This window comes from Scardinius erythrophthalmus, assembly GCF_964197995.2.
Source record: "Scardinius erythrophthalmus genome assembly, chromosome: 8".
NCBI lineage: Eukaryota > Metazoa > Chordata > Actinopteri > Cypriniformes > Leuciscidae > Scardinius > Scardinius erythrophthalmus.
This window is the reverse complement of record NC_138228.1, coordinates 8,022,125-8,083,072: the sequence shown is the minus strand read 5'-3', so window position 1 is coordinate 8,083,072 and position 60,948 is coordinate 8,022,125. Positions and strand designations below refer to the sequence as shown.

Below are 60,948 nucleotides of genomic sequence, written 5' to 3'. Positions count from 1 at the left end.
ACATTACCATATGACAGCTTAAAATATCTGATCTAATCAAAAATATAGACAAACATTTTTTTGAGTTTGAGTTTGACCATGGACACACCGGAAAACAGCAATAGTTCAAAACATAATAATAATTAATAATTTCTGAACATTGACTCTCAGTCTTTATTCACCCTTTACTCATGTTTTCTCAATAGAATTAATAAAAGTATATAATATAATAGCATATTTCTAACAGGGGCACATTGTAACGCAGTGTTACAACATGCCCCACCTGCACGACTGGGATTCTTCTGCTACTTAGCGAAGCATTAAAGAACTATATCAAATTTTATATAACATATTGGAGATTAAAATAATAACAGATGTGTCTAATTTTAAATAAACGCAAAAAATAGAGATGAAAAGTGAATACAAGTAAGAAATTTACTTTTGCTATGGTTAAATAAAGGTTCAATCAATCAATCAAACTTTATTACAGACTAGGGTCCAATTTTTAAAACACACCCAACTTATAACACAACAACGATAAAAAATATAGCCTATATAAAAAAAACAGAACATCAATGCGTTACAAAAATACAAGAGTAGCCTACCAATGTTTCCACAACTGGTGTTGTTCAGTGATATCTTCCAATGATTTCTGAATTTTGGCGCAATTTTTCTCTATAGCCTAGTGTTGATATGGCAACTAAATAGCCTACACTAAGTTTCGTAATGCTAGCGTGTGTGGAAGTATTTAAAACAAGTGTGTTATTACAACTAGCTTCGCGTTATATTGTGCCCTGTTCTCACTACTATTTGTCAACTAGCCAAGAGCGATGCGAAAACTGATTTTAGCTCCATAACATAAACATTTTATTTAAATCGTTTAGTTTTTGGTAATAAAATTATAATAGACAACACAATAAAACGTATTCACAGCAGCGCCTTGTTTGCTTTTTAACGGGAATGAAAGCGAGACTCTGAGGGATAGACAGTGGGTTGAACTTTTAATGTTTTTTTTCTCTCTCTCTCTTGAAGAAACACTTTAAGACATTTCAGTTTGACAAAAAAAAAAAACTCCAGAAAACATGAGCTGTGGAAAGTTATAAGTTATCTAGGAGCTTTATACAGCTTTTTACCACAGATGGCATTGAAAACACGGTATCTATCCCTCACAGCCTCGCTTTCATACCTGTCATGGCGCTGCTCTGAATAAGGTCGATCAATAGAAGCAAACACGCGATCAAGCCCGCCCTCCGGTGGACAGAACCGGAACTGAAACAGTCCATGTAAGGCTGCTCGACCTCGCCGACAGACGGTCACAGTGACATTTTATTTTCTAATACATTTTCTCTCCCAAATATACCTGGTTATAAAAAGAAGACCTACGTGTGAACTGCAGTCTGCAGAAGTCACAAGTAACTATAAAAAGCACGTTAAAATGCTTGCAGATGGGGTTAGTCGTCTGTAAATGTCAGATGACATAATCATGTGGCCTCTTTAGACAACAAACGTGACGTGAAGTAAGATTGTATGCCACTCTGAAATAAACTGAGCCTCACGTACCACACCTCTTCAAACTGATGGCGACTCGCGAATAACAACACTGAAGAACAGACGCTCATATTTCAGGCGGGAGAAATGGTCCCGCCTGAAATCTGAGAGTGACTTCAACTGTAGTTATTTTGCTTTGTCTCAATGAGCGAGTCGCCTCAGTCGGGCAGACTGACTGACGGACACCAGTGCCAAACCCGGGAAGTCTCGCCGTCTGACATTGCGGCACCCCTTCGGTTTCCTCGGGGCAAGAGTCCAGCAGCGACAACTGTCACCCGCCGTTTGCGCGCCCTGCGCGTGAGAACCGGGAGAGCCGTGGAGATTCGGTAACAGCGTTAATCATCTCGCGCTCAAACTGCTGTTGATTCACAGTCACTGACGTCGCCTTCTGAGAGCAGCCTAATAACTAGTGTGTAAATACAGCACACACACGTGAACTCCCACAGATAGACAACACTGATTCTTAAATAGACTTCTAGGACAAAACAGGCCAACAAGTTTATGTATCAAGAAATTATTTTAGATTAATCATGTTCAGAGGTTTTTGGAGCACGTTTTCCTTACCTATCACTCAATAGACCAACACCATCTTATAGGATATTATACTGTATTATAGGCCTATTATTATATTATTTAATATGTAATCTGGAGCTGTCATTGTTTTGACAGAAAATAGGCCTGTTAGCTATTTATATTATTATTGGTAACATTTTACAATATTGTATTAGTTAATGCATTATTAACATTTGTTACAGTATTTATTAATCTTTGTAAATTCTATAGTTAATAAAAACAGCTGCTCATTTTTAGTTCATCTTACCGCAGGTCCATTAAATTATGTTAACATGCAACTTTTGGTTTTTACAAATGTATTACTAAATTTTGAAATTAACATTAAGATTAATAAATGCTTTAGAAATGTGTTTCATTGTTAGTTCATTAAAACTAATGTAGTTAACCAATGTTAACAAATGAAACATTCTGTAAAGAGTTACCTTATTGTTAAACTTCAAGCAGGTGAAATATGGAAAAAGAATCTTCGGCGACTGACTTGGATATGATCTAATTAGTGTTTACAAAAAAGTAGGGACACAGCTGTGAAACAAGAGCCATAGTTTAAAAAAAAATAGATAGATAGATAGACAGACAGATAGATGTTGAGCCACTGTTTTTCTCTGTCCATAGAGCTTCTTTTCACAACAACACAATCAGCTAAATGTCAGCTACATCCCAGACCTCTTAGATGGTTTATAAGGTCATGTTTTTATTTATTGTTATTTTTTCCAGTTGCAGAACGTGTGTGTCAGACTTCCAGAGCTATGTTTAGCTTCTTCACTAAATGGCTGGTAGGCTTTTAAATCACATCATTATCTCGACAGCACCTGAGCTTCATTCAGAGTGCAGACACACACACACACCAACAAAGCCAAAGTTGTATAGTCAGCAGAGCTATTATGTGTCTGACTTGTTTGCCTGATGCAATTTAATATTTAATATCATACCTGAACAAAAGATTACCCTACTTACATTCTCAAATCAACACATCACTTGCAATACTGCATGGGTTGAAGACGTATAAAATCTGGGGGATTTCTTGATCTGTTGTTTATGCATTCTTTCAGCGCAGTGAGCGGCAAACAATTTAGAAACAACGAGGTGCAAAACTGCTGAGAACTACTGAACAAAACTTTTGCTCTTATAGTTTACAAAGACATTGCAACAAAAAACAATGTTTCTACCAAAGTTTTAGAGTGACCCCTCCGTGGATCTTTAGTGGTAAAACCTTCTGTGTCCATTCAGTTGAAACCTATTGGAACAGACACCTAGCCTCTAGACTGCGAGCACTCTGTCAAAATGGGTCTCAGACGGTAACCACAGAATATTTCATTAATTAATGAGCGTTATGTGGTGCTATTAAAGTACTCACACGCCCCATTTGGCCCAAAGCACAGCCTTTTAACACATTAACTCACCGCAGATCTCAATCTGATGCATGAGGAAGAGAACGAGAGAAAAACAGAGACAAGCTAAAACTCACATGCATACAAGGAGTCACGGAGCACAAAATCCCATCAAATACTCTATTATATGGTCCTTGTCAAAATTTGCAAAACATTTTTAGAGTGAGATTAGATTATACAATGTTGTTCAACACTAATGGCACTAATGCAACACAACAGGAGTGTTAATATGAGATTGTGCCATGGGAATATGTGCACCCAGTTGCTGCTAATGGTTGCTAAACTAATCATTTCTTAAAGCTACACTGTGTAGGATTTTCTCCCATCTAGCGTGAAATTGTTTATGACTACCAACTGAATATTACTTTCTAGCCCCTCCCATTCTGAGGGCGTTTTAACTCCTACGGTGGCCGTATTATTTCAAATCTGCCGGCAGTCGCGAGTAATCTCCCCCTCGCATTCGTCACGGTGCCACAGAGTGTAAAAACGCGAAAGGCGAAGCTTGAATTTCCAGGTATGTCCCTCTTTGGCTAATGTATTTTCAAGATGGAGGCGCAACATGGCTGCCGCCATTCGAGCGACTCGCTCGTATGTATTCTAAATGGCAGATTCTACGCTTACGAGAATACTTGATTAGTTGGTAGAAGTAATTACACATTAATGAGCACATATCATTTTGAAAGAACAATGTTTTTTGCTAAGAATCAACTTAAGAAATTACACAGTGTAGCTTTAAGCTGGGCTCAGACTGCAGATTTACCTGATTTACCCCTCCCGACAATCAGAGAAAAAAAATCTTGTCGAGCACCTTGGACGATTCAGATGTTCAGCTCAGATTTTCTGTTAATGTGAGGCGTTTAGCGGGACAGCTCTAGACCCTTTGTCTGTCCTCTCAGCCCCCCTAAAACTATAATCACCTGTCTGAACGATTGGGCCAGCGCTGATTCCTCAAGAAAGTTGATCATTTTCATGTTTTAAGTCTTGCCAGTTAAAAATTCAGATGATTTTAAGCTAATCAAGTGCAAGACGCCGTGAAAGAGAACTCAATTTTGTTTCTGAGCGTGTGCACACCTGAAGCGTGCGCACAGAAAGCCGCCTCTCAGACAGCACGCAAGTACCGATTTGAGTTCCCTTTCACGTCTTCTTGAGAAAATACACACAAAATTATGTCAAAATGCTGTCTTGACGAGTATCCACATAAACACAGTCGTAAACAGTTAAGAAAATATTAGATGTGCGTCAATACAATGGATCTGTGCATTAGGTCTTAAAGTATGGCCCTACGCCTTCCACAGGCGATATATTTATTTTATTTTTTATTTTACCTTTATTTAACCAGGTTAATCGGTTGAGAACAGGTTCTCATTTGCAACTGCGACCTGGCCAAGATAAGGCGCAGGGTACAAGGCGACATAAATTTACACATGACATACCAACATTCAAATACACAGTCATAAATATAGAAGACAATCGAATTTAGTTAAAAAGTACTGGATATTGTATAAAAATAAATAATTTATATATAATTATATATATAATTTATATATAATTTATATATATATATACATATAAATTAGGGCTGTCAAAAGATTAATGGCATCCAAAATAAAAGTTTGTGTTTACATAATATATGTGTGTGTACTCTGTATAATTATTTTGTATATATAAATACACACACATGCATGTATATATTTAAGAAATATTTGCATACATATACTGTATATATTTATATATAATTTATATTATATATGAATATTTTTTTTATATATAAATTACACATTTTTCTTAAATATATACAAGCATGTGTGTGTATTTATATATACAAATTTTATTATACACAGTACACACACATATATTATTTAAACACAAACTTTTATTTTGGATGCGATTAATCGTGATTAATCTTTTGACAGCCCTAATATAAATACATTTAGTCCGCTTACCTTCTATCAGGATGTGACTTTTATCAGATTACCTTCTATCAGAGACTTTCAACCAGCACAACATTCTGGAAAAAATCACCTACACTGCCTTTCATTTTTAAATCTTGAATTTGGCTGGTATTTGTTTTTGCTGCGGTCGTAAATTGGAATCGAGAATTGTGAAATTTCACCGGTATCTAAAAAGTAACTTAGGTCAAAAATAACAAAAGCAATAACTTTATTTATTTATTTAGGCAGGGCCAGTGAATGCTTTGGCAGGGCAAGTGAATATCTGATCTCTAAAATCCTTGGTGTTGAGCCCCGAGTCAATTTAGCTAGTTAACAGTAATAGTTGTTAATTTTGCTGACAATTTTCTTTTAGTTGAACGGTATAGCCTAGTGAATGAGAGGAATTTAAAAACTTGTGTAGTCTGAGGCTTTAGGTAATGTAAGCTTTATAATTGGCCTTTACACACATAAACACAGAGTGTAAATTTACTTTACAATTATAATTTAGTTCAAATACATTTTTTGGGGGTGTTTTTTAAAAGTATACACTGTCAATATAATTAAATTTGAGTTAAATTAGGTGGGGATTATACCAATATATTTCCATAGACAGATTTTCCACAATTACTGAGAACACATAACGATCATCTTTATTGTGGTTACCCAGAACAGATGGGTGTGTTTAATGACAAAGAAATAAACAACGTAGGAAGTATAGAATCCAGGCTGAGTTCAAAATGAACAAGCAACAAATCCTTTGCCCTGTGAAGATAGAAGATTCTCTGCTCAACATCCTATGGTTAACTGTAATGTCATACATGCCGTGATATTCTGACGGTTGAAGCTCTTAAAACATTTTTGAAAAAGTCGCACACTATAGCTGTGGTAAGCCGCACAAAAGTGATGCAATCTGTCAGCTAGATCTGACAGGGCTTGGAGGCCTTTGGATGTTTCTGATACTGTTCACTTCCCCATTCTCAGTCTCTTTTCTCTACCTCCCCCTCTGTCCTGAGGGAAGTTGCAGCTTCAAAACATGCTCAATAAAGAAAGATATGTCTCAACACACAAATATTTACCACAGATGTTGTAATACACTCATCTTCGCGAGATCATAAAATCCTAATAGAAGTCTGTCTGTCTGTCTGTCTGTCTGTCTGTCTGTCTGTCTGTCTGTCTGTCTATCTATCTATCTATCTATCTATCTATCTATCTATCTATCTATCTATCTATCTATCTATCTATCTATCTATCTATCTATCTATCTGTATGTATACCGTGTATGTCTGCTGTCTGTCTATCTACTAATGTATCTATCTATCTGTCTGTCTGTCTGTCTGTCTGTCTATCTATCTATCTAGCTAGCTATCTGTCTATAAGTCTATCTGTCTACTCGTCTGTCTGCCTGTCTATCATGTATCTGTCTGTCTTTCTATCTATAAAGTGAGAAGATCATTTATTTGAATAGTATCTTTGTCTTTCTGTGCATATTTGTTTATCTTGGGTGGAGTACGAACAGATGTGGATGTCTCTAAATTGATTTATATATTAAAATAATAGGCCTGTAATATTTTATTTATAAATTGTGAACATCCTAGAGAGAGCACATGTCATTTTGTTTCTGAGAGAATCACTTAACATGATGTGTTTATAAATACCACGCTGCACCATCTCTCTCACAGGTAACAACTTTAACCTCTCTGTTAAGAAAACGAGAAAGAAAACGACCGAGCATCTCGCGCAATGAAGTTGTGGTGTATTTAACGCCTGCGCACACACGGTCCGTAGTGGAGAGAATTGTGAATGGGGGGAGTATTTTGGGTGTACAGTCATAAGTCGGACTCAGAGGAGCCAGGAAGTAACTGTGAGCCATGCAGCTCATGCGACGGGTAAAGTAGCGCGAGCGAGCGTCTGTTGTCAGCAGTCGGAGATCACACGCGCGAGAGTGAGGAAGAACAACAAGAAGCCAACGGCTAATAACTGCCAAATCCAGTGCTGTACAGATCACACACCTCACAAGAGGCGAAATCCGAAGAAGGTTTTATTTTTTAAAAGAACACGAAGCTCACTGCAACACACTCCATCATTAGAAGAAGAAAAAAGACGGAAGGAAATAAGAGCGGGACTGGCGAGTTTCAAGGCAACGCTTCACTCTCTTTGCAAGTTTAGGCAAATACAATTAACAAAATTGATCAAAACGCGTTCAAGATGCCTCGGGTGGTCCCGGATCAGAGGAGCAAGTTCGAGAACGAGGAGTTCTTCAGGAAACTCAGCCGCGAGTGCGAGGTGAGCGCGATTCATCCGAGACATTTCGATAAAGTGGCGGAAACAAAGTTGCACCTCTCGTGTGACATAAAAACAAGCGTGTCATCGTAGCTTTCTTTAACAGCCTCTGTGTAGAGACCACTAATGCTCACTGCTGAGGAAACTTTAACCTAGTAGTTACAAGATTACGTTTTATATAGGACATTGCAAGCCTACCTATCAAGAAAAAGAAAGATGTAGCGTAATACCTGAAAGAAAGCACCTCACCTTTTAACTCTGGTATAATAATTAGCCTATAGGTTCGTTTACTTCTAATGCAAATTTAAGAATACCACCAGGCAGTTTGCATTGCAAATGTGCAAAATTTGTTCTTTTTTTCTCAACTTTTTCTTATAGTCTGCAAAGTTCATAATTTGGGTATAATCTAAAAAAAAAAATTCACCCCAGGCCACATGTACCCTATAAAATCCAACCCACTAAAAGTAAATGCCGATTCAAATTGGAATCAAAGTCAAATCCTGCAAGAATACAATTCATATAAGGAAAAATCGCGTTGAAAAATCAAAACTGAGCAAGCAAAATTATTGTGACAAGTTAAATGGAGGAAGATAAAGATGTTATTATAATGGTGAAAATATTTTATAGTGCACTCTGATGAAGATCTTTAATAATAAGACTCTTTCTTTTGTTATTCTTTCATCCCTGTTCACAGATTAAATACACCGGTTTCCGCGACCGGCCGCACGAGGAGAGGCAGGCGCGCTTCCAGAACGCGTGCCGTGACGGCCGCTCAGAGATAGTGAGTACACGCACCGGTCACTCACACTGACCCTCGCATCATTGCTGGCAACTCAATATTTAAACACATAACGTGAACTGTCACGACATCACCAAAAACCATGTTCAAAATTGCCTACTTCCTCTTAATGAGCGCCAAACACCGCAGAGAACATTTATGAACCATATCCTGTTATACTGACCTATCGGTATAGTTGATGTATGTAGTTCACTTAATTATCAGAACTACAATAATTAAACAATGCTGAAACAGAGTGCCTCTCCGCTTCGTTTAATTACCATCAGAAGCGCGTCTCACGGATGCAGATGATGAACCCGGACGTGTCTAATTTGCAGTCTCTTTAAAAAATACCTCGAGACTGCATGTAATTATTTCGAGACCATCTCCTGTATTATTTTTATTTATTTTACAATTTTATTTTATTTCATTAATATATATTGGCCTATTTAAAGATGTTTTGCACTAGACTGGCTTTGTGTCATATGTTACCTTTTTTTTTTATAACATAGACAGGCTTGTTTATCTCTTTATTTGTATCTCATGTCTGCAGGGCTGTTTGAGATAGATTTAGCTACCCATAATATTGCCAAGAATAGATGAGATGACTGTTATGATGATTCAGATTTTTTAAAATTCTGTTTATTATAAAATTAGAGACCAGATATATACAATAGATTTTCAGTTTGATGTCACTTTTTTCTATTTAATTGATTTTACTGGCAAAATGTAACATAAATTTACAAAACCTTATACATAGTTGATAGTTTACTGAGAAGTAACAATGAAAAACATTACTTAAGCATTTCTTATACAAAATGGAAATTAGATTACAATTTATTTTAAGGTGTTATTGTTACAGTGTAATTACATATAAGTAGAGTAATATTAATCAACAACATGTACTTATTATAGGTTTAGGGTAAGGATTAGGATTTGGTGGAGGGTTAGTTGCATGTAATTATGCTTAATTTACTGTTATTACTATGGTAAGTACATGTAACATATACAACAAGGACACTGTAAAATAAAGTGGTACCTGAAATGAAATAATTTTATTGGGTTTGTATCATTTCTACGTGTTTTGTTTTCTCACCTATGCAGTTTTGCTGTGTTGTGACGTGCATGATGTGCACTTTAGTTCTTTAATCAGTAAGATGTGGTCATGTTTGGCCTTATTTGCCCCTAACTTCAACAGTAGATTAAATGCTGAGGTTCACAGATCTATTATAAAGCTACAGAGAGCAACTTTCCTTGTCTCTTTACAGTATGTCTTTGTATTCCATGGCAATGAGTATTGATGAATATAATTTATAATAGTATTGTTGATGTATGTTTGAGCATATGAGTGAGAGTGAATCAGATGTTTGATTTGAATATATATTTTTAGAACGCAAGACAATTCTGGGAGACCGTTTAATATACAATCCCGTTTTTGTTTGTTTTCGCTTATGTTCCTTGAGAACGTCATTGAATTATTGCACCATAATTCAAAACCGTTACAGCAGTCCTGCTGCTATTAATGTAAGTGAGGGGCTGAATTTAAAACAATTATTGATTTTGTACTCCTCCCTTTCTCTGTTATCTCTCTGTCACTCTTTCACTCCTGCATTCGGTCTTCTCTCAAACTCAGTTTTGGTGCAGACCAGTTTGCCAGCAATGAGCGTTGGTAAAATAGAATCAGATGTGTGTAACTCAATACCTCAAATAGAGAAAATGATGACTTGGTTTTTTTTTCTTTTTTCTTTCACCCTTCATCCCCTCCTCCCTTTTTTTTTCCTGATGTTTTGAGCGCTGGCCTTGGCTCCAGGCATTCTCCTTTCCTCTCTGATGTGAAAACAGAAATGACGGGCTGCATAATTTATGCTCGGGCCTGGCTTTCTTATCCTGTTTGTATTGATTTCCCTCTAAAAGGCTTTTGTGGCGACCGGCACCAACCTCTCGCTGCAGTTCTTCCCAGCCAACCTTCATGGGGACCAGCGGCAGGCGCCCACCCGAGAGTATGTGGACTTCGACCGGGAGACAGGAAAGGTAGTCCTGACACTCTTTCTCTGTATTTGCAATTACCCAAACCCCCCCACCCTATTTAAACTCTCACTTGCTCAGCTCATCTCCCCCTTCAAAAACAAATCAGATCATAAACATGTACACACACTCTCATTCAAATGTGTAAAGGTGTGTTGTGATAATAGTAACATGCAACACTTTCATGAAAAGCCACATGCATGATTCATGAAATCTGAGGAATGATTGAAGAAGTCATTTCTGTTTCTCTTTGGTCTTTTCCTTCCTTCACACACAGCAGAGGAAGTGTGTCGCTTTTTCAAACCAGACGCATCCATGGGTTAGATGGGCAAAAGCCTTGATTTTCCATAATGATACGTTTCCCTCTCACACATCTCAAGGAAAAATGAACCCTTGAAATATTACACTGCAGACAGCAAGAAAAACAATCCCTCTTGAATGAAACATGGCACGGGTTTCCATTTTATGTTTAAACTTTCAATTTTATTTCTGTAGCAGTATTATTTCAGACACGCTCATCGGTTTTAGAATTGGTCTTTCAACAACTCCCTCTTGTTTCTCTGGATTTAAGGAATGCATAGCCTCCCTAAACCCATAAGAACGTAAAATCAAACCATACTCCACTGCACTGTCTTCGTTCCATTTAGAACCACTATTAAACTCCGTATTTATTTCTGTTATTCTAGTCAAGGCTGTCCGTGCCTGTCGGAGGCCTACAACCATAAGTTCTACCCCATGTCACCACTGTAAGGTCACTTTTAAAAAGGGCATTCATTCAGCACACTTTGTCTGAAATGCTGTGACATTAAAGGGATAGTTCACCCAAAAATGAAATGTACTCATCCTCATGTTGTCCTAAACCTGAAACACAAAAGAAGATACTTTAAAAAATGGCAGTGTTTTAATTTGTCCATACAATGAATGTCAGTGGGGTCTAAAAGAAAGAAAGAGACTTAAGGGTGAGTGAATGATGACAGGTTTCATTCAAGCTGCTCCATGTTCATTTAATCTTGCTCAGCGCACAGTAAATCAGATTCTCAGGTTGATTTGTCCCTCATTGTATCTCATGTGATACTTTAGACTGTGAAGAAAGGGAAATACGTAATCGACACCGTCAGTCGCTCTGTCAGCCGCGTTGTCCGCAGATGCAGCGATCACTTTCTTAGTGTGTCAGTCACACTTACCAAATGCGATACAAATTTAATTCAAGTCATCTAACACTTTAAAGAGTCTGGTGCCGAGATGTTTACAGTTCATAAAGGCTGATTATGCCGTCGGCACAACAGCTTTATGGATGGTCGCACAAGACCAATTAAAGGAAAAGCTTGGGCCGGATTAAATAGCATTTTGCCATAGGTTCTTTTAAGGTCACCCCTGAGGCCTTTCCCTTCAAGCCTCTGTGTAGAAGAACGTTAGTGCGAGACATTAGAGAGGCACTTACTGGCTTTGTTTGTGTTTTTACCACAAGCCCCTTGCAAAGCTGCTGGTGTTTCTTGTGCCGTGTTGGACAAGGAAGCCTCTCTTCACGGACACTGCCTCACTGAGATGCACTCATTAAAAATGCATCCGTAAGAAATCAATGGACCTTTTGGCCCCGAGGCTGACGGACTAATCTTTGGCTGTTAATTATTTAAAAAGGCGTGAAGGGTGTGTGCGTCGATCCCCGTGCTGACGGGCAGCTGAGCATGCGTGTTTCTGAGCCTGGGCTCACTGGTAATCCTATCCACCTGTCTGTCACCTCTGCCAGAACTCAGATCCATGCAGCTTTAATGAGCCTCACACCGTCTGCCTTCAAAATACAGCCCACGCGATACATACCCCTACACTTTCTAGTTACCCACCTGACACACAAACTCATAGCGCTGCGTGTTCGATTGTCGTGACTACCTGTTTTGTACTGTTTACATGTTTTCGAAGGCAATTTTGCAATTTGTACTTACTCTGTTTGAGTTGGAAGGCTTGTAAGTTGGGTCATTTTAATGCATTGGTCATTTGGTTTTGTTTACAATAAAGTACCAGATGTTATCAGATGGGGATGGCCAAATTCATATATTATTGTATTTATGTGGAATGCTAAGGGAGTTTTTTTTTTTTTTTTGAATAATGTTGTAAAACCGCACTGTAAAAAAATGGCAGGCTAACCTGCAACTTTTGTTTTTAGATTTAACTCTTAAATTTAGTTTTGTTTGTTGATTCAGTAATGTTAAATAATAATTTGTATATATTTTATGCTTAAATCAATTTAGACGTTTTTTCTTTTTTTTTTTCAGTACATATTACCACTTACAACTTACAACAATGTTACTACTTTGGCTTTTGGCCATGTACTATGGTACTCTTAGAATGTAACCTGGAGTACAACTGCTATTGTACATGAATTTTAGCATTATGGTATATTTTGAAATACCATAATATTTATCTATCTATTAAAAGAAATCCGTCTAAATTTAAGGGGCATGTCCAAAAACATGGTATTACCCTTGTGCATGTCCAAAAACCACAGTAATACCATGTATTTTTTTGTGTGTGTTATAATGTCACATTTTAAAACTGAGTGAATTAGTCTACCTACCTTCATTTGCTTGCATGAGTGAAAGTCATTTTAAGGGACCAATTGGGTAGAAATTGTCTATTGTTGTTGCAACAAACTGTGCAATTTATGTCTTGTGCATCCTAGTCATTGTTTTAAATCACCTTAAGAAATTGTTGGAAAAAGTTTGAAAAAACAATGATCTTAACTAGTGCTCTTGACAGATTTATATCCCTGTAACACATTTGAGAGTTTGAGTTTCCTTTCTCTTTTGTTTGGAAGGAAATCCTGAATGGACAAACTTAGCTGATAAGGTCTGTCCTCCCTTCATTTCTTACTTTGTTCCTCCTCTTCACTTACATGCCCTCTGTTTTTCTTTTATCCTTTAATTTTATCTCTCTTTTTCTCATCTGCACACACACACACACACACACACACACACACACGGTGAACATCTGTCATGGAGAATTCCCTGTAGAGCGGTGCGTGTCAGACCGGGAGAGTTCAAGCGTGCGCCCCAGCCTCTGCTCCTAATTAAACTGATTGTTAACCTTTTCTACAAACAGATCCCTCTAAAGAGCTATGGTTTTAATAGACTACAGCTAAAATATTACCCTAACCGGAAAGCGCTCAGACTCGCAGTTGATCCTAACATGCAAAACCATGTGAGATATGTGCTGCCTGTCATCAGGAATGTGCGATCGCTGTCTGCCTATTGGCTGAGGTGTCCTTACAAGACTGCCGATTGGTTTATTTCTCACGCCATAAATCAGTCATCAACGTCTCACTTATTACTCACAATGCCGCACGCTGTGTTTTGCTGCCAGATTCCCAAACTGTAAAAGCAGAGCTGTAAAGAATATGTGAAAAACAGCGAGGTAAGAGCACCTTAAATATATGTCTTTACAAGCAGCCACCTGATGATATGCCTGATAAAAAGAAAAAGAAATCATTAAATACACTTTGAAATGTGCCACTAGGCATTTTGTTAAGATCTCATACCTTTTATTTCTAGACATGCACTGATATTAAAATTCTGGCAGATATCGAAAAGATGATCATTATTTTCATGTTATGACCAATAACCAATATATGTGTGATAGTAAACTTCTATACCATTGTGCATATTTCAATTAAAAATAAAACACTACAATTAATTGTCTTAAATGCTACAAGTGAATTTGGGCATAATTTACGGAATGAAAAATGAACATTCATTTTGAGATTGACTAAAAATTGCATCAGTGTTATGAAATTAATAATGTTTTTAAAGAAGATGATGATGATGAAATTAGCATGTAAAATGAAATATCCACTCATAACAATAAATAAATAAAAAAACTGATATGATACCGATACGGGCTGTGTTCTCCCTCCGTAACTCTCACCTTTCTCTCCTCTTCTTTTCTCCTGGTTTGAAAACACAGTGGTTGCCAGCAGAAGCTGTGCAGGGCCAGTTTAAACTTGGCCTGTGGCAGGGGACAGTATTATCTGAGTGGGGCGGTGGAGGCCCCGCAGCACAGCTTAAGTACAGGCTCCTAGTGTCACTGCAGGCTAATGGGAACCAGCTGTGGGGGAGGTTTAATTTTAGCGGTAGCAAGCACAGCCCCAGGGAGGAGACCTTAACCCTGTCCCAGCCAGAGCTCCTCAGAAGCTCCGACAGCAGCATTCCCTGTGCATCAACCTTTAGACCGAGTCAGGTATTCCATCAGCCCAAAATAGCCCAAATAAGTACTTTATTGACCATATGACAAGATAAAATATGATGCACGGTCCATCAGAAGGCAAATGGGAAGTAAAGGGAATTCCATTTTATCTCGGTGGATCATTAACCATGCTTCATTGAAGGAAACTTGATTAAGCCTTTGAGTATTAGCTTTTTTTATTTGATGCAAATGGTTCATATGAGCAGTGCTCAACACTAGAGTTTAGTCTAGTTGCTTTTGGCTCTCTGTAAACTATATTGTGCCATTTTTCCTGCTCTACTATTACTAGAGCAAGGAACTCTCTCCCTCCCTCCCTTTCATGCAGCTTCTGTCTCCACCACTTAAACTCAATCTTGTTGAAATGTGATCTCCTCTGAGATGGAGGCTTCAGCTGTAAGGCTTTAAGGAGATCTGATGCTTGGCGCTGCTTCCTCCTCTCCTCCTTCTTTCCTCTGTTCATTCGTAGTGCTCGTGTGTGGTTTTGACTTTTTTTATGCAAAGCAGAAATTGGGTCCGTCTGCTCGGGCCATGCCAAGAGGCTTTGGTTTGTCATTCCACTTCGAGAGGGAGAGCAGCAAGAGAGTAGTAAACTGATTGGCCAAAAAGATTCCAATGGCAGCCAGCTTTTGCCCAAGACCCTCCGCAGAGCACTGGTTGGTGACAGACGAATATGGCATTTCGATGCATTTTGTATTACTGTAACATATTTCATAATATGGTATATTTTATATATTTTTTCTCCCAAATATGCAGACCTATGGGTCACTTTTATGTGTTAGATTTGAAAACACTAACACATAAAAAATAATGAATCAATTAAAAAAAGAAAAACGTTGAAATGTATTTTGTAAAATGTACGAACATTACATCAGTTAAAAAATTTCAAACAACCTTTGCTTTTATTTTGAAAACGAAACCTTAAAATAGTAATTAATACTAAAATAATAATCCTTTTTTTATTTTTTTTATTACTGGTCAAAATATCTGGTGCAGTACTCAATCAATGAAATAAAGAGCTGTGCCTTTGAAGGAATCTGTGATTGTATGCTTGTGAGTTTATTTGAAAAGCACAAAGGAAGAACTGTGATGAAAAATGCAACAGTACGAGTGTATCTCTGATTCGGTGCCAGTGTGCAGGCCCCTGTGTCGGAGCCACACTGAGGCGTGCTGTTTTTCTCTCTCAGACATTATAAATCTTCTGCATGTCTGTGTGTGTAAAAATGTTCGCTCGGGGGCAGATAGCACGAGGAAGAATCGAAGTAAATGACTCCATTATGAAAGGGGCTGCAGTCTGAGGCCTCACCACAGGAATTGGTGTTTTAATAGTTTTGCGTTTCCAAAACTATTAAGCATGTTTCCAAGTCTGATGTGAGTGTGTGTATCGAGATGCCGACTCTGACTCACATTCAGTGTGGGTGTATGCTTCATTCTGCAGCCCTATTTGTATTATTGTGTGTGTTTATGTGGGTTTGGTGACTATTCATTAATCTGTATGCGTGTCTATTTTCATATATTTTCCTATATGTGTGCATGTTTACATGCTACGCTTAGCAAGCGCATCTCCATATTCATGACTAGTCATGTACCACGGAACATGTTGTGGAGCTGCATGGCGCCAGTTTGACAGTTAACTCCAAGGCAGAACACACGGGGGTGGTGGTGGGGGGTTCACACTCATGGAGCCACACACAGCTGCCGATGCTCACTGAAGGAATCAAGTGAGGAGCTGACGAAGGTCTCTCATCTTCATCTCTCCTTATTCCATCAGCTGAGGTGGAACGTTCCTTATTATACTTTTCCAGTCTTAAATTTAGACATGTAGTCTAAACTAAACAAATAGTTTAAAACGGATAGTTCTAATTTCAAATTTAATGAGCCTCATCTTATAAATGCAAATACAAAATGTATCAATGCATAATTTTCCTGTGATCACTGTAAAGCTGCTTTGATATTGGCACATATTAATGTGGCAAGCTACAACATTGCTTAGCCACCACAAACCGCTTACATTACATATTACCCTACATACATACAGTGAATATTGGTGCTTTTATTATAGTGCTTTTGCTGCTGATTTATAAAAGCAATTACCAGTCGAGTTTGTGTGTTACAGTGATTATGCTCAGATTTTACTCGGTCCCAGTGTCTTTAATACTGTGTGTACTAACATTTAAATTAATAATTTGATACAATGCATTTATTGCGTACATACATGTTTTTACATTGTACTTGTATGTAAAAAAATACCTGCATGTTACTACAGCTGTAATTAATTTCTGTAATTACATCTATATTTACACTGTTGACCCTTCTCTTACGCCTTTACCCACCCTTTAAACCTAACCATACCAAACCTGTCCCTTAACGTTACCCGTATCGCACCTCAAAAGTGTTTTCATTGTACCAAACATTTTCTTGCCTCTTGTGGATTGTTGTATTTGAATATTTTTTTAGTAATAATTCAGTTGAACTGATTCTCAGAGCTTTTGTTAATGAGATGGGCGACATTTTGGAACCATAAACAAAACGATATCTACACAGTCTAAATAAAATCATTGATTAACAGTTATTTAACTGAGAATGTAAATGTAAAGATGGGAATTTCTGGGATCATGTCTTGAGTGATGACCCAAATGAATCAGTGAATATTTTTTTAAGTGATTCTTTAAAATGAATAAATTCACTAGATGATTCAGACTCCTCAATTCAATTATTCAATGTATACTGTTTCAGCTGTTTCATTGTTGGTTTCCAATTTTATGCTTTTCAGTTCAACTATGTCAGGACTCTAATGAGGCTTTTGTGAGATCTGACCTGAGTTTGTAGACACATGCAGGATGATTAACTATGGTTTCCGTAAAAATGCGGAGGGTTGCGGTGGAGGCTCATGTTTCCTGCGATCTCAAACGGAAGCTGGTCTGTTCACCGATTGCTTGTCAATGACATCATCAAAGCGTGCGCACTAATTGATTCCTGCTGCTTCCATCTCACGTGCCTCTGATCTGATCCCAATTTGTTTGAAGTTGGAGGGAAAAATGGCCCCTTTGTGTTTGGCCACGCAACATTCTCTTAAGCAAGATCTTCACGAAAAGCCAGTAGCAAAACTCTGAACAGATTGAGAGGAGATGCAGAGAGGGATGCAATCAGAGGGTGGAGGCTTTGTCCATCATATTCTTGCCTTTCCCCATAGGGATTCAATTATAGTGCCCAGCTCGGATTTCTCAGGCCCGTCTCTCGGCCTTCCAGTCACACCCCTCTGATCAGTAAGCTCTGCAGGAAGACCGCACATCATAATCATCACGTTGTTCTCTCTGAACCCATTTAGTATGGCCAGGTTCCCTCTGTTCTGCTCACGTATCACACTCACTGTTTTTTCAAGATGACAGTGATTGTCACAACTAGAGATACACAACTAAATATGTTCAGTCTTCAACCAAGCAGACAGGCAATTTAACTCCAAACATTTGCACCATCTTTGTGTGTATCTTTTTGAGTAATTGCTTAAAACAGCAAGGTTTTTGATGAATTAATGACATGAGACTGTTAAAAGCAGTAGTAACATGCTGAGAGCAAGCGACTAAATGTCTAATTACCCCGAACACGTTACATCACAATATTTGCTTCGCATTGCATATATGTTCGCATAAAATCTACAACATCCAGAGTTCCGTCACAGCTCATAACTGTCTGACAGCTCTGAACTGTGTGATCTATCACAGCTTTTGTCATCTTGGAAGTGTGACATGGTACAGAGGTTTTTACAGGCTCGCTACATTTCTGAGTGACCTTTTCAACTGCTATATAGATAATTTGTTACTACTGAGGTGTGTGCGGTAGAACTCGTCTGTTTTGTTATTCTTTGAACACGGTCCATCTCTTTTCCTTCGGAAACATGGAGGTCTGCTCAGAAACCCAGTTTTGCTGTTTGGGTTGGATCATTGCAGGAAAGTGAGAAGGACAGAGAGAGAGAGAGAGAGAAAAAAAAAGATTTTCCAATTTCTGGATGTAAAGCAAAATTGGAAAAAGCAAAAAGTTATCCACAATGTGCCCCATTGAGATGAATTGCAGTAATTATCTAGAGAATATCTAGAGCAAAACAGAGCCTTTTCATATATATTTATATATGGTCTGTTGGAATACTTCATTCTGATTGGCTAGAAGGTGTGCGTTCAAATTGTATAATGCACAGCTAGTTCCAGTCAGTTTAATCACCATTCTATATCAATGCACTGCTGTCATTAAAGTGTCAATGTTGGAAAGTAACTATGGTATAAGTGGGATAATCCACAGCTAGGTGTGTATTACATGATTTTAACGCACTATGCTTTGCATCAGGTGGTTCTTTGCCTCTACATCATGCATTAAAATCGTGTAATGCACACCTAGCCATGGATTATCCATTACATATATAGATTTTAAGGCATGCAGCAACAAGAATTGAGAAAAGATGAACAACCAAAGACGGAATCATAGTTCTTGTAATATTAGCAGATGATGTTAGAGTGTATGGAAATGGCAGGTTCAGGGCTGTAGCCTAAGTGTTGGTGGTACCTTGAGTCTTTGTGAGAGCCTTTTGTTCTTGACTCTGTCTTTGACAGTGCTGTTGACTGGGCCAGATCTTTTTTGGGGGTTGAGGTTATTTTATTCTTCACTTGTAGAAGGGTCCAGGTGAGAAATACAGCAGCTCTGTGTGGTTTTTCATTCCTGTTGGCTGATTCCAGGAAAGAGCCTCCTCTCAGGACACAGGTGGGCGACCGGCGCGGTCAGTGTCCACTCACATCTCTCTGCACTCATGTTGTGACGTGCATACTTATTTCAGTTTGCATGTTTCACCCAAGCAGACACACACATTATGCAGTTTTTTTTTTTTCATCAACAATGAAATGATTTTGAAAATTGGTTTAGGTGCTTAAATAGCTTTTAAACATAGGCCATGGCAGCATATGATTAGAATAAAATGTCCTGCATCTGAAGTCCAATTTGTGTTCCATTCAATATCTACATCTATCATACAGCATTAAGATTCACATAGATCATATAGATAATTGGAAACAAATGCCTTTACTGTAGTACAAGTGTAATTGAATTACGTTAAAATTGCAGTGTATTTTTCCAATGCATCTGTCCAATCTGTAAATAAGTTTCTAAAGTTAAATTCAATCTCAAAATTCTTATTTTGAGAGGACAGAAAAGAAAGCACAGACAGAGACAGTGTGGCTGGGACACGTTGCCAAGGTCTGGCCTTTTCTTTCCAAGATTCACTTTTACAATCACGACCATCAGTGTCAGCAGAAACTGTATTGTTTGGAGACTTGAACAGACAAAGCCAGCCACCATTTGATTCCCAAGTGTCATTTTAAAGCAGTTACGTGGACAATGTCCCTCAAACTTTTTTTTTTTTTTCATTTTTAATTTTTCTTTTTTTTATGATTTTATTCTATATATTTTTATTTGATCTGATATACAAGATCTTACTTTTATTTTACATTGTTAAAATATATTTCTTTAGTTTATTTGAACTTTCTATTCATCAAAGAATCTTGATAAAAGGTATCACAAAAGTATTAAGCACAACTGTTTTCAACATCAGCAAATGATTCATGTGACACTAAAGACTATGACTTATGGCTGCTGAAAATGTATGTTCGAATAAACATTACTCCCTTAAATGAGCCTAAGTAGTTTGTTTTTATGCTTATGTTTGCTAAAACAATTGTGTTTGTGTGTGGTACAGTATGTATCAGAGCTAGCCAAAGGGGGGTTATCCAGATGAAGAAAGGTGTAGCCTAATTGTAGGTTGTAGGGATTTGTGGGTGGAGACCAAGAACCAGAACGACCCTAATGGACGGACACCCCTCTGTCTTTGTGTTTGTGGCAGGTGGCGTGGGCAGAGAACTTCAGGCCTGTGGGGCTTCTGCCTTCCTCTGTGCGAGTGCATTAACAAAAGAGGGCTTTTGTCGGTTAATTTGGATATGTGCGTGTGGGAGTGTCTGGAGCGTGTGTCGCTGAAACAATACTGCAAACGTTTAGTTTCTGCCCTTCTCTGATTACACAGAGAAGCGTGCTTTATCTCTCCGGCTGCTTTGCCTAGGCGTGCTCAACACCTGCACCGGGCCGCACCTGTTGTGTGTGTGTGTGTGTGTGTGTGTGTGTGTGTGTGAGTGTGTGTGTGTGTGTGTAGGAGCTCAACTGCAACTTCACAGACACTTTCAGCATGTTTGTGTCTGCTGCTGTTTGTGTCTGCTTGTGCCACCTAGTCTGGAAGACTTTAAAGTGAACACAGTGGCTAACAGATGGATATGTGGATGGATAGATATACCTACATGTATTGAGCGAGAATAGGGTGAGATGGATTTGTGTCTCAGTTTTGTAAAATATCAGGATTGTAACTATACCTCCCACTTAAATGTTAACATTCACTCCCTCTCTTTTCTACGTGTTGTAGCTCTGCTGTGTATCTGTTTGTGTGTGTGTGTGTGTCCTTGGGGCCTGTTAGTATCTCTTTATTGAAAGGACAGCTGCCTTTTTCTCTTACTCATACACGCACAGATATGACTGTCTCTCTGAGTGCATGGAGAGTCGTATGTCATGTCTTTGTTGAGGAGGAGGATCCTGATTTCAGGGCCATGAGTCAAGCAAGTGTAATGACAACTAGGATGGACGGCAGGAGGGCTCTTAAGCCTTGTTTGTACTTTCGCCTGGCTCTGCACCGTGAGCCTCCGCTAACTGCGCACGCTCCTCCACAAACGAACGAAGCATTTATACTTGACGCGCTTGCGGTTGTTCTTTGAAACTACAGGGGGCGACTTTGAGTAGTTGTCCTCTAAACCATCAGGAAGCAGCGGTGAGAAGAAGTAAGGTACACACGTGACGATGTTTGTTTTTATTACACTTCACCAAACCCACGCTACAAAAGAACTAAAGAATCTTGTAATCCAGTGATCCTTGAGATTTTTACTTGTGACATTGGAACAAAATATATGGATATGAGGACATATGCATAAAACTAAATTAAACAACAATCTCTTAAATATTTTGTTTTGTAAATGTAAGCAATTAATTTAGGCAATTAATCGAAGTCGTGCATCTTTGGAAGTGGAGTCATGCGCAAAGTTACAAAAAATGCAGTGCATACCACCATGCGAAATAGGGTTTCGCGCATGACCGCCTAATGACGTCTTTTTTGTCGCACACGCCTTCACGCTCAAGCTGGTGTGCCAAACACCTTAATTATGTTAACCAAATATTACTCTGGTGAACCACCTTCACACAGAGAGAACATACTGGTCAACCAACTTAACAGCATGGCTATGCTGGTCCACCATCTAGACAGGTACCAACCAGCACAAACAAGCCATGACCACTATAGACTTTCATGTTTGTCTAGAAATGTGTATCTTGGTGACAAAAATGGTGACATTTTGATCATGTTTGGGCCATTTGACATGGAACTGGGCAATGGGATGTTCTGTCACTTCCTTTTCCTCAGTAGCTTAGTTCTAAGACATGGGCAATGTGTCTTACTGTCACAGGATAAGCTGAGAAGGTAGGACAATTACATTTAGAACATTAGATAGATAAGATATGGGCAGTGGGTCACAGTGACAACATGTTTTTGTTGTTTTACCACTGTTCTGTGACAAATCATATTTGAGTCACAGAGCTGATACAGCACTGTGACATGTGAAATAAAGCTCTCGTGGTCCGTCTTTCTCTTTTACTGAACAAAAAGAGGGAAAGTCCAGGAAAGGCCTTTTGAGGGCACTGACTCACACATATAGAGATGTCTGAGAAATGCGCGCACACACACACACACACACAGACGCAGTTTTGTCAGACACATTATGTCAGTATGTGTGAATAATCCAGTGATCAGCAACTGCTGCATAATTAGCACTCATGTGGGATCACACACAAACACACACTCTCTTCCTCACAAAAAGCTCCACTCATGAGGTGTGGGGACACAATGCCCCTCTGTCAGCGTTTGTGTAAGTTTGTGTGTGTGTGTTCTGCCCCCCTCATACAGAACCGGCTTCCTCCTCTCTTGGCTTCAAACGCTCCTCTGCTGGTTTTCTTTTCCCTCGTATGTTGCAAATCTGCTGATGATGGCCTGGCACGTGTCTGAAAGAGGGACAGCCTGCCAGTGCGCCAGTCACACACCTTACCACAGCACTGGGTTATTTCATTCAGTTCACTTTTGCCCAATTCATTACAGCTCATATTATTTTAATTCAGCAGAACTCTCACTTTCAGATCCATTTTAATTCAGTTAATTTCAAATCCATTTAAGTTAGATGCATATGAGTCACAACTGAATCTGTAATCTGTCTTTAGAATTGAAGTGAGACTATAATATCCCATTTGTTTCTGCTGCAAGGAGATTAAATGCAGAGCACTTTCATTTGTCCCCTTCATTTCAGGGTTTTCACTCAGAAATTTGTATATGAACCCACATATTTCTCAAGATTTTTCCAAGACCAAACTAGTGAGCTACACTACTGTTCAAAAGTTTTACGGTATAATTTGCAAAAATTGACTTTTTATTCTCAAGCCTAAATTCTAATAAAATGACAATAAAACACTGTCTAGACCTAATTTTTCTATGAAAAATATGAAAGTGGAACTAATAGAAGAGAGTCGGCCTTGTTTGTGTATGTTGGCACATCCTTGTCTGTACTATAACTCAATACATTTCTTTTTAGTCTACGGCAGAAGCTGTACTGTAGTTGTGGTAAACAAATTCCCAATCAGGGTTTTTCTCTTCAAAGTTCTTTTAAACTCTCCTTTCAATTAGTGCCTTCCAATTAAAGGCATTTGTTTAGGCCTACCAGCAATGTGTGTGTGTGTGCGTACTTAAATAGTCTCAGTAGATCTGATGGTGTGCTGTGTGTGGCCTACACTTCTAATGAAGAAGTGTAGGCCACACTTCTCTCTATCCATTTCACTTTCTTTTTCTCTCTGAAGAGAGGAAGGTTCTTGGCTGCCACTATTGGCTGCTACGCAAGTAACGTTCTGCTGGTTTCATCTCATTTCCTGCGTAGATGTGAGGACAATGAAGTAGCCTGAATCAGTAGCACTATGTGACTTTAGTATAATAACATTAGAATGTTATGCTAGGAGTTAGTGAGTTCGTTTATTCACTTCAAAATCTCGTTTTAGCTTGCTATGCTATGTTCCGATGTTTTATTCGTATGTTATTCGTAAATCTAGGGACGCATGTATGCACACAGGGGGCTGGCAGTGCGTGCGTTTTTGAGTGTCATACGCCAGGGTGTAGGGGATGTGGGAGCTGACGTTTCATTTTTGAGGAGGAAGTCTGTGGTCAAACCGTTTTCTACGCTCCCCTCCACTTTTTTTCCTTCTCCATGTAGCTGCACTTAAAAAAACTCTGTCCGTCTCTACAGATGTGGAAATCATTTTAGAGGAGAGTGTGTGTGTGGGAGGCAGGGCTTCGTTTGTGAAGCGTGGGATTCAGGTCCATATGAGAGCGTGCAGAAGCCTCCCCTTGCCCCAAAGCACCCTGGGAAGGCCTTGGGTTTGGCCTGCTCGTAAATGAAACCCCTGTGCTAGTCAGGCTAGAAATAGCCCTGCAAAACTGCAAGAACGTGGGACCACTTATGTATCTAGCAGAAAAACAAACTCGCCCCACATCTGACAACGCCTTTCAGCTCCTGTTTTCATTTTCTAATTTATTCTGGATTATTTGTTTACCTCTGCAAAAATACTTTCGAGTGGTAAAGACAGAACTCTACTGGCTGGAAACGCACATGAGGTGTTGCCTAAGTAGTGCACAAGCGTGTGCACACTAGATTGAGGAGTGCTGTGTGTGCCTCTAATTGGTCACATTGATCATTTCCACATGGTTGTTGGCTGCACATCTGCCACTGATGTGTCCCTTCCCCCCTGCGTCTTTGTCCTCCTCCTCATAAGCCCTTGCTCCCTGGAGAGGTGCATGGTGGGAAACAGGATGTCACCCACTAGGTGGCATGTCTCGACTTTGCACTTCCTGTTTTCTCAGTCTCTATATCTCTGTTTTTGTCTTATCAATGATAGTCTAATTTTGTCTTTTAATGACCTGTTTAATGCAGACTCCCACAGTGATTAAACCTCCAGGTAGAGCTTTCCCTGCTGGGTTGATGTCACATTCGGCAAAAGCAGTCAGTGGGGGGGCTCCTGATAACCAGGACACACTCTCTATATAATTTTAGACCCACATTACAAGCCTTGTCTGTCAGTTGTTCCCTGCTGACAGGTTTTATATGAGTCAACATGCAGATATTTGGCTGTGAAATCACAAATGAATTTGCTGCATGCCTCTACATAACCCCCAGGATACTTAAAGTTGGTTAATATTTTGTCAAAATTAAAAATAAAGGTGGAGATGGAGTGGTTGTGGGATGGCGAAGAAACAGTCACGCGAGGAAGAACAGAGCCGCTTCTATATTTTTGTGTTGATTGACATCTCCTTCCGAACTTTTGGTTTAAACTCCATATGTTGAAGCTATTTTGTTTGCAGTAGGTCTAGTAAACAAATGTTTGAATATTTCTGACAGCAATAATTTTTTTTTTTAGAAATAAACAGACTAGAGCACTTAATATCAGTGGCAATTTTGTCATGTCATATTCATTAGTTTTATAGCCTGGTTAAAACCAGACCATTCTCAATAGTAACTGAGTTATGGTTTGGCAAAGCTTCATTAATAACTCATTTCCAAAGGGGCGTCACCAACAGACGTCGCTCAAATGCCTCTGGGCGCAATTGGATAGACCTAAAACCAATCAGAGCGATCGTCATCGTGTAAAGCCATAAGCTGTGTCCCAATTCGCCTAAATTACACTACGCCATAAAAGTATGTACTCTTTTTGTGAAGAAAAGGTATTTACTTTTGAATGTGTAGCAAAAAAGTAGGCAAGCTTTGGGACATACTACTTCGTCATCTTTATCGGACGGATCTGTCGCGTGCATCCTGTCACGTAAACTGCCCTGTCAATCATCTTGTCACAGTTAAAATCCTCTATTAAATCTAATTTAATTTCCTACCGTTTCGGAGAGAAATGTAGTAGCACGTTCATCTGCCAGTGGGTCTTTCATGGAGATTGTCTTCATGTGTTTGCAATTTGAATATAATAATGCATTTAAAAGTTGAACGGACGTCGCTCAAATGCCTCTGGGCGCAATAGGATAGACCTAAAACCAATCAGAGCGATCGTCATCGTGTAAAGCCCGCCCCAACGTTTCTGATTGGTGTCGCGATTTCGACGGATTAGAAATGGGCTTGAATGAGCTCTTTACCAGACTAATTGCAGAGCAAATCTAAATTTGCCAGAAGTTGTCTGGGTTTTGTCTATTAGTTTTACTCAATTTGACAAAAACAGTCATTTCAGAATAAGTAAGCCATATCTCATCATAGCAAAAGTGATGTATTTCCGCATGGCTGTGATACAACAGTTCAGTAAGGAAGAGTAAACAAGAAGTTAATATTGAATAACTTACATTCTAGGCACAATATTGCCGGTTATTTTGAACAAAGCCGTATTGCCATTTTTAACAAATCAGTTCAATAAATAATTCAGTGACTCGTTTGTTGGTTTTATTCCCGAATTAAGATATGTTTGATTGAAGCGGTGCTACGCAGACCGATTGGTCTATGAAATCAAAGTACCACGAGAGCGATTCAAAACCATACTGAGCCGTCTGCTCTCTAAACGCTCGCACAGTACTTTGCTGTCATAGATAGACCAATTGGTATGTGTGGCGCTGCACAGGAATAAATGCCATTTGACATCACAGGAATAAAGTACATTTTAAATTTTGTTTTTTATAATTTTTCACAATATTACTGTTTCCACTGTATTTTAAGCAAATACTGTAAATTAAGTCTCACTGAGCATATGAGACTTCCTACAAAATCATATAAAATCATACCTACACCAAACACGGGTGTATCATTTTGTATAAACTTCCTGAATTGCTTTTAGATTAATCTTTGTTTAATTCCTATTTCTGGTCTTGGTCACTTGAGTGGATAAATATGCAAATACATTATATTTGAATGCTGGATGATGCCACGCTCATCTGCTGGGAGTGACTGAAATGAACACTCGACTAACTAACATTTGTATGGTATGATAAACACATTGGAGAAATCAGTTCACACAGACACTCGCTACTTAAAGATTTTGCTCTAGCACAGTGAGAAGTGTGTGTATTTGTAGTTAGTAAACTTAATTTGCTGTGCATTGTGCATATCTCTCTCATGTCTCAACACACTGATCCGCACATTTAAACTCAGGGGGAAGAACATGTTCAGACCGCTCTCTCTGACTGCGCTATTGTGTTTGTAAGAAAGAGAAAGACTTTGATGTCGCTCTGACTCAGTCATGGCACAGTGACACAGACAAAAGACATCAGTGAGACCCACATTTTTAAAGCGCTACAGGTATGAGGACTGTTTACTTAATCTAAGAATTGCAAAGAGAGGCAGACACAGAGGAAAAGAGAGCGATATAGAGGGCAGGAGAGAAAGAGGTTGATGAACAGTTGCATGTAAACCCGTCTGTCTTGTCTGGGGCCTATAGGCTGTTTGCAGGTCCCGGGATTGTTTTGGCTGTCTGAATCAAAAGCCTCCGTGGCTAAATTCAATCCCAGTGTTTACTCGCTCTCTCGCACCCCCTCCCGCCTCTGCTCAGCTCCACAAACACACACAGATCCTCTGTGTCTTATCCTTACAGCTGCCCCACCCAGCACCGTCGTCTACCGTACCTCCAGTCTTTCCCATTTGATATCTCTCACGTTTATTTGTTAAATATGGCCCATGGTCTTCAATGAGCACAGATTGTAGACTTTAGAAAGTGGTTGTAGTGTTTCCTGAACAAAAAATGTACCCCATTTACTTTGCTAATACATATTCTTGGTCTCAGTATAAATAAATCAGTCCATGTTATTCCACAGCTATTCCATAGCGAGTCTTCATATTCATAGATTTGAGGAAATTTTACTATAATGGGATGTTTTAGTAGATGAAAATAACATTTTAGTTGGTGATAATGTGCAACATGAAGCTCTGAAAGATGTACACTAAAGTTTGGGGTTAATAAGATTTTAAAATGAAAAAAGTTACAGTAAAGACTTTTACATAGTTAAAAAAGTATCGGTTTGTGAATAAGTGCCATTATTTTAAGCTTACTATTCATCAAAAAATTCTGAAAAAAATGTATCACGGTTTATACAAAAATATTAAGCAGCACTAAAGACCAGAGTAATGGTAATCACAGGAATAAATTACATTTCAAATATATTACAAAAGAAAACAACATTTGTTGTAATAACGTAATATGTTATGTATGTAACAAATGTCGTAAAAACATTTCCCAATATTACTGTTTTTACTGTCATTTTTATCAAACAATTGCAGCCTTGGTGAGCATACGAGACAAAAAATTCTTTCAAAAACATTATAAATCTTTCCAACCCCAAACTTTTGAAAGGTAGTGTATGAACATTTACATACATGTTTTTTTAAATAAAAAAAAAATACCTTGCTCTTCTTCTGAATGGATGTTTCTGCTGCAATCTTTCTTTCGATCTGGCTCAAATCTGGTATGTATCTCCCACTTTTCCCAATCTAATCAATTCCCGACGGATAAAAATCAAGTCCCACCCAACATACATCATGTTGAAAATACATCACATTACACAAGTAAAATAGGTTGCAAATGGCAATTCATGTTGACTTTAACTATGAATGAAAGAGCAGTCTTCCTAGGGGAACTACTTTAGGACCGAAACATCCCTAACGCATAAACAGTTCACACACACACACACACACAAGTGAACCATGACCTGAGTGTAACTACCCATCCATCCCAGCTCTTTTACCTGGGTCTTCACTGATCCTCCAGGGGTGGCTTGACAACTCATCACCTCCTAGAAATACCCAATGAAAAACAGCAGAGGAAGAGAGCAAGAGAACTGCTTTTCTCATATGTCTGCATTGTTGGTTTGGCTCCAATGAAAACTGTGTGTTTAGGCTGATGGAGTTATGAATGTTCTTTCTGGATGAAGCCCAGGAAGGCTTTTTAAATATGTTTTTAATGGCTATACGGCCTGTATTTGTTGGGGAAGAAACTGTTTGAGTTGGACACACGAGAGAAAAAAGAATCCGAAATGATAAAAATACATGTAGGTTCAGATTCATATTCAGCATTTATTTCAGATGTATGGCCCATTGTACCGCGCTTCTCAGAAATGGAGGATTTTTCTTTCGTCCCTCTGAGATATTATATTTCAGCTATGTTTGGAATAGTATGCTTTTTTGATTCCTCAGCACTTTGTTTTAAATTTGCTCTTTAATTACACTGTACACATTTCCTAGCATTATCTCTACATGAGTATTCATGACCCTGCATCTTTTAAGTTAAAATCACAGGATATGATTTCAGTCAGACCGTTGACTCGTGGGCTTCACTGATGTTTAGATAAACTGCTGCAGAACTGAGCAGGCTTTATTTTTCCTACCTGTGTTTTACTGCTGAGGGGGACACAGATCACAGCCGATGGCACATCCTGTAAGGAAACATGGGGAAGGAGTTTCAGGAGGGCAGGTGGGGGTGGAAGAGGCACACACAGAGCTGTGCTTGGGAAACGGTTCCAGAGAGGTTTTTAGAAAGGGAACATAGTCAGAAAAGCCCTTCACTGCTGACAGGAAAGCAGCCGTTTCCTCAGGTGTGAAAATACTCACATGTTTTTTCATATCACTTTTTTTAGACTGATGTTTTTACATCTGAGGTGGATAAATACTTTTAATAAGATTGATGCCCGGTTTCACAGACGAGGCTTAAGCCTAGTCCCAGACTAAAATGCATATATCTTAAAATATGGCACTGCCATTGTTTTGTCTCAAGGCGCGTTAATAAAAGCTACTTAAATGTCCTAATTGACTAAGACCTAATCCTTGCTTAATCTAAACAGCAATAATAATAATAAAAAAATAAATAATAATAAGCTGGATTTTGTATTAGGGGCTGGGGCACAAGAATGGTTTTAATGTGCCGTGAACATGTACCCTGTAGCTACACCATGTAGTAGTGGTGGTGTAATTCATAATAGTGGCCTTTTAGTGGTTGTACAACAGCAAACATCTTCAGGCAAGAGCTTCACTGGTGTTTTTTTTTTTTTTTACGTCTGTGGTGACTGGACTTGGATATTTGACAAAATGTAGTTGTTTTAGTCATAAATACAATTTAGTTAACATGCGTAACGGCTTAAATGATGCCTTAATATTCTTAATAATCTTCTCTCGTCACTAACATGGGATTCAGGATAGAAATAACATGAGCAGACCCAGATCATTTATGGAAACTAATCTGGAAACATGGATCGTTCAGATATCATGACCACGTTGACACATGACCGACTCACGTTTATATAACATAAATTCCGTATTTTGACTAAGTCTAAGCACTTTAATGAACTGCAACAACTGTGACAATGATATAATTAAATAGGCTATTCACATTTATTTACAAAAAGTCTTAAAAGTATAGGAACAAAATGAAAAAAGTGGACTTTAACAATCTTCAAATTTACAGCTTGTATCAGCCAAGTTGCTCAGTTAGCAATAAGATGTTTTAGTTTGACATGGTGATTGTTTATTTGAATTCACATACATTTTGAATGGCAGATTTATCACTTCTCATCTATGTTGTAGTATATGATGTTTAGTGTAACAGTCATGCAATTAAGTGTCTATATACACAACTGTACATATGTATGTGTGTATATTATTGTATTTATATACAGTATATTACATATATGTCTGTGTGTATATACGTATAGATACACAGCCACGCACACACACACACATATATATTATATATACATAAAAATAATAATATATAAACATGCACATATTATGTAAACAAAAACTTTTAACTTATGCGATTAATCACGATTAATCGATTTGACAGAGGAAAAAAAATACAACACGGTTATTTTAAATCGTAATAATAATTCACAGTATTATTGTTTTTATTGTAGTTTTGATCATATAAATTCAGCATTGGTGATCATAAGAGACTTCTTTGTGTGGTGTATATTTATTAAACCATGTACCTTTTTTCCAGAATAGGAAAGTTAGTGTTTGATAAATGAATTGGTGAGCTATATTTATGCCAGACGACATTCACATCGATGTGGTGAATTTAGTGGGTATGAAACCAGGGCAGACAGCAGTTTACCCTCTGAACTGACTCCAAAAGCAGTTCCTCCACACACACAGATACACACAGATGCTTAAAGGACGGCAGTAAAGTCAGACAAAGCTCATGTTGTGTCTGCTTTGGCGGAGTGTGTTTGTCTGGCAGGTCGCTCCAGTAGTCACCAGCGCCCAGCGGGGGACTTTGAGTATCCAACAACACACCGCAGTGTTCCTGTGTTTCTCGACTTTTTTGGAGCAGCACGGTGGAACTTCGCTCTTATTTGGTGACTCGGGCGGCTCGCTGGTTTTGGCGGGTAACGCTGAGGATACGTGCATATGCGTATGCATTTATAGCTGGCCTCTTTCACTGCAGTTACAGAAATAAACAGCACCCACAGACCGACAGACTGCACACTTTTGTCTCAGCCTGGATTCCTCAGTGGCAGAGATGTGATATTCCTGTGGCTCCGAGCCAGACAGACAGTCATATACCCCTGTCTCCACATTCTCAACATCTCTCTCACTCTTTGTCCACCTTGTCTTATTCATAGTCCCACCCATCATCTGAGTCTCACACACGGATGCAATCATGTGCTCGCCTGCGCTGCCGTGTGCACTCGTTGGCCATGCTCAGTATAAATAAATTCAGACAGGCTTTGCCTGTCTCTGCATCGGTGTACCCTTACTCTCTACTACGCTGGCCTCTATAAATAAACACTCTCATCGCAGGAAGCAAACATTGGAGGCTGCCCTACAGACATTGGCTGTGCCGAGACTCAGATAGGACAGGAAGAGACAGAAAAAATTGTAATGGTTAAATGTTTATATGTCCAGTTTTGAGGCTGTTTCCAGCAGTGACTTCCACTGAAAAGCTCACAAAGTGTTTTACAATTCAAATGAACCATTGCACAGCCAGGTGTGACGTTGAGAGGGGGTTTTCATAAGCGGATACAACTGTGGAGTAGGTGGTTATAGCTTTTCACCTGTTCCAAGCGCTTGTTGTGTCTGTGTAGGTGGAGAAGATGGAGTACTGGAGAGTTAATTATATCTGTAGTGTCTTGTAGTTGTTAGATGAATCAGTGACACAAAAAGAGAAAAGAAAAGACCTTTTAAAAAACAAGTTTAAAATACATGCGCCAAGTTCCATTTTCAACACAAGTTTAAAAATTTAATGATAATAATAATAATATATATTATTATTGAAATAATAAATAATAAAACATTGTGGCATACTACTCAGTATGTTTTTCCCCCTCAAGAATTTCATTATTTTAATAAAAGAATGAATCATTTTTAATCGTAAATTGAATACTTAAGTTAATAGATCCAGACTAAACAAATGAGATGTCTCTCTGCAATTAGGACATTTTCCAAAATTCTTCCAATTTCCCTTCTAAATCTGCTCAGAAAATGCAACACATTCTTCAGATTCAATCTCATTTTTCTTTTTATCATTGTTGTTGTTGTTATTGTGCTGGTGTGTGTATGTCATAATACCCATAATAACTAAGTGTGTGTGCGTGTGTGCAGGTGTACCTGAAGGCTCCTATGATCCTAAATGGAGTGTGTGTGATCTGGAAAGGATGGATTGATCTTCAGCGTCTGGATGGGATGGGTTGTCTGGAATATGATGATGAGAGAGCACAGGTACAGATAAACCACCTTGTGTTGTCAAACTGCCTCAAATGTGCATCAGACATGACTGACCGCCGCCTGGCTTCCTGTCTTTTTGTGTTTATACAGCAGGAGGATGCTCTCGCCCAAGCAGCCTTTGAGGAAGCCCGCAGAAGGACTCGTGATTTTGAGGACAGGGATCGCTCGCACCGCGAGGACTTGGAGGTGAGAGCTGGAGTGAGTGAGGATGTGTGTATGAGTGTGTGAAGTTTCGATCAGTTAGTGCATGCTTAAAATCGTTTTTTTGTTGTTGTTGTTGTAACGGAGCTCAGTAGGGCCTAGTTTGTGTGTGTCTGCGCGTGAATGTGTACATGTGTTTTCCACTTGTGCATGTACAATACTTCTGTATGTGCTTTTACCTAATTCCTCTTGCTAATATTTTGATTGACAGCCACTACCAAAATATATGATGCTTTAAGGAGCAGTTCACTAAAAAATGTTTTAGTATCTCCTGAGCCGAGAGATGATAAAGTGGTGCCACCGGCATCTTTTCTTATGGGTCAAGCCAGTGGTAGAGTGAATCTCACAAAATCATGTCTAGATCAGATTTCATCGAATAATAGAAAAACCTGAAAATGAGGCCTATTATTAGGACATTTCTGCCTTGCCACATTATTTATTCATGACAACTGAGCACATTTTCCCCAAAATATGTCATTATTGTAATGTATCCGGACATTTTACTTTTGAGGTTGTTGTTGTTGTTTTTTGTTGTAATTCTTATTATTCTCGATGATGATTTCAGTAAGTAATATTTTTATGAACTATTGTAGGGCAGTGTTTTTAATCAAATAAAAATCATAAAGGCAGAGCAAATAAACATATAATGTATTTTTATTAATTAAACTTTATTTATTATGCATTTTTCCACATTACAGTAATGGAAATATATATATTTTTATATTATTATGTACTTAAAGGTACAATATGTAAGAACTTTGTGTCAAAATATCCAAAAACCACTTGCACAGTGTTATATATTTCTTTCAATTGTGTACTTCCATTATCCTAAATGTTTCCAAAAATGTGAAAATTCAGAGAAATTCACAATTTTAAAAAGTGCCCGTCCCAGTTCACTTGTCGCCTGTCAATTAAGTAATATCCGCGGTATCCCTGGTTTCCGCCATAGTAACTATGGCGACAGACGTGGACAACTGCGTAGTGTGTAACGTCTAGCGGCACGCTGTTGATGTTTCGTTCAAACATTATGGATCATTGCAAGCAGATTTTGGGACAAAAGGAGGAACTAAAACGTGGATCAATATCAGCGTGGCGTTTTCAAGATGCTGAGAGCTCCACGTCCGCGACTAACTTGTTTTTGACCTTTTTTTTTTTTTTTTTTTTTTACCTAAAGAATTTAATTAATTCTAAAAGAAATTGCTAAAAAAAGCATTTTATCATGAAAGTTACTGTCTGTAAAATTATTTTACTTTGGAATTTGTACGTCAAAAAAGGTAGTTGTAAATTCTGTTTCCTTTCAAAATTGCACTGCAGGAACAGGTAAATAAGTGCCACCTCACATCATTTCTGTCTGTTCCCTGTTCCCTGCATGTTTTGAGTGCTCTTGACGTAGCTAAACAGCTTGTCTGGGGTAATACTGATTTGATCACTTGTCATTTAGCAGATGCCGATGGCACAGCTCAGTCATTTAATAACTCAGGAGGTAAGACAACAATTTAGGATTTTATGTAGTGAACTGCTGCCTTGATTTTCTGTTTACTATACATTTTTCAGAACAAAAGCATAATGAAGGAGGGCATGTGTGTTTCTTAGTATTTTGTATGTATGCATGCATAAATGTACTCCATGTGAGTTTGTGTACGTGTAAGCTATTGAAGTCCTTTACTTGTTTGCTCATGGCTTAGTGCATGAAGTGTCTTTGCATTGTAAGTCTTCAAATATAATCATTCTACAATCAATCAAAACTGCGCTCTTAAGATGAAAACCAAATTGTGTTTTTTAGGACCCTGTGGCATCAAAAATCTGGGACTGATGGCCTTCAAGGACCAGGGTCTGTCTCCTCTGCTTCTCTCTATCCTTGTGTCATGCACTAAACCGTGTCTGTGTCTGTAAGTGTGTGAACATGAGTGTGTATTACACAAGAGCATGTGCATGAAAGAGCACCTCTGTGTCTTTATGCATTCTTCTGTGTGTGTGTGTGTGTGTGTATTTACTGTGTCTATATGTGTTAGTTAGTAGGTAGCCTACATGTAGGTGTGTGTAAGTGGGAATTCGGGCTTCTATAAGCAACCAAAGTTGGTCTTACACTGTAAGTGCAAAAAACACTACCGGCGTGAGAGACCCCCAGCTCGCTCTTCTCAGACCTCTGTAATGGAGACCAGATTTCCATCCCAAGATTCCTCACTGCCCCGCCCACCCACTCCCCTGCTGCAAAGCCCTCTGGGAGCTCTCAGGCACAGCTTGGCAGCACATGACCAGAAAGATTCCCCTTATGAACCGCCGCCTTTATATTCCTCCCTCCTAATCTACACCCTCAGGCGTTCCTTTACACACTCTTCATCCTCTCTTCCAAAATCAATCACGCCAAGGTCTCTTTTTTAAATAGATCTGGCTGCTTATGAAAATCAAATTTCTTACTCATTGCAGTCAGGCGATCTGTGACTCACGGGCCAAATATTTTTCCCTCAAAGCTCAAAGTCACTGTGAGCGGTGGAAAATGAAACCCTGTAATTATTCTATAATTCATGCTTTCTCATCCCAGCAGTGTGGAGTCTGATCCTCGTTCGGAGCTTGTTTTTCAACTGCACGGTTCGGTCGGCTTTTTTTTTGGAAAGCGAATAATCCTTGTGCGTGGATCGAACCTCGAGCCTTCGCGCTACATACGACGCTCGCATAGCTGTGGTCAAGCTCCATCATCTGTAATTGGATAAAAACCAGAAAAATAGCAGTCTGGATCTGCGGAATGACAGTGTTTTCTGGGAAAGTGGGCCAGGTTTGTTTTAAAAGGCGAACAATGCATTTAGAGACTTCAAAATCACTTACGACCTCACTGGAAAAGAGACAAAGGGGAACATTTGCTCTGCGTACGCACTTATTTGTCCTCCGTCTTAATGCGGTTCCGTCACTGTTTGTGTACGCAGCGAGTCCAAGGGGGCGAATCAAAGCTGAAAGATATCGAAGAGGGTAATGGCCTTCTGCGTGATAGATGGTAAAGAGATGGATGAAAAATAGATAGGCCATTTTTCATGAAACCCAGGCCTTTACTGCAGGTGGGATTAGAGGATGAGTGATGTTGGGCCAGTGAAAGTATTAATATATCATTAGTATTGATCTTTTTCATTAGCAGCGCTGTCTGCCCAGCAGAATCTAAGCACTATTGACTTGTGGTACAGGAGAGTGCTTCAGCTGGGCTCCGTATGATCGATGCTTCGTCCTCTCATCCACACAAACGTGCTTTTTCAAAGCTTAAATACTAAACAGCAAACATAAAAATGCTAAAGATATATGTGACATCTTCTACAGTTTGATTTGTGCTCTTATTTTTGCCCAGCATTTTTTAGATTATTTATTGCCCTGCTGAAAACAACATCTTAAACTCAAACCTAAACTGGTTTGTTGGTCCAACCTGGTCTGGTCAGCCTGGTGTGTTGACTGGTATTTTTCAGCTGGTTAAGGTGGTAGACCATCTGTCCACCCAGCTAAACAACTTAAGAGACCAGTTGAAATCAGCTAAGACCAACAAACCAGCTTATGTTGGTTTAAGATTTGTGAAGCATTGTCGTGTCACCTTTCACATTCGTTTAAAAATATAAAAAAACATATAAAATAATTAGTGCTGTCAAATAGGTCAATTTTTACTTAATCGCATATAACGTAAAAGTTTGTGTTTACATAATATATGTGTGTGTATATATATTATTTTATATATATTTTATATACGTAAATGTCTGTAACTGTATACACACATATTTATATATATATATATATATATATATATATATATATATATATATATATATATATATATATATGAAGAGTTCAGATGCAAAAGCCTCTAAGTGCCATCTGAAATTTTCTTATAAAATGATCATTTTTATAAAGCTTGTATATTTAAGTTAAGTAATTTCACATAAATGACAATTAATAGGTAATCTGCATTGCCATTTAAATGAAATTATTGAACTTAAATATACGAGCTTGATAAAAATGATCATTCTAGAAGAAAATTTCAGATGTCACTTAGAGGCTTTTGCATCTGAACTCTTCATATATATATATATATATATATAAATACACACATGTATTACAGTATGTAAGCACAAACTTATGTTAGATTCGATTAATTATGATTAATCGATTTTACAGCACTAAAAATAATACAATGTTATAAATAATATTATAAATATTCTTTTTATATTATTTATATTTGTTATTATTTATATAGTAAAATTTGGGAGCGGTGTGATTGTTTTGGCATCAAAACTACAGTAAAAACTATAATAATGTGAATTATTGTTACAATTTGAAATAACAATTAAAACATCAATGTTGAAAACAGTTGTGCTGCTTAATTTTTTTATATTTTTTTTATGAAAATTGTGATAATTTTTTTTTCAGGATTCTTTGATGAATAAAAAAGTTCAAAAGAACAGCATTCATTTGAAATAGAAATCTTATGTAACATTATGAATGTCTTTACTGTCACACTTGCTCAATTTAATGTCCTTGTTGAATAAAAGTATTCATTTCTTTAACAAATATATCTAACTGACTGCAAACTTAGTGGATAAATAACAAGCAGAGACAAATACGTTTAATTCTGCAGTTCGCCAAAATTGTCAACAGCTAGATAATGCTTATTATTTACAGTGCGTCAGTGCACCAGACTGCTTTGTGCGGGGCGTATGACAGCTATAACAGCTTGGTCTGTTAATGGATACGCTTAAAGATGGGATTCCCAGGCGTCGGGTCGAGTAAAAACAGCATTGCGTAGCTCAAGGGTTAGAGCGTGCTATAATCGCCGCTTCCATGGATGATGACCTCACACTATGTGAGATACACTATGTCTGCCTCTCCGTCTATCTTTCTCTCACCGTCTGCCTGTCTGTCTGTCCGTCTGCTCTGTCTGTGCTCAGACATCTATGTCAGGGAGAGATTTAGACATAGGCACATAAACATATGTATCTGTGACAAGGCCATCAGTCATATCTTTATTTTTAAAGCTAGTGATTTGAAGACTTCCCCCTGACTAATGACTAATGTCTGCCACTTCAACCAAAAAAAGCAGCTCAATTTTTAGTGTCCGGACTGAAGTTGATCTCTGCCGTCCTCTGCTGGACACGGAAAGCAATTGCACGTGGGCTGCGTACTTTTCTACTCATCCTGTGTTTGTCAGAAAATAACTGTGCTCTGTCTCTGTCCTGGTGTGTGTGTGTGTGTGTGTGTGTGTGTGTGTGTGTGTGTGTGTGTGTGTGTGTGTGTGTGTGTGTGTGTGTGTGTGTGTGTGTGTTAAGCAGGCTTTTCACAGTGTTTTGCTACATATTCTAATTTACTCTGGGATTCTTCAAATTAATAGCCTACATTTTTCGATCATTTAAAGTTTCAAACGGCCAAATATAAAAAATTTCCCTTTTTGATTAGATTTTTTCCCTTTATTCAATATAAAATCACATTGAATTTATAGTTTGTCATTTTAAACAAAGTAATTCATACCATATGACTAATAAAAGTTTTTCAACCTGAAAAATAAATGGCAATATTAAAAGAAAGTAATGTTTGTAAATCTATAATTTCCAGACAGATCTAAAGATCCTGAACTTTTAATATCTGCAATTGCATGTGGGCTGGAACCATTTACTCTTATCGTGTTTCTAGTTTGAGAACTACCTGTCAGCGGGTCAATCACAGCACAACCATTTTAACTATATTTCTGTCTCTGTCTCGGTTTGTTTGTTGGTGTGCGTGGGTGTTTGTGCACGTATTTGCATGTGTGATTGTGTGTGTGACCCAGCCCAGGCGACAGCAGGACCCCAGCCCTGGCTCCAACATGGGCAACACTGATGATCACAAGATGCGCTAGCGGCATTCACCAAAGTGGGCAGGGATGGGGTCACAAGACCTCCATCACCACAGCAATCTCATCTCCTGATGCCTTGTTTATCACAGGACAGACCAAAGTCCACACCGGTGGGGATGTTTGGGGAAACGGCCTGGTGAAGGGGCTGGGTGGGTTGGGCTGGGCTCAGAGATTCATTCGCATTTGATTCAGTCCCTCGTTTCTTCTTGGGATTTTTGCACTATGTGATACGTTCAGTTTAAGTCCCCCATATCGCCTTTCGGTATGCATGGTTTTCCTACCTATGTTTGCTCTCGTCCCCCCCCCCCCCCATGCAAGGCATCTTATTTTGTCCTATTGTAATGAAATGGCATTTTTCAATTATTTTATTCGTATTGTGTGTGAAAGTCAGGATGTTTACTTTTTGTATTTTCATTTCCTCTCTATATAAACTTGTCCGTCTTTGTGCTACTGTACGTAGGAGAAGCTAGTAAATGTTGCTAGGTAGATTTGTGCAGTAGAATAGAACTTTTTTGATGTCTAAAAAGAAAAATCTAGAAAGAGGCTGCTGATGTTGTGGATGAGGAGGTCTTTTCTTCTCCATGTGCTCTGTCTTCCACTCTCTAAACATGCTTCAAACAGCAGGAAGTGAATATTGAGGTCAGTGTTAGTGCGCTCTACACAAAATGAGAGTTTTTCACCCTACATCTGCTTGTTCTGTCATTAATGTCAATATTCTACACGTTTAGTTCGTTTTAAGCAGGCTTTTCAAAGTGTTTTATTACATATTACTCTGGACTTCTTAAAAATTAAAATAATTAAAATGATTCTCCAAAATGGAGAAAGTTTCATTTCACCAAATAACACTTTTTCTTCTTCTTCTTTGCCACCCACATTATTTAAATGTCTTTTTTCATTGGATTTTAGTGACATTTTGACATGAAAACTCCTTAATATAAAACCACCAGGGGAATTTAGGCAGTTGTTTGTCATTATAAGCAATGCATTTGCAATATATGCCAGATATGACCCAAGGAGACCCAAAGAATAAATGACAGTGATATTTGTAAATCATATATCAGTCTCTTCCAGACAGATCTAAAGCTCCTGAACATTAATGTCTGACTCTATTGTACTGTATATGCAAGTAAATATAATCATGAATTCACAGACCCTGTGATAGAATGTTATTTTCCACCAGGACCTTAGTGCGTCCCCTTGTTGGAAGGTCCCGGTTTTGCCCCCTCCCTGATGAAAGCCCTGTTTGATATGATGTAGTGTTTTGGGACAGTCATGTGTATGTGTGGGTTGACTAAATGGAAAGTTTCTGATGAACTGAAAAGTAAGTAGGAAAGGAAAGACATGCAGGTTAGAAACCAATTGCTCAAGGTACTCTTTATCATAAATGAACAACAAATGGAAGCGATCGTAAATTGACCTCTTCTGACAATTGATTTTGCATAATCAATGTTTAACATAATTTCGTCATTTCACGTGTATGTTTTTGTTTTATTTACCACAGTCAGTGGGGTACGCATTTATGGGTCAAGAATTATTTGGGAGGGATGCTGAAGACAGACGGTACGGCCTACCTCTAGCTTAAACCAAATATACACAAATGAGAGCTTATTTATAAAGAGCAGGTTCATGTTGTCTGAGTGTTGAGGGAAAGCTAATGCTGGTTTAGTAGAACGTTAAAGCTTTATATAGTTGGAGTGGGCTTTTATACCACACAATGGTCAGAGACTGGGCACCAGGAGGATATATTTTGAAGATGCCAAACCAGAGTCCACAAAACAGAATCCTGCTTTAATTTAATCCTGCAGATCAACTCTCTGCTTTCTAGGTGTGTCTTATGCTATCAGAGAAATACCCTTTGCTGGCCTTCTATTAGTTTCTCTCTCATCCCTTTACTTAATGCTGGCATTAAGGCAAGATACACACCAGGTAGTGGATGGCTCTTTTTTTGTAATGAATTAATAAAATAAAATGTTTATTTTCTTAATTGTTTTAAGTTATTGATGCAGGTATACCTTTGTTTCATTATCAGGTTCCGCTATGATGAAATGTGTATTTCTGTATTGATATTGCTTTCATTTTCCCCTTGGCCCCTTAAGGAACTGGGAATGCTTTTATATGGTCTTTGGTTTTGGCTCTTTTTCTGTTTTTAATTTTAAGCGAGGAGGACTGTTAACTGAAGTGTTATGTTTGATTTGTTTCTTAATAAACTTGTTACAAACCGTATTCTCGCTCATTGTATAGTGTGTGTGTGTGTTTGTGTGCACGTTTATTTTTTCATGCAGTCCAATGGCAAAATTTTGTATTTATTATTATTATTAACTACATCTTAAAAATACAATTTCAAATACAGTTATTTAGTATTATTCATTAACCCCTAAAGTCCTGAAGGGATTTTTAGAGTTGCTTTTTCTGAAAGTAAAGACTCATAATGCCAAAACTAAAGCAAGGAGAGTCAAAAGGTAGGTATCGTTTGATAGAAACAAAAAAAGTCTATATTTTTGACTAATTTTTAATCATGAGAATCTGCTGTAAATAATGATTTGCAAGCCTCGGATGCAGCATTTGAGTATCGAGAGGCACCCTATGAAGCCGTTTGGAACGTACGTACTTGGTGAAGGGAGTAATTAAAGACAACATAATTTCCTAATTATCTTCACCTGGATTGTTACCATGACAATGGCGCCCATCACCCCATAGACCTAATTCACAGCACCGTCATCTATGGTTTGTAAGGGCTGTGAGGGGTAGACATACATCTCTTCAGTAAGTTGTACTGTTATTTAATGTGTTATTGGATTGTTCTGCTGACGAAACACTGGAAAAATATCTTTTGAAGAAATTTCAGTAGACAAAAAAATATGAGCTGTGGAAAATTCTAAGTGATCTAGGAGCTTTCATAACTGTCATGGCGCTGCTCTGAATAAGGTCTATTAGCTGTACTTACAACAGGAATTGCTTATTGCTGTTAAATAATTGTTTCAAATAAATATACACTTTATAATGAAGTATTTTAAATATCTCTGCTCTCAACTTTAAAACTTCGCATGTGACAAAATGTCACATTTACCTAACATATCTACTATTAAACACTTTCTTACTTATGAAACTTCATTAAACTTAATAAATGTACATAAATGTATGTCAAAAATATATCTCAAACAACACAACTTAAATTTTTCTGTTTATAGAACTTATTCATAGCGCGTGTTGTATTCTGTCTTCCGGTTTGTATTTCCACAGCATGAAGGTAAGATCTTACGGATTTATGAACGATCCGCTCGTTTTGAAATCTTCCCGGTCTAACTGACATTTGTTATGACATCCACTTCAAACATTACAATAACTTTCGTTAACTCTAAAATAAGTCAATCCACTTCACCAGCAAATTACAGGTACTCTTAGACAGCGGTGCCATTGAAATATACAGAGCTACCGCAAAAACGGAAGTTCAAACACAATATACTGAAGAAGCACTGTGCGTTTGTTTCTCTGGCGCAATTATCCATCGCATGTATCCTTCGCTCCCAGATTTGTAGGACCCTTTGTGAAGGGATTCAGTTATAGTTCACTTACTGTATAATATACACACATTTGAAACGCCCCTACAAATTGCGCCCCATTCTCGAAATGCCTTTCAAGAACACAAAACACCTTTTGGGATTTGCCTTGCCTATATCTTAAAAGTCTACGACTCCCATTAGATGCTCCTGTGCCTTTGCAAAAATAGAGGAAACTCTGATGTGAGAAAACTCTTTTACTCTAACGTAACATTTCTTGTCAGCCTCCGTTATGAGGTAAAATACTACAACTTTCTTTATTAACTTCAATGAACGCATAACTTTGATGGTATCAAGTCTCGATTTTTCAATATAGAAACTCTTTTCAAATGCATAAAAAATGATTGATGTTCCGTTGAATGATAAAGTTTTGAAGTCTGTATGCACCTGACTAGAGCAGTGATGATGTTTATTTAATAAATCCCCTGGATACATAAAATAGTAAAATCTTCTTATTCAATTTTGTATTATAGGTCTTATTGGAGACATGTGTGTCCTTGTAAGCACACTGTTGAGAAACCGGTGTTTATCTGGGTCAAGCCTTGACTGGCCCCGTCAGATTTCCAATTCTAATAGAGATCTCTTCACCCGGGACTGTGGCTGTAAGCTTCAACTGTTTTAAGGAGCTGTTTCTTATCTACACTCCACAACCTGCCTGAAGGAATCCGACTCTGTTCAGTCAAGCATCCACGCAGGCATAGCATCAAAACACTCTCTGTATCACAAGTTTAGTAAGCGATACATATAGATTTTAAAAGATGAACACTTTATTGATCAATAGATGGTATTTTTCATATGGATGCAATTTTAAAGTAGATTATGGTTCCATGTTTTTGATCTGAGGAGAGTCTCTTCATCTTATTAATAGTCTTTGTCAACAAACTTGCTTGATCTTTAGTCTCTTTGAACCAATGTGATTTGTGCACTCTTCATCTGACAAAGCTTTTAGGCAGTAAATATTGCAAATGGGAACAGAAGCTTTTGATTCTTTGATCTTTGGCTCTTACAAAAACAGTAATAATTGTTTTATGGACTGGAACTCATTTTTTTTTCAGCCACTTCATTGCCTGCAGTCATCCTGACCTCTTCTCTAAAAGACAGTAGTCATATTGCGCTGTCCATCACACTGTATTCATACAGAAAAACATCAACCAAAAAAATGGTCTTTTGAGATGGATGATATTTGTAACAGCAAAACAGAGATGCAAAATCAGCTCATCTTTATTTTATTATGTTCTACTGTTCATTGTAGCCACTGTGCTAGATCATGCTGATCTTGAGGCAGTGAAAGGAATCATTTCAAGGATTCAGAAAATGTAGAAAATATGTATATGCAACGAAAGCACACAATCATGCAATATTATTAATTGTTTGGTGTGATTATTATCTATTATCATTTGTGCAGCACTGTACTTTGAGGGCAGCCAGAGAAATATCAAACTTTTTTCACATTCCAGAAGGACTATGAATGTATAAATGTAAATGACTGTGAAATTATTGAAAACAAATATAATTAGTTAATAGTGCACAGTAATTGTGTGTGTGTGTGTGTGGTTCATATATATTCTACGTTAGGGGGACAAAGATAGCAATAACCGAAATCCTTATCCTTGTGGGAACATTTTTTATTTATTTATTTATTTTTATCTAAAAATGCTAAAGTTTTCTGTGATGGATAGGTTTAGGGTTAGGGATACAGTTTGTACAGTATAAAAATCATTGTCGATGAAATGTCCCCATAAAACATGAAAACCCAACCCAAGTATATATTTTTATATTACACTGTGTGTGTATATTATATTATTGGTAGGTGTCTTCTCTGTATCTTAACATTAAAAGAAAATGTATGAACACACTGCAATTGCGCAACATGCCATTGATACCATAAAGAACTACTTCTACCTGATTTAACCAATAAAAATGAATTTTGTTGCTTTAAATGTTTATGTATCATCTGTTACCATTTTTTTCAGTGTAACATTCAGGCATGAAATGAGTTGCATAACTCTATATACCACTAGATGTCAGTGTATTAGCAGCGATGAAGAAGTGATCAGCCCAGCAGGAACGAGTGGCTGTTATTTATATAGTGTACAATACTCCTGATTGATCCATTAAGCAGATCCATGGACTAGACCTGGCTCTTTGGATATTTATAGATCACGGTGGAGTCTATTTTGTCCTGTCCTCCTTGATTCACAATAGCATTTTGTTACCCAACAGCAAAGTGACATAGTCCTAGGACAGGAGAAGAGAACTGCTCTCTCACTCTCCATCTGTCCATGATTCTTTCTCTTTTTCTCTATGAATACTCATTTTATCTGTATATATTCATACTATATTCAGTGTAATATAGTCCCCCCCAACATTCATTGATAAAACAAGCATACATTCAGTGCAAAGACATACATTTTCATAAATCTTATCATCTATTCTTTTATATTCATCATGTTTATTGATTTTATTTTATGATTATTTCAGGTCGCGAGGTCTCGATCCCGGTCATTCCTGTACATGCACCGAGTCTCGTCTATACCGCCTCCAAAGGCCTTAAAGACAAGGCTGTCTTACCTGTAGGGAGTGAGTGTTTTATGGGAAGTGAAGAAGTATTGATTTGCACTGAAGAGAGCCGCCCACACACACCGAGAGAGATACAGAGAAAGAACGAGATGAGAGGGAACTTGTTTTCAGCTCTTTGGGAATAAAAGGGTCAAGGCCTAATTTTTCAACCAGACCTCCACCTTATATAATGACCATGAACTGTTTGGCTGAATGGTAATGAGGTCCACTTATAACGCTTTGTTACTTGTTGGCGTGTTGATGTGTGGCTGTGTCAAAGTTTAGACTCCTCTGTAAGAGGGGCATTTTTGCTGTCAGTGAATGGTGTTTACTTCAGTGTGTGTGGCTTAGAAATATTTATGAAAGCACTCAAATTAGTGTCCTTAGAAATAAAATATTTAAATGAGTTTGTCTGCTTATCATAAATACTTTAATATTCAAACAGTCTGTGACCAACTCTAGCTCTTTGTCTTGTTATAATGACCATCCTTGACAGTGGGAAAGGTGTTCATTAAAGTGCAGCATACTTGTTTGTTTGTTCTGGTTGGTCTTTTGGCCAGGATATCCTGGAGCTTTGCTTGGCCTTCGTTCCTGCCGGGCTCTTGTTTCGGAGAGCTCTAAGTGGCTCTTGATGCTGGTGGCTGGGCTGGCAAGGCCCTCAGCAGACCCTGCTTATTCTCCTCTTGGCAGACACCCATAGTTCTCGCTCGCTGGCTTCCTAATTTAGTAACGGCGGGTAAAAATATGCGCTAACGAACAGGGTCTGGTATGTCAGGCTGCCGTCCAAAAGGGGCGAGTGGGGGAGAGAGAGAGAGAGAGAGAGGGGGGGGGGGGATCAGGCTTTCCAGAAGATGGCAATGCACAGCAAAACCACAGCACAGCACTGGCGTTCTATAGCACAGAGGTTGTTATAGTCATAAAACAGTTTTGAATCGAATTATTAAACAACTACCTCACTACCAGTGTTGGGTGTAACACATTACAAGTAATGCGAGTTACGTAATCAGATTAAAGAAAGTACTAGTAGCGCATTATTTTTAAATTTATAACAAAATATCTGAGTTACTTTTTCTAATAAGTAACGCAATTTACTTTGTTTTCCCATTTGACTGACAGCTCTCCTGTCCCCATGTTGACAGAAATCAGGAGTAAATGTGAGCATGCACAAAATCTCACTTGCACAAAAACAGATTCAGAATTCCTCAAAATGAATAAAAACAGTGAAACGCAAACTCAGAATATGAGTAAATATGCTAAATTACACAAATATACTTTATGTATTTAATCTCACTTTATTAACCATGCTGACCTTCAGCCATACAAATGAGCAAAAATTACTTTACATTTGGTTGCACTTTTTGTTTTTATTGCTAATGTAAGAGTGTTGAACTCTTATTTTTCTGCAATCCAGAAAGGCAGCACAGCTGAGAGTTTTTTTTTTTGAGCTGCACCCTCTGCTGTACAGATGTGAATTTGCATTTCCTTCAGCCTGCGGCTTATTCATAACACATTACTTTCTATAAAAAGAAGTTAAGTTGCACAATAAGTTACTTTTAGAGAGTAACGCAATACTTTTACTTTTAAAAGTAACTTTCCCCCAACACTATTAGCTTACACTAATGGAACTCATTTATAAAGGTCTGAAAATTTTAATTCTAATTTAAACTTGAAAAGTTGTAGGATTCTGAAAAATTGAACAAAGAAACATTATGATGTGAGATAAATCAATATTGAAGAGTGCTGGTGTCATTAAAGCAAAAATGGACACACCGAATACTGACAAATCCAGAATTTGAATTGTATTATGAAATGAACTATGTATTCACAACCATTTAAAATATCTAAAAATATATTTTATATAGACTACCGTTAAAAAATTTGAGGTTGGAAATATTTTTTTCATTTAAAAAATAAATAAATCTCTTATGCTTACCAGGACTACATTTATTTGATAAAAATATAATAAAAACAAATATTGTGAATTATTATAACAATTTGAAATAACCTTTTTCTTTTGTAATGCATTTTAAAATGCATTTATTCCTGTGATGGCAAAGCTGAATTTTCAGCATCATTACTCCAGATGATCCTTCAGAAATCATTCGAATATGCTAATAGTGCTCAAGAAACATTTATTTGTATTATCAGTGTTGAAATCAGTTTAGCTGCTTAATATTTTTCTGGAGAATGTGATGCTAAGGATCCTTTAACGGAGTAAAACGTTAAAAAGAACAGCATTTATTTGAAGTATTTTTATCTTTTTTTTTTGTAACAATTTAAAAGTATTTATAGTATTTAATGCATCCTTGCTAAATAAAACTATTTTTTATAAATCTTTGTAATACATTTTAGTGACCACAATTATATATCTGTAGAGAAGGAACAAAACATAAATGAAGAGGAGGAGAATTCTTCCTCCTTACTGGGCACGACAGCTTTGTGTTTCTCACACCTAACAGTTCTTGTCTCATTTCACACTCCTGTCACATGTTAGGGGTCTCTGTCCCAGTCCCAAACCTGTCCTTACTAATGAAGACAACACGAGGAGCAAAACATGTGCATGTAGTTCACCTTCTTACTGCAAATAGCCTTATTTGCATAAACGTGTTCTTCAGATGAAAGTGAACAAATCAGTCTTGATCTTTCGTGCAGATGTGTAGTTAAGTGTCGATCAATAGCTGCTGTTCGAAAATGGAGACTGTCAGGAGAATGGAAGAGATGCATTTAAATTTAGCAGCTTTGCACAATGTGAAATCCACATGTATAGAGGTGCTTCTGTGCGTCATGTCATGTTTTTAAAGGCAGAACCAGATATACGAAGACTACAAAAGGGCAAGGGGCGATGTTGGGTGCCAGAGCGTGTGCATGCATACATGTGCATGCCTATTTGCCCAGCCTTGTTTGCACAAATGTGTGTGTGTGTGTGTGTGTGTGTGTGTGTGTGTGTACAGGTCTTTCTCAGGAAGGATGTGTGTTGGTCGGTCTGTCTGAGACCTCAGGCTTGGCTGTGTCTGGGGGCTCTGAGTCATCTGCTCGTGTCTGCACAGCCGTGAGACGATGGCGGAGACCAGCAGCTGACACAGGCTCTCAGGAGCCCCCTTCATACCTCAAGACTCTTGACTGTGCTCAAGAGGTTATACCGTTCGGAATCCAGACAACTTGAATCATGCACCTTATGAGCAGACAACAATTAAGTTATTCTCTGTGTGTTTTTTTTGCTGGATATGATCATCTTGACCTTTGACCTTCAACCTTATTTGTTTGGAAGATGCTTCCATTAATTCATTCGATTTTTGCCTCTTCTGTCGTTGTGTCAGTGTGTTGTTGCCTTGATATGTGGTAATTGATTCATTGACCTGGGCAGCTACGAGCAGGGTGAGGTCATCTTCAAGAGTGGGTGATCATGATGTAATCTCGCTGAACTAGATGACCTTCTGTGTTGTTTATCTTTTAAAAAATAGTTTGTCCTTCAATGAATGGTAACACTTTAGTTTAGGGTCCAATAATCGCTATTATCATGCATATTAGGATATTGGCCGTTTATTAGTATTAGTATAAAGTGTACAGTATTAGTGTTACCGATTTGACAAGCTCAAAACGTTTTAGACCCCATTTACACCTGTATTTATCATTTATCTTAATACAAGTGTAAAAGAGGCCTTAATAACAGGTGTAAGTCGCCAAGATATTCTTCCAAAACCGTTTTCACATTTTCCACAAAGAAAGACATGAAGATGAGTAAATAATGACAGATTATTTTCTTTAACAAATGCCATTATGACATTACAGAAACTATGAGGACTGTGGATACGTGTTGATGCTTTATGTAGCTTCACGTGGCAGTGAGTTAAAGGAGAACTCCGGTCAATTTTAACATTTTTTTGTACATTTGGAGTGCTGTCAGTACAGAGAACAACGACAAAAATCGGTGTTGCCTACACCGTGTTATCCTCTTTTTAAAATTTGCACCCTGTTGACTTCAATGGGCCAAGTTTTAAACCAGCTTTTAGCCTCTTAACATCCTTGATGTGTCATTACAAGTGCACAGCTAATGTGAGTGATTCCTTCAGAATGAACGCGGGTGAATCTGACTGCAGTAGATGTGAAAGATATGAATAAAAATGATGATAATTCAAAGCGCACATACCTGTATTTTCTTCCTGTTTTTGGTCGAAGTCCAAAGTAGTCGATTGTCGCGTTCACGCACGTGATCATAGGTACTAAACCTATGCGTGTGAACTCGACAATCGACTACTGCGGACTTCGACCGAAAACAGGATGTAAACACAGGTATGTGCGCTGGCTGAATTATCATAATTTTTATTCATATCTTTCACATCTACTGCAGTCAGATTCACCCGTGATCACTCTGAAGGAATCACTCACATGACCTGTGCACTTGTAATGACACATCAAGGATGTTAAGAGGCTAAAAGCAGGTTTAAAACTTGCCCCATTGAAGTCAACAGTGTGCAAATTTTAAAAAGAGGATAACATGGTGTAGGCAACACCGATTTTTGTCGTTGTTCTCTGTACTGACAGCACTCCAAATGTACAAAAAAATGAGCTCAATGTTAAAATTGACCGGAGTTCTCCTTTAAGGGGACATTTCTACAGACTCCCCCAGTGTGTCTAAGTCTAGACCCTCTGCCTACTTAAGTTACACACATTTTACCTACATCTTTAGATTCAAATTGAAACCCAGTCTTTACATGATGACTGTGATCGAGGCATAGATAGTGATAAACGTGTGGTTTGACATGCCACACAGTAGTCTGGTCACAGTCTCAAAGTCTTCAAGTGCTGTATTTTACTAAAAAGCATGACAAAGGCTAACTAACCTACCCAACAAAGACATTAAATGCTACTTTAGATGGTGTTCATAAACCATCTGTATGGATGTAACGACTTAGAAATATTACTGGTGGATGGCTATTCTCAAGTTTGTTTCAACAGAAGTACTCTGTGTTAATTATCCACATTTATGTTCTTAAGTAATTGGCCCGATATTATGTGGCTGAAGATTATTCGTGTTTCAACAGTTCACCTTAGTAATATAATAATAATCACAGATCTGTTCCTAATTTTCATTAGGGCACAAACATTTAATAGACAAATAACAAGGAACTTGAAACTGAAATGTGACATAGACAGGTAATGAACAGCAAGACTGTAAAGAGGCCTAAACTTATTTTTACGCCTCTTATTATTTACGCCTTTTAATAAAAGGCGTAAAAAGCTTTATATCTGAATTTTATTTCATTTATTTGCATTATATTTCTATATTATTAGTATTATGTACATCAAGACTGTAAAAAGGCTTACTGTATATTGAAGCTTTATGTCTGTTTAAATTGAACAATTTTATTTTTGATTTATTTTATTGCAGTTCTGTATGTTGTTATTATTAATAAGAAATATTTAGGTTTATATTACTGTATGTACTGTATAGCAGTGTTCTTTTATGAGAAGAAATTTCTAGGCTTCTAAGATTTTAGTGTACTCGGTCATATTGTAACATCATAGAACATACATTGTTGTAATTAATTTTATTGAAATGTAACATGTTATTTTATTTAGCCCTCATGAGGCCGTTTAGTTTTATAAAATGTATGGAATTTAGAATTTCAGCTGAAGCAAAGCCATCCGCACTACAGAAAATATTTTCTGGCCTAAAGCGAAAACAAAAGCGAGGACTGTGAAATGCACTGACCTCGTATCACTCCACGATTCCTCGATCTCAATCTTATGATTATTCATAATGAACTGCAACCAAATTTTGGAACGAGAGCACAGTTAGTTGGCTGTAAAATTGCATAAGTGGTTTAACACTTCAACAAAGGTGGCTTATTCTGACTCACAGCACGAATGCTAATGCATTCACAGCTGCTGCACTTCTGATAAAGACTGCTATTCACAGAGCAAGCGTGCAACATTTTACCCTATGTTTTAAACAAGGTGTTTGTGCAAGTGAAGAGGTAGTTAAGAGGAACAAAATCACCAACCCTGCCAGGCTGCTCGCAGTAATGGTTGTGATAGCTACAATGAGATAAGCTGTGTTTTTATCCACGCAAAGCCAGAATTCCATTCCAGCTTTAAAGCTTTGCAATAGTTCGACATACAAACTCCATTTGTTTTTTGCGTTTCCCGAATCTTCGAGTTCTGTTTATCTCCTAAAACCATATCCTAAATTTTGAAACATAAGCAGAGAACAAATACCCAATTGTTTCCAAACCAAAGCTCCTAACTCCATCTCTTGGTTCGTGTCAGAATGGAAGATTAGCACAAGCTTTCAAGGTGCCATTGTCTTCCTGTACGGCAACAATGGCGCAATAAACCAGCCGCTGTGTTTTGTTCTCTCTCTGTATGTAAATGCTTTTGTAAAAAAAATACTTTTAACATGCTTGGAGGAGTGCACATGTGAACATCTTGTCAGCAAGTAGACGCTTGTTTACTGAAGCAGGGCTTTGTTGAGAGAGCCAGCCAGCTGATTCTACACCTCAGGCAAGTCTAACAGCAACATCAGCAGAGCAAGGAGCTCTTCGTCTTTGAGTGTTTGTTCTATCTGAATCCCCGTCGAGGCAGACGTCCAGGACCGGGCCGGTGAGTTCTGTGTCCTTGTGTCCTCATGGCCTTGTGTCGTTGTGGTGTTAGCCACAGACAGATGTGAGTGATGCTGAAGGAACCAGGAATTTGCAGTTTATTGTTCTTGTGCCACACCATCAGGCTGGCTCATAGAACTTTGTTTGCTTTGCCTCGGCCATGGAAATGTGCTGGAATTCTCTTAGGCGCAAAAAAATATCTTTTTTCTTCTCCCCTCATTTCTCTTTGGAAAACATTCAGCAACTGGTTTAGTTTTACAGTCAGTTTGTTTAACAAGATCTGAGGGAAAGGTGAGATTAGGACCTCCTATGCGTGGCAACAGAGCAGAGTCGCAACTGCATGGTGTTACCAAGGAAATTGAGCGTTCTCGAGAGGCTGGGTTAATTTGTTACCTTGGCGAAAACTGCATGCTTTTTTTCACCTAATATGCCAGATTGAATGACTGGTGAGAGAAAACCTAGACAACTTTCTATCTTTTAAAAAGAAGCATGTGCTGTTCTAAGCATTGCAGATGCCATTTTTGAAGTAGCATCACTTAGAAATAGGAGTGTACATGATAAAGAAAAGAAAATCTTTTAAGACTAGTATAACATATGTGTCACATTCACAGCAATGTAATCTTTGCATTCACTTTGGTTTCATATGGTTTTTGAAAAAACTATTTCAAGAAAAGTTTTGAAAAATGTTGGTAACCAAACAGTTTTGGTGACCACTGGCTGCCCTTGTATGAAAAACGAAGTGTGCCGTGATGTAATTGATGCTTTATTGACCTAAACAATCACTAAACAATCCATCCTTTTTAGTACACAAATGCATTTCCATTTTTAAGGGATACTTCTCTTTGAGTAGACAATGTGCAGATATGATGTGATGTTTCCGTCTGATTCTCGTAGGTCACATTTCAGGCTAAAAGTCTGCATGGGGTTCTCTGACCTTTGAGACTCCTCTGCTGTGGTGCTGGAGGTATGCTGGAGTTGTGTGATGCAGAGGTATCAATAATAGAAAAAAGGGGCATCCCTGCTGTAGGGCTGCTATGTGGGTCAGGAGAGGCTCTCTACGGACGGGGAGAGATTGATGAGGAGCACCAGGGAGAGCGCCCGAGCACCAGACCCAGCGTCACACATTCACAGCCAGGCTCCCCGCACACACTCCCCCAGCTCCCCTCCAGCACCACACAGCCTGGCGCTCTTTAAACGACCTTCACGTTACCCTTGTTTTCCTGGGCATGACAAACCTGCAGGGCCTTCCTAGAGAGACGCTTGTTGATCCTTCTGTTGGTCGGTTCCTTTGCGCTGCTTTTTCCTCATATGTGCTATTCTCTATTTTGATTTGCATTTGGCTTTCTGCTGTGGGCTTTGTTAACCATCTGATTGTCTGATACAGGACCGACTGGGGATCAGCCAGCGGCAAACCATGAAACTTCCATGGAAAATGTATCTGTATCTGATATGGTTTCATCACATTGTATAAGTGAGGTAACATCTAAAGATCCAGAGGTGCATTGTAATGGTACAGTCTGCATTGAAGACAAACAAGTTTTTGTAAAATAATGTGTAGTTGCAGAAAATCATTTCTGCCTTTATTGCCTTCAAATGTGTGAAGAGGTGTATGTTGAACAGTTGGGGTTTCAGACTTATTTTTCCTTAAATAATAAATAATCTAAATTTCCATTCAAAGACAATACACAGATGAGCCAAAACATCATGAGCACCTACGTAACATGCTGCCAAAACAGTGCTGACCCGCCGAAGCATAGACTCTGAAGACCCCTGAAGGCCGAAAGAGGCCACTTCCACCAGGGAACACCATTGTCATGAAGGGGTGTACCTGGTCTACAAAAATGTTTAGGTAGGAGGAATGTGTCAAATTTACTACCTCATGAATGGCTGAACCCAGGGCTTGCCACCAGAACATCGCCCATTGCCATCACTTCCCCAGGTCAATGGTGCACACATACACTCACCTAAAGGATTATTAGGAACACCTGTTCAATTTCTCATTAATGCAATTATCTAATCAACCAATCACATGGCAGTTGCTTCAATGCATTTAGGGGTGTGGTCCTGGTCAAGACAATCTCCTGAACTCCAAACTGAATGTCAGAATGGGAAAGAAAGGTGATATAAGCAATTTTGAGCGTGGCATGGTTGTTGGTGCCAGACGGGCCGGTCTGACTATTTCACAATCTGCTCAGTTACTGGGATTTTCACGCACAACCATTTCTAGGGTTTACAAAGAATGGTGTGAAAAGGGAAAAACATCCAGTATGCGGCAGTCCTGTGGGCGAAAATGCCTTGTATATGCTAGAGGTCTGAAGAGAATGGGTCGACTGATTCAAGCTGATAGAAGAGCAACTTTGACTGAAATAACCACTCGTTACAACCGAGGTATGCAGCAAAGCATTTGTGAAGCCACAACACGCACAACCTTGAGGCGGATGGGCTACAACAGCAGAAGACCCCACCGGGTACCACTCATCTCCACTACAAATAGGAAAAAGACAATTTGCACAAGCTCACCAAAATTGGACAGTTGAAGACTGGAAAAATGTTGCCTGGTCTGATGAGTCTCGATTTCTGTTGAGACATTCAGATGGTAGAGTCAGAATTTGGCGTAAACAGAATGAGAACATGGATCCATCATGCCTTGTTACTACTGTGCAGACTGGTGGTGGTGGTGTAATGGTGTGGGGGATGTTTTCTTGGCACACTTTAGGCCCCTTAGTGCCAATTGGGCATCGTTTAAATGCCACGGCCTACCTGAGCATTGTTTCTGACCATGTCCATCCCTTTATGACCACCATGTACCCATCCTCTGATGGCTACTTCCAGCAGGATAATGCACCATGTCACAAAGCTCGAATCATTTCAAATTGGTTTCTTGAACATGACAATGAGTTCACTGTACTAAAATGGCCCCCACAGACACCAGATCTCAACCCAATAGAGCTTCTTTGGGATGTGGTGGAACGGGAGCTTCGTGCCCTGGATGTGCATCCCACAAATCTCCATCACCTGCAAGATGCTATCCTATCAATATGGGCCAACATTTCTAAAGAATGCTTTCAGCACCTTGTTAAATCAATGCCACGTAGAATTAAGGCAGTTCTGAAGGTGAAAGGGGGTCAAACACAGTATTAGTATGGTGTTCCTAATAATCCTTTAGGTGAGTGTACATGGCCTTCCACGTGATGTAAAACAAAAGGGGACTCATTGGAAGAGGCGACCTTCTTTCACTGCTCCAAGGTCCAGTTCCGATGCTCGCATGCCCATTGTAGGCGCTTTCAATGGACAGGGGTCATAGGCACTCTGATTGGTTTGCAGTTATGCAGCCCCATACGCAGCAGATTGCGAAGCACTGTTGATGTGATACATTCGTCCCGTAACCATTATTAAAATTTTGTGTGACTTGTGCCACAGCAGACCTTCTGTTGGCTCAATGCAGAGAGAATGATTCTCATCATTGTGGACCAGTAGCAATCCACAAGCCTTGCCTTTTCAGAGATACCCAGTCGCCTTGCCAAATCAATTAGGCTCTAATTGTCACGTAACAGATAATAAAAACTTGAATAGAAATGAATTAACTAATCAACAAAAGGTGGGGCCAGATAACCAGAGGACAGAGGCGGAGCTGGTGTGACTGAGGATGAAGGCGGAGCTGTAAGGAGGGCGGAGCCAGACAGAGCCGAAAGCGCAGGCAGGACAATGTCCGACCAAGGCGAGGCTAGAGGGACGAGGGAGCCCGGTGGAGCCGTATGGCTGATGGTTTCTGGTGTAGCCGAGGGATGGAGGAGCCAGGGCGAAGCCGAAGTGTCGACAGGCCGAGGTGGAGCAATGGGCCCAGAGGCTAGAGGTGGAACCAGGTCCCCTGGTCAGACACGTGATGTGGAACGGGCTCCGGGGCTTCCGACCTCTTCCTCGGTTCGAGCTAGTCCATCGTGGCCTTCGATCACTCGCTCAAGCTGGCGTGGTAAAAAACACAGAGCGATCAGGGTAGTGCATAAGGCATGCCAGATGGATGAAGTGTTCTTCCAGGGAACGGTCTCCCTGCTCCAAGCAGTGAAGCTGGACAGCGGGAAGGTCCATGAGAAAACAAAAATCTAAACAAAGCAGAAAGGAAAGACTCCCCAAAGAAACTGTTTTAGGTCCATTCGGCAGAACTAAAAACACAATGAAAACACAGAAAAGACCAGACATGTTACAGTATTGTATATAATCTAGTTAGCATATTTCATGTAAATTATTATTTAAATAAGAAGTATTCAAGAAAGGTATCGAAAGGAAATGAAAATGTCGAAAAACTGGAAATTATGTTTATTTTTATCATTTTTATTTAGTTTTACTTAATATGTGGTACTTATGCTCATGAAGGCGGCATTTAGTTTTTATAAGCAAAATTTATTCAAAATAGAATGTATTAATGTATTAATTTCTAAACGTTTTAAAATATTTTTTTTTTTTAATAAAATAAAAATAAAATAAATGAATTTAATAATGAAATGTAAAATTTTAGATATAATAAATCAATTTATGTTCATTATTTGGTTGTAGAATTCCACAAGTATTTAGTTTAGATGTATATGAGTTACGTTTATTTAATGGTGCAATGCTCAAAAATATTCAGTTGTGTGTACATTGTAACTATGCAGGGTAACTGACACATCAACTGATGTTCTCAGAGATCCACCTTCCTTAAGCCTGCACTAACATGCCTGCCTGCAATTTTGTTTTAATGAATGATTGTTTGATTAAGGTGTGATTGAAAAATGTACAAAACAGAAGATCTGCAGGAACAAGATTGAGCATCGCCGAAAAGATCTTATGGGCCCTCAGCGTTCAACCTTTCTCTGTTTTTGTCCACGGCGCACGGCGCACGGCGTAGGCTACCATCCAGATCAGAGCTTGACATTTGCCCTGTTGAGTATAAGGTAACTTTTTGTGAACATATGACTTACTAGTATTTTCACTAGTCCCTTCTCATCACTGTTTTGTTCTTTTGTTCCCACGCAAAATGTTCAGATAAATGACTGAACCGTATCTCTGCATATCCCAGTAAGCATCAGAATAAGATTAATATACATCATATACATCAACCAGGCGATGCAGATTCTCCATGGAAACGACGTGAACTCTGTGGTTTCTACTGTTTGCTTTTAAAAAAATGTCTTGTTATGCTCTTACTACTATCTCTCAGTAGTAAAGAATCTTCTCACCGTCATTGTAATATTACCTTTGTTCCTTTTGCACATCTTAGAAGGCAGTCGCTGTCTTCGCTCAAGCGTGCCTCACAGTTTTTGGATGGATAATTGTGTGTGAAACCGCTGAGAAGTGCCTTTCCTCACCCACTGTTAGCTTCAACAAAAACACCCTTGAATGTAACTGATTCCTCCATCTCTAGAGGTGTTTTGATGAGGCAGATGTTTTTCTGTCGGGATGAATATTACGGAAGAGGCCTATTGGAGGGAGAAATTAGGATTAAAAGCCCTCTGTATGCTGAGCTCTTGAGGTTTCTTTGCCGGTTGAGTCTATGCCAGACATTTGGAGCTCGTTCTCCTGCTATTGAGATGGAAAAATCAGAGAGAAGGCTATCGTTACTCTCCATCAAGAAGAGGGAAAGTGAAAACAACGAGAAGGGGGAAATCAAGCCGGTGGAAAACATAATAAGTCATCATGTAGCGGAGGAGAAAGAGAAATGGTGTGAAAAGAGCCAAGTAGACAAGCAGAGGCTGTCTGTGACGGATGAGTGCAGGGAAACTGGGCTTGTCTTTCCAGAAGGGCAAACCCAGTCTGATTGATTAGAGCGCCTCTTGAAAAAGGCCTGATACCCAATAGCGTTTCTGAGGCATCTTACAAATGCTCACTTGCGCTTTTGAGAAGCTTTCGGTATGAAATAATAACTGCAATGGTGGAGACCAAGGGATGGTTGGAACACTTCTACAATATATCTCTAAATAGTGTGAATTTATGTGTGGTTCAAAGAGTTTTTGTACATGCGATCATTTTGTTAATGAAACTTCCCTTTTTTATTTTTATATAATTTTTTTTTACTAACCACCATTAATCCCTCCCCCAACTTTTCCAACTAGTTTGCTGTTTTAGATTATTTTATTTTTTTCATTTTAATTGAAAAAAATTGTTAAATATTTTAATCTTTGTCCTGCAGAATTAAATAGGATATTTCTGGTTTGTTTTAGCATTGAGGTGAAAGTATGAGTATATATTATACAAATGATAAAACCTATTCAGACATCAGGCCATTTAATGTCCCTGATGTGAATTTTTGATTTTCTATTCTGAATTATTTGTATTTGTACACAGAAACTTACAAGTATCCGTGGTCAAGCATAATAGCGATTTCATCCCTGTACCTAATTTTTAGGGGTGTGACAAGACAGTTTGCTCACGAGACGAGACACGAGATTGAGTTCACGGGAATGGGACGAGGAGAAATTTTTACACAGTATTTTTTAAGAAATCCTCAATGACGAAATACATGACTAGAAAAATAGTCTGCAGGTGCATTTGAAATGTTTTAACAAATCATCTTGTAATGAATGTCATTTCAGTTCTACTTTCTGAGAATGAATTATCATATGCAGTAAAAGACAACAATATACAAGCACTTTAAAAGGTTTTGCCACAAACCCAACTGACAGGCTTCTCTCCTGTATGATTTCACATGAGTCTCTTCAGACCTTAGAACTGTAAATGATTTATGAGCTTCTACAACTTTTGACCTCCTAACTGAACTCCTATCCACAAATTGATCATAGAAATAAAAACAGTATAAATGAAGCAAAAAAAAATAGTTTTATCTAAGTCTTATTAAGTGCAAACAATATTTGCAACCATAATCAAGTACTCAAAATCTCAATATTCAAAGAGCAAATAGAGACTCATTCTTCAAGTATGATACAGAGCTACAGTAAGAGATGGTTACAACTACACAGCCCAGCCTAAGATAGCTTTCATATTGGGAGATATTCGCATGCATCAGGGAGCCGCTTCCAAAATGCGGGGTATTGAAATAGCGTTGGAACCCGCTCTCGCGTTTTCATGATCGCGCGTACTCTGTGAATAGGGAGCATTTAACAAGATAAGACATTTGTCAGACGCTTAAGCTCAGTTGTACAACAAATCTTATGCCATGGTCTTGTCAGTCATCTCGTTACTTACTCTTGTCACGTGATCAGTGAACTCCGATTCCTGCTGCACTATGTACGACTCTGCAGCCCGTGTTGGATGAGCTGGATGGAATTGAAGCAACCGTTATCCAACTGAATTAAATGGTTCTCAGACAGCAACATACAGTAGTGTCGGCCCAGATCCAGCCCACGCGTTGAATCCACATGCACCAGATGTGGTCCGGATCTGAGCCGACACTATGTTGCTGTTTGGGTTTCTATTTCTATAAAAAGCAAAACGACAGTGGAGGCGTAATGTAAATGTAATGTAAATGTGACATATTCTATCCTAACTTCACCCTCACACTCCGTCATGGCAATATCGCAAGACAGATTTTCACCTTGACGAGAAATCTTGTCACATTTTAATCTCGTGGCAAAAGATCACGTCACACCCCTACTAATTTAATTTCTAAGTGGCTGAATTAAGAAAGCGTTAAAACTCACCCATATTACAACCATCCCCGTTCTCCCCTACTAAAAAAACAATCCTCCTAAAGTACTAAAGTTGTGTATTTATGATTATAGAAAGTCATTTCCTCAGTTGGAAAGAGTAACCTGAAGGGACTTTTCAGAATTATCCTGTAACATAAGCATTTATGGTCTTTGCTCAAAATTGGCAAACCGTAACAGATCTCCTTCCAATTCACTTACTATTTCTCTCTCAGTCTGCTCAAGGTGTAAATGTATTCAACTCTCTTCCCCTTCGAAACATGTGCATGGCTGCCCTTTGCTTGGCGTGAAGCTGCGAGTCACATGTAGTTCTAGTTCTACCGAGGAGCTTGTAGCCTAAGATGATCTTATCGTAAGCTAAGCTGACATTAACACATGTGACATAAGCCCCCAGTGTACGGACCTCTGTGGGGTCATGTCCAGATCTTGACTTCAAGCGCTTTCTCTCCACACAGGGATGCAACTGTTTGTGGCTGTGATCTCATCTTCACAGCGTTTCTGCTTCTGAAGACCTATTGATTAAGATGAGACCCTATTGATTTAGACAGCGCTCACTCATTTAAACGCCCACCTTTAGACGCTCTCATTATTATACATCAGCATTGTAGTGAAGTGCTCAAAAGGTTACCATTTAATGGCTCTTTCTTTCACTCATGATTACGATTTTTTTTTCTTCTTCTTTAGGTTCACGTTTAATCTCTCAAATCTGTCTTGATTTTTCTACAGTAACTGCTCCAGGCTGATTATCTATGCGCTGGGCTATCTGCGACATCCTGGGAAAACATTGCTGCCTTTTAAGAACCCACAACCACTTTTTGCATTAGGCTAAGTATAGGGTTTGCAGATTGTGAAATTACAGCAAAATCTTGAGAAATGTAAAATAACTTTCTTTTCACGTGGTGTTTGCATGCTACCCCGCACTTCCAAAGCATATACACATTCGCATAATGGTGAGCCGGCGCACTCTAGTAAATCTATTTACTCTGAAGGTCTCCTCTGCGTACAGGGGTTAGGAGATTTTCGGGCTATGACGTTTTCCCCTTCTATTCTATTCTCAAGGGGAAGCTTGTTAAATGGGTTGCTTCCACATTGTACTCTAAATCCACACTCATTCCTTTTGAAGCAGCTTCAAACAAAAGCATGAGTCGACTACAGTGCAGTTTTTGTTTCCTGGCAGCCATGTGGATGGCATATGCTAATGGTATGGGGTGAAGAAGTAGTGTTTTGTAAGAATGGGACCAGTAGCTGCTGGTCATAGCCCAGGGAAACGGCGGCTTTGAGTGGCATAGATGTCTGCAGTAGAAAGGGAAAATGGAAATGTTTCAGATGTGAGTGGCGTTTTTCACAGTCGCCACATGAAAAAAAAGGCCATTTGTGGTTTGTGCTCCGAGTCGTCTCCACAGAGATGGACAGCTTCCGCCTGTTGTTAAATAATCATACCTCTTCCTGTCCAGATGTGCATCACAGGTTGTTTAACAGAGCAAGGGTTGAATAGGAGCTTTGTAGATTTTGGTTTTCTCTATGCTACACAAAGTGAGTATTACATATTAAAATGTTGTTGTTGTTGTTGTTATTTTTACCCCACATGTTCACACAGCTCAAAAAAGAACTCCATGCAAGCTGTAACCTATTTCTTTATATCTATCTGAAGCCATTAAGCCATAAGATACCAATTCGTTTAGCATAAATTTAGATTTGATGGCAGTGATACCAAAAGTCATTGGCTCTTACATGTCTTGCAAAAGATGCCATGCCAAGTTTGAATATGCAAAAGCGGTATCTTTGGTATCTTTCTCTTTCAAAAGTATTGTATCTGAAGCTATACAATACTTTTGAAAGAAAAACATGCCAAATAATAATTATTCACAGAACATATTGCGGCTTTTGCATATTCAAACTGACTTGGAAAATACTGTATCTGTTATTGTTTTGAAGTTTTTTT

The 60,948-nt window shown here is 38.6% G+C and overlaps 1 protein-coding gene across 12 annotated transcripts; it reads left to right on the top strand.

Moving 5' to 3' along the window:
* The first annotated feature begins 7,282 nt into the window (after nucleotides 1-7,282).
* cbfb (core-binding factor subunit beta) lies at nucleotides 7,283-40,883 on the top strand. Of its 12 annotated transcripts, none has more exons than XM_081372990.1 (8): nucleotides 7,297-7,702; nucleotides 8,394-8,480; nucleotides 10,392-10,508; nucleotides 32,471-32,587; nucleotides 32,684-32,779; nucleotides 34,236-34,277; nucleotides 34,578-34,625; nucleotides 38,586-40,872. In XM_081372990.1, exons 1-7 carry the CDS (start codon nucleotides 7,625-7,627, stop codon nucleotides 34,605-34,607), a joined length of 567 nt encoding a protein of 188 aa, XP_081229116.1. In that variant the 5' UTR covers nucleotides 7,297-7,624; the 3' UTR covers nucleotides 34,608-34,625; nucleotides 38,586-40,872. The 12 variants fall into 12 exon arrangements, 10 of the variants coding, with proteins under 10 accessions (XP_081229118.1, XP_081229116.1, XP_081229121.1 ...); XR_014030659.1 differs by having other exon boundaries at nucleotides 7,310-7,702; nucleotides 34,578-34,683; nucleotides 38,586-38,684; XM_081372988.1 differs by having other exon boundaries at nucleotides 7,310-7,702; nucleotides 32,684-32,795; nucleotides 38,591-40,877.
* The last annotated feature ends 20,065 nt before the right edge of the window (nucleotides 40,884-60,948 follow it).

Bases quoted from the DNA above. Each gene is read 5' to 3' on its own strand.
- cbfb (XM_081372988.1), top strand. From the start codon at position 7,625: ATGCCTCGGGTGGTCCCGGATCAGAGGAGCAAGTTCGAGAACGAGGAG. The intron at 32,796-34,235 runs GTGAGGATGTGT...CTTGTCATTTAG, and splicing joins GGAGGTGAGAGCTGGAGTGA to CAGATGCCGATGGCACAGCT. The intron at 34,278-34,577 runs GTAAGACAACAA...TGTGTTTTTTAG, and splicing joins GTCATTTAATAACTCAGGAG to GACCCTGTGGCATCAAAAAT.